This window comes from Chlorocebus sabaeus, chromosome 11 (assembly GCF_047675955.1).
Source record: "Chlorocebus sabaeus isolate Y175 chromosome 11, mChlSab1.0.hap1, whole genome shotgun sequence".
NCBI classification, from domain to species: domain Eukaryota; kingdom Metazoa; phylum Chordata; class Mammalia; order Primates; family Cercopithecidae; genus Chlorocebus; species Chlorocebus sabaeus.
In genome coordinates, this window is record NC_132914.1 from 85,636,641 (window position 1) to 85,708,729 (window position 72,089).

A 72,089-nucleotide genomic window follows, 5' to 3' on the forward strand; every position below is an offset into this window, starting at 1 on the left:
ACAAAAAAAAGCAGGGGTTGCAATACTACTCTGATAAAACAGACTTTAAACCATCACAGATCTAAAGAGACAAAGAAGTCCACAATATAATGGTAAAGGGATCAATTCATCAGGAAGAGCTAACTAGCCTAAATATATATGCACCCATTACAGGAGCACCCAGATTCATAAAGCAAGGACTTAGAGACTTACAAAGAGACTTAGACTCCCATACAATAACAATGGGAGACTTTAACACCCCACTGTCAACATTAGACAGATCAATGAGACAGAAAGTTAATAAGGATATCCAGGAATTTAACTCAACTCTGCACCAAGCAGACCTAATAGACATCTAGAGAACTCTCCGCCCCAAATCAACAGAATATACATTCTTCTCAGTACCACATTGCACTAACTCCAAAATTGACTACATAGTTGAAAGTAAAGCACTCCTCAGCAAATGTGAAATAACAGACATTATAACAAATTGTTTCCCAGACCACAGTGCAATCAAACTAGAACTCAGGATTAAGAAACTCAATCAAAACCGCTCAACTACATGGAAACTGAACAACCTGCTCCTGAATGACTACTGCTTACATAACGAAATGAAGGCAGTAATAAAGATGTTCTTTGAAACCAATGAAAACAAAGATACAACATACCATAATCTCTGGGACACATTTAAAGCAGTGTGTAGAGGGAAATGTATAGCACTAAATGCCCACAAGAAAAAGCAGGAAAGATCTAAAATTGACACCCTAACATCACAATTAAAAGAACTAGAGAAGCAAGAGCAAACACATTCAAAAGCTAGCAGAAGGCAAGAAATAACTAAGATCAGAGCAGAACTGAAGGAGATAGAGACACAAAAAACCCTCCAAAAAATCAATGAATCCAGGGGCTGGTTTTTTGACAATATCAAAAAAATTGATAGACCACTAGCAAGACTAATAAAGAAGAAAAGAGGGAAGAATCAAATAGATGCAATAAAAAATGATAAAGGGGATATCACCACCGACCCCACAGAAATGCAAACTACCATCAGAGAATACTATAAACACCTCTATGCAAATAAACTAGAAAACCTAGAAGGAATGGATAATTTCTTGGACACTTACACTCTCCCAAGTCTAAACCAAGAAGAAGTTGAATCCCTGAATAGACCAACAGAAGGCTCTGAAATTGAGGCAATAATTAATAGCCTACCAACCAAAAAAAGTCCAGGACCAGACGGATTCACAGCCAAATTCTACCAGAGGTATAAGGAAGAGTTGGCACCATTCCTTCTGAAACTATTCCAATCTACAGAAAAAGAGGGAATCCTCCCTAACTCATTTTATGAGGCCAACATCATCCTGATACCAAAGCCTGGCAGAGACACAACAAAAAAAGAGAATTTTAGACCAATAACCCTGACGAACTTCGATGCAAAAATCCTCAATAAAATACTGGCAAACAGAATCCAGCAGCACATCAAAAAGCTTATCCACCACGATCAAGTGGGCTTCACCCCTGGGATGCAAGGCTGGTTCAACATACACAAATCAGTAAATGTAATCTAGCATAGAAACAGAACCAAAGACAAAAACTACATGATTATCTCAATAGATGCAGAAAAGGCCTTTGACAAAATTCAACAGCCCTTCATGCTAAAAGCTCTCAATAAATTCGGTATTGATGGAACATATCTCAAGATAATAAGAGCTATTTATGACAAACCCACAGCCAGTATCATACTGAATGGGCAAAAACTGGAAGCATTCCCTTTGAAAACTAGCATGAGACAGGGATGCCCTCTCTCACCACTCCTATTCAACATAGTGTTGGAATTTCTGGTCAGGGCAATCAGGCAAGAGAAAGAAATAAAGGATATTCAGTTAGGAAAAGAAGAAGTCAAATTGTCCCTGTTTGCAGATGACATGATTGTATATTTAGAAAACCCCATTTTCTCAGCCCAAAATCTCCTTAAGCTGATAAACAACTTCGGCAAAGTCTCAGGATTCAAAATCAATATGCAAAAATCACAAGCATTCTTATACACCAGTAACAAACAGAGAGCCAAATCATGAATGAACTCCCATTCACAATAGCTTCAAAGAAAATAAAATACCTAGGAATCCAAATTACAAGGGATGTAAAGGACCTTTTCAAGGAGAACTACAAACCACTGCTCAGTGAAATAGAAGAGGACACAAACAAATGGAAGAACATACCATGCTCATGGATAGGAAGAATCAATATTGTGAAAATGGCCATACTGCCCAAGGTAATTTATAGATTCAATGCCATCCCCATCAAGCTACCAATGAGTTTCTTCACAGAATTGGAAAAAACTGCTTTAAAGTTCATATGGAACCAAAAAAGACCCTACATTGCCAAGACAATCCTAAGCCAAAGAACAAAGCTGGAGGCATCACACTACCTGACTTCAAACTATACTACAAGGCTACAGTAACCAAAACAGCATGGTACTGGTACCAAAATAGAGATATAGACCAATGGAACAGAACAGAGCCCTCATAAATAATACCACACATCTACAACCATCTGATCTTTGACAAACCTGACAAAAACAAGAAATGGGGAAAGGATTCCCTATTTAATAAATGGTGCTGGGAAAATTGGCTAGCCATAAGTAGAAAGCTGAAACTGGATCATTTCCTTACTCCTTATACGAAAATTAATTCAAGATGGATTAGAGACTTAAATGTTAGACCTAAAACCATAAAAACCCTAGAAGAAAACCTACGTAATACCATTCAGGACATAGGCATGGGCAAGGTCTTCACGTCTAAAACACCAAAAGCAATGGCAACAAAAGTCAAAATTTTCAAATGGGATCTAATTAAACTAAAGAGCTTCTGCACAGCAAAAGAAACTACCATCAGAGTGAACAGACAACCTACAGAATGCGAGAAAATTTTTTGCAATCTACTCATCTGACAAAGGCCTAATATCCAGAACCTATAAAGAACTCAATCAAATTTACAAGAAAAAAACAAACAACCCCATCAAAAAGTGGGCAAAGTATATGAACAGACGTTTCTCAAAAAAAGACATTCATACAGCCAACAGACACATGAAAAAATGCTTATCATCACTGGCCATCAGAGAAATGCAAATCAAAAGCACAATGAGATACCATCTCACACCAGTTAGAATGGCAATCATTAAAAAATCAGGAAACAACAGGTGCTGGAGAGGATGTGGAGAAATGGGAACACTTTTACACTGTTGGTGGAACTGTAAACTAGCTCAACCGTTGTGGAAAACAGTGTGACGATTCCTCAAGGATCTAGAACTAGAAATACCATTTGACCCAGTCTTCCCATTACTGGGTATATACCCAAAGGATTATAACTCATGCTGCTATAAAGACACATGCACACATATGTCTATTGTGGCACTGTTCACAATAGTAAGGACTTGGAATCAACCCAAATGTCCATCAGTGGCAGACTGGATTAAGAAAATGTGGCACAGATACACTATGGAATACTATGCAGCAATAAAAAAGGATGAGTTTGTGTCCTTTGTAGGGACATGGATGCAGCTGGAAACCATCATTCTCAGCAAACTACCACAAGAACAGAAAACCAAATACCGATTGTTCTCACTCATAGGTGGGAGTTGCACAATGAGATCACTTGGACACAGGAAGGGAATCATCACACACTGTGTCCTATTGTGGGGAGGGGAGGGGAAGGATAGCATTAGGAGATATATCTAATGTAAATGACGAGTTAATGGGTGCAGCACACAAACGTAGAACATGTATACATATGTAACAAACCTGCACGTTGTGCACATGTACCCTAGAACTCAAAGTATAATAAAAAAAATTAGATAGATTTAAAAAATAGATGGATTTTAAAAACACTACACTTTTTTTTTGTACAACACATTCTCTTAGGGAAAAATAACATTAACAAATAATATGTTAAATTCTGACTCAGTTAAGAAACTTTTGAGCTTTCTAACCATCCCTCAGATCCCTCTCAGTCTGTTCGGGATGTCCAGGATACTACCCTGTCTTCCCCTATTTATTCTGCTCTTTGTCAGAGCTCTTGCTGTAGCCTCTCCATTTTAGCCCTCTCCCCATCACCCTCTTCTACTTTATCTCTTCTCATGTGGCACTCTCAACTTCCAGGAAAAGAATGTTTATTTATGTATTTTTTAAAACCTCCCCCCCTTTCACTCAAACCAATTTTCAATCAGTGTTTTCAACTCTCCCTTGCAATGAATTCTGCCTTACTCTCTAGGATCTTTGTTTATGCACATAAACGTCTTGCAGTTCTGCTTCACTGGACTTTGCCAGGTCATGTGGCTATTGAGAATTTGGAATGCAGCCAGTCCAAATTGAGTAGGCCAGGAACTATAGAATATACATAGGATTTTTAAGATTTAATATTTTACAAAGTAAAATAGCTCATTAAAATATTTTATATTGATTACACAATGAAATTATAATCTTTTTAATCTGTTAATGAAAATATAATATTGAAATCAATTTTACCTGTTTCTTCTTGTTTTTTTTTAAGTGTGGCTACTAGAAAGTTTAAAATGACATCTATGGCTCATGTTTCTATTGGACAATGTTGTCCTACAGTATCATGATACTTTCACATAGCTGAGACTAGAGAATATATCTACCAGGGGAGTTCCCATCCATTCTTATTTTATTTATTCATCCATCCATTCATTTATGTAACATATACTAATTAGGTTTTATGAGTATAGTGATGGAAAAATAAACAGTCATTCTCTTCAATTATCTTAAAGCTTAGTGAAGGAAAAAAAATCTTTAACCAAATATTTCACCAGTAAATGTATAATTAGAAGCTGTGTTAAATACTAAGTTGGAAAGACATACAGTAGTCCCCCTTATCTGCAGGAGATACGTTGTAAGATCCCCAGTGGATGCCTGAAACCAAGGATAGTACTGAACCTGACTGCTGTCAATCAGAACATGTTTCTCTTTATGTCTCCCATCCACAAATTTAATGCCTTTTCCATCTTAACTAAACACTTACTATGCACTGCAGCTGTAAGTCTTGTAGTTGAAGTTCCACAGCAAAACTAGCATATATTTCTTTTTCCCTTCTCAATTTCATGGACATAAGATTTGTTCTTACTGTAGATCTTAGCAGTCTCAGTATACAGTTTTTTATTTGTTTGTTTCCTTAAGTCAAGAACTTTCACCTTTTTAATTAAAAGGAAGCACTTTGCAGCTTCTCTTTGACATATCCAAATTGCCAGCATCACTACCCCTGCACTTTGGGGTGACTACTAAGTAAAATAAGGGTTACTTAACACAAGCACTGTGATACTGTGACAGTTGATCTAATAACCAAGAGGGTTACTGAGTGACTAAGGAAAAGGTAGCATAGACAGTGTAGATATGCTGGATGATTCATGTCCCAGGCAGGGTAGAGTCGGACACTGCAAGATTTCATCACATAACTCAGAAAGGCATGCAATCTAAAACTTATGAATTGTTGATTTATTGAATTTGCCATTTAATTTTTTTAAATGGCAGTTGACTGTGGGTAATTGAAATTTTAGAAATCTAAATTGTGGATTGGGAGCAGGGTGTGGGGGGACCTACTTCTATAAAGGAATACCCGAGACTGGGTAAGTTATAAAGAAAATACTTTATTCAGCTCATGGTTTTGCAGATTGTACAAGAAGCATGGTACCAGAATTTGGTTCTGATGAGGGACATAGGAAGCTTCCTCTCATGGTAGAAAGTGAAGGGGAGGGAGCAGGCATCACATGGAGAGAGGAAGGAAGCAAGAGTGGGAGACAGGAGTAATGTGCCAGGCTCTTTTCAGCAATCAGTTCTTACGGGAACTAACAGAGTGAGAACTCATTCATTACTGCAAGAATGGCACCAAGCTATTCATGAGGAATCTGTTCCCATGACCCAAACACCTCCCACCAGTCCCCACCTTCAACACTGGGGATCACAATTCAACATGAGGTGTGAAGGGGACAGATATCCAAGCTACGTTAATGACTATATGGATTATAAGAGCCAGACAGAAGGGAACCTAGTGTAGACTACGTTCATGGAGTATAAAGAAATGCATCTCTGAGGGACTGGGCATTTGGCCTCATAGCTAAAGGATGAGCAGGGGTTAAACTAGAACAGAGTGGGATAAAAAGAAAGAAAGTATCATCTCAGGTGAGCCTTTTCAGGGCATTGGAGCAAGAGGGATTATGGCACCAAAACAGAACAAGATAAAAGCAGTTGTCCAAATGAAGTTAGAGAGGTAAAGGCCAAATCACAAAATTTTGAAGAGACAAGTGGCTGGAGGGAGACAACATCAACAATGGCTTTTGCAAAGTTGTATTGACATGGTTGAAGCTGGTGGGCAATTTTTGTTAGGGTAAGGGGCTCTATAAAGGTCATTTGTTGTTGTTTGTTATGTTGTTTGCTTTTCTTCCTTTGGCACAGCTTTGAAAATGTGCCATGAAAATGTTGAAATGCCAGATTTTTTTTTTTCTTTAGAGTTTAACTGCAGAGCTCTTTTTTGGCAAGGTTATTTGCACTTCATCATGCCAAGGTAAACATTCCATAAGGATAGAAAAGAAGAGGACTTTCTGGAATTTATATGTAACCTTCACACCTCCCACCCTGAGAGCCAGGCAGGAATCCAACTGAAAGAACCAAAAGAAAAAAAAAAAAAGAGAGAGAGAGAGAGAAAAGAAAAAGAAAAAAGTTTCTTAAGGGAAAATAAGGGATCTTTTTTGTTATTCATTCCCATCAGAAGATTTTTTTTCTTTATGAGCTCTTCTCTATGCAAATCTTGGTGGATTTGTTTTGTTGTTATTTTTATTTCTTATTTTGTTTTTGTTTTTTATAAGACAGATTCTTTACTTGATTATTACTAAACATTGGCACCAGTTCTGAGAATGATTGTGGTAATACGTGCAAAAGCATAATTTGTTATAAAGTGCTGAATAAAAATTATTTCTGTGATGCTTAATCAGTGAAGATCACAGCCTCCCGCTCATATGCTCTCTTCATTACTTATACATATCCTCTTTTATTCAAATGAGTGAGGAAAGAAAAGGAAAAGACTTCATAGTGAAAGATACAGCAAGTCATTTCCCATAGCTATAAACTTCATCCACTTAAACTACAAATTATTCTGGGAAAAGATCTAAAAATAACCATAAATCTGTAGGAATGCATGGGAAATTATTGTTAATGTAGAATTGCTGTTTGTATTTTTGTCTCTGAAATAAACTACTTTCTGTTTTATTTTTTGGATAATACATGGTTAACTGGTTTAGGACATTATATAACATTAGGGAGACTGACCTATTTCCTGACATGCTATGCAGATCATATTCAAAATATGCTTTATCATACTTGCAGCAAAAAATAAGTATGCACTGGAAACTTGTCACTGCAGCTTTTTTTTTTTTTTTTTTGAGAATACCAAATATATTTACTTAAGACTTTTCAGAAAAACTTTTCCAAATAACATAAAAAGAAAACTTGGAAACAGATTAAAATTTTCCAAGTGGAATCAAAGTTTAAAACCAATTAGATTATGAATAAGAATACATACCTGAAAAACTATTTGATGATGTTGATTTTTAGAATGGAATGGATTATCCAATTTATGGGTATGCAAGGTTCACTATCCCTTGCCCTTTTGTCTCTTCTGATACTAGCAGCTTTGTTTCTTATAATCGCTCAGTCATCTTTAGCTTGTTTTCTTTCTCTTTCTTTCTGGAAGAAAAGCAGAGGAGTTATCAAAGTTAGTGAAAAGCAGAACACATCAGTTTCTTTTAAAGAACAAGTTAAAATCTGGGCCCAGTGATCTCCCCACTCTTTTCATTGCGTACAAAAACAAGTTACTACCTTCAAGAATGACAAATTAGCTATACTAAATTATAAGCTCTGGCCAGAATTATTTATCCATGCTCATCCAAGCATTTCCATGAGTAAGTAAATGCCCGGGATGCTCTATATGAGAAATTTAACTTGAACGTTTAAAAAGAACATCTTTTGCCAGATTATTTTCTTTAACAATCTCCTTATTCATATTGGATACTAAAGAATCTCTCCACTACTTTAAGAATTATGTCAAAGTCTAAAATCTTCATAACTCCAGGTTGTGTGATAAATTTTAAATTCTTGTGATGAAGATGTTGGGAGACAGAGAGTCTGAGCTTTCTTTCTGAGTGTCTCCTTCCTAATGACTTCAGAAACCTGGAATAATCTCAATAGGACTAGAGTCAGGCACCTGCCTTTCTATGCTGTGTTGTAAAAATTTTGCATTTAGGGTTGTTGAACAAGCACAGTTTTGATTTTTAAAAAATTCTTTTTTAATTTTGATGGGTACATAGTAGGTATATATATCTATGGGGTACATGAGATATTTTAATAAATGTAAACAATGTATAATAATCACATCAAGGTGAATAAGATATCCATCACCTCAAGCATTTATCCTTTGTATTACAAGCAATCCAATATCCTTTGTATTACAATACAATCCAATTGTATTACAAGCTAACAGACAAGCAATCCAAGTCTGTTATTTTAAAATGAATAAAAAGTTATTGTTGACTGTAGTCGCTCTGTTGTGCTATAAAAGACTAGATGTTATTTATTCTATCTAACTATATTTTTATACCCATTAACCATTCCTGCTTCCCCTATCACCCTCCACTACTTACTTCCCAACCTCTGGTAACAATCATTCTACTCTCTATCTTCACGAGTTCAATTGTTTTAATTCTTAGCTCCCACAAATGAATGAGAACATGTAAAATTTGTTTTTCAATGCCTGACTTATTTCACTTAACATGAATTCCGGTTCCTTCCATGTTGATGCAAACGACAGAATCTTATTCTTTTGGAAGGCTGAATAGTACTCCATTGTATATATTACCACATTTTCTTCATCCATTTATATGTTGATGGACACTTCAGTTTCTTCCAGATCTTGTCTATTGTGAATAGTGCTGCAATAAACATGGGAGTATATTATCTCTTCGATTTACTGATTTCTTTCTTTTGAGTATATATACCTAGCAGTGGGACTGCTGAATCGCATGATTTAGTTTTCTGAGGAGCCTCCAACTGTGTCCATAGTGGTTGTACTAATTTACATTACCACCAACAGTGTACAAGGGTTCTCTTTTCTCCACATCCTTGCCAACATTTGTTATTGCCTGTCTTTTAGATAAAAGCCATTGTAACTGGGATGAGATGATTTATGGTTGTAGTTTTGATTTGTGTTTCTCTGATGATCAATGCTTTTGAGCACTTTTTCAAATGACTGTTCATCATTTGGATGTCTCTTTTTGAGAAATGCCTATTCAGATCTTTTGACCGTTTTTTAAATGGGATGATTAGATGTTTTTCCTGTAGGGTTGTTTGAACTCTTTACATATTCTGGTTATTATTCCCTTGTCAAATGCACAGTTTGTAAATAGTTTCTCTCGTTCTGTAAGTTGTCTCTTTACTTTGTTTATTGAATCCTCTGTTATGCAGAAGCTTTTTAACTTGATGTGATCCCATTAAGCACAGTTATATTTATAAAAGTAGATGTTTGTTACCAAATAGACTGCCGATTACAGTACTAGGCTGAGAAACAGCATGACCAAACCCCTGAGATAAGAGAGAGCTTGGCTTATTCAGAGAAATGCAAATGCTATTGTTTATTATGATTGGAGTTTAGAACACAGATAGGTGGGCACGACGACCTAGGGAGGTAAACAGGGGACCAATCATTATAGGCCCTAAATGCCATATTAAGGAGTTTTCAAGTCACTGTTTCTTGCCATTGAGGCTCCTTCTCCCTCCAGGGATGGCAAATACATTATTTCCCATGCTTCCACCATTCAGACCTACTCTGGTGGATGAGTGCTGCTAACTGTCACAATCTCAACTTTAGTTAGACCAAAATCCAAGCTCCAAGTCACCTGTTGCATCCTTCCCTGCATCAACAGAAGGAACTCAATGAGCTGTTAACTATAGCTAACCAACCCTCGTGCAATTCTCCAAAGATTTCAAATATCCAGACACGAACAAATAAACTGCTATGAAAATGTTTTTTGGTATACTGCATTGTCCATTCTAGATGAGTACTTGATAGTTTATAATGTCAATCAGGAGAAACAAGATGAAAAGAGGGTTCCACATTCAATCACTATTTACTGACACTCCATTTTGTGCAAGGCTAGGTGTTCTACTATATGCTAAATGATAAAAAGATAAATAAAGTTCAGCTTCTGCTTGGAGAGAACTTATAATCTTGCCAAGTGACAACCTAGGCTTACTATGAAGGGAAATAGCTGGGATTTGGAGGGAACTAGAAAAAAAATTTAACACTTCTAGCTTGCACAATGCCTGGCTCAAAGTAGGTGCCTGGAAAATGCTGCTGCTGTTGATGAAGATGTTATACATGAAAGTGCCAGGAAAATTTTTTCTAACAGTGAGGAATATGGGGCATTTATTCTTTATGCAGAACTTTGAAGGCTGAATAAGATTTCAATAAGTAAAGATTTAGGACATGATCATTCCCAGCTGAGCCAACTTGATTAAATGAAATAGCAGGATTAGAAAGTTCAAGACAAGGTTTGTCCAGAAGGAAGCTCTCAAAGAAGCACAGTTCTCAGGGAAAGTGAAAAGCTCCTTAGGAAGCAGTTGCAACAGGCTAGGTGAGAGACAAGGAGGACCTTACCCAGAACTTTGGCACATTCACCTTTGGTGCTTAGATGTCTGACTATCCCTTTATTTAAATCTAGATATGAAGTCTGAGGTTGTGCTTTTCTAGGACATGACCCCAACTGTATGTCTTTGACGTTTACTTCATTTTAAAAATAAAATTGGCGTTTTTCAAATGAAAATCCCTTGTCTCTTTCTTTAGTCACAGTGTACCTTCAAATGTAGGGTCTCGTTGTCTACAAATTGAGATGTCTTAATTTTGTCAGTTTCGCTAAAGCTTCCCTTGTTTTAAAAGATAAGCCAATTCAAGAAAAAGATCTACCAAGATGATCCACCCAAATGTACTACTTTTAAAAGAACTTTGTTTTCACTCGTACATTCTGATTTGTTATTTTTTTGAACTTTCACAGCTTGAGGAAGTTTACAACACATACAAGTCCTTCATAGTTCTAGTCTTGTGTTAAATATAAGGATCAATATCATGAACCAGATAACTTATTAGTTGAGATGATGCTCCATTTTGTATTTTCATGAATTCAAATCCTTTTGTAAAACTCTAAGTTTTGTTTTATTTATCTTTCACTGCATGCCTTTCTTCAGATTTCCATGAAAAAGTACTTGAAAGCTTTAACTAATCTATGATATTTAACCCTGTTGGTAAGATATGTGTGCTATGTTGAACATACATGGTTCTCCAATTTACTGTGTTTCTTTGTCTTTTCTCTGTGCGTAATTAGATTTTAACATGACAAACGTAGTAGGAAGTTTTCTACCTGATGAGATTTCCTGGCTGGAAATGTTTGGAAGCATCTAAAATTTTCTGCCTAATACTTCATCAAAATTACATGTAGGGCTGTGTCTGGAAGTACTCTTGGGAAACATGGAAAGGTTTTTATTGATGTTAAACAGTTGAAGACAGTAATTAACATAATAGTCTTCATATTTAGCAATAATACTTTAACTTTCTAAATAAACTCTTTTAACCTAAGGAATTCTCTTACAATACCTTATTTTCTTATGCTCTAAAAGTAAAGTCCTTCCTGTAGCTTAATAGTCTTACAGAGCCAGAAAACAAAGCCACTGCTCTTAATCTGAAAAAGGAAAATTTAACATCTTACTTATGCATGATAAATAATTAATTTGAGCTGGTTATTATGGTAAATTATCATTTACTCCCCAGTGTGTCAACTAATCAAGTTACTCCTTAAATGCACTAATTTCTAGAAAATCTTTTGGAATTTCCTAAGTGACATTGACATCCATGGAAAAGGAAGCATTTGCGCTGAAATAAACTTTCTTGTCAAGGTTAAAACAGATTATACTCTTCTGCTTCATTCTAATTTTTTGGTTTAACTTACCAGAATTATATTAAAATACATTGTAAATTGTATTCTCTTCCTTGGAAATTTAGAAAGGTTTGTATATGGTTTGTTGACATTCCAAACACACTCCTCTTTCTCCTCCTTATATACTTCCTTTTAAGTGATCTCATCAACACTTGTGACTGTAAATAACACATTTATGTCAAGGCTCTCAGATTTATATCTCCAGCTAGAATCTTGTTTGTTCTCTGGGCCAGTATATCTTAATGCCATCCTGAAATTTGAATGTAAAGTCTCAAAAAGGTCTCAAACTTCACACTTCCCAAGCCAAACCCAGGTCAAATCCCCTTTTTTCCAACCTTGAATACTTCAATTTCTATCCCAATCTAACTTGCTCAGTGAATGCCTCTGTCATGGAACTCATAGCAGTGAATGCAGTATCATTGGCCAAATAAAAATATGGAAATCATTTTTCTCCTAAACAACTCACCCAACCCTGGTGCTAGGTCAATTTTATCTCCAGAGCATATGTTTCTATCTCCTTGATCACTACCATTGTCCAAGTCATTATCACCTCTTGATTATACCACCACAGGAGTGTCCAAATTTGCCTTCTGAGAGAAGGCCAACTCACTTGCCCTCTTACACTTCTTCCTTTTTATTCTTCTCACAGCAATCAGAATAAGCATTTTAAATCCTTTCTCTAATGACATTACTTCTCTGCTTAAAATTCCTTAAAAATCTTCTTGTTGTACAGAGAATAAAGACCAAAATGTTTAGCATGATTTGTAAGTCCCTGCAAAATTCAGACTTTGTCTACTCTTCACCTACCCCCCATGCCACTATGCCCCTTGCTCACTGTTCCCTAGTTACATTGACCTCTGTCTTCATTGTGCCAAGCTCCTTCCTGCCACAGCTCTTGCCCCTACTGGCACATCTTTCCCCCTTACTCTACATCACTGGTGCCATCGCATCACTTAGATATCCATCGGTGCCACCTCCTATTCTGAAGCATGTCCTCCTCCTTAATCTCTCCCATGATCTCCTCTTCTTTTCTTTCAAAGCACTAATATAAGCTATTTACTTGTTAGTTATATTTTTTCTGTTAACCTTAAGCATCATGAAAGTAGGAGACATGGCTGGTTTGTTATGACTATCCCCTAACAACGAGGATACATTTTGAGAAATGTGCCTTTAAGTGATTTCATCATTGTGTGACATTATAGAATGAATAATACTTACACAAACCTAGATGATATAGCCTATTACACAGCTAGGGTACCTGGTATAGCCAATTGCTTCTAGGCTATAAACCTGTACAGCATATTACTGTACTATATACTATAGGGAATTGTAACACATTGGTAAGTATTTGTTAGTGTATATGTGTATATATGTGTATATATATGTGTGTGTATATATATGAAACAAAAGGGGCCAAACTCATCCTTTTATAAGGAATTCACTCCTGTGATTAAAAAAACTCATATATACATATACACACACACACAAATATATATGTACACACATGAAAATATATATGTACACACACACACAAATATATGGTATTATAATCTTATAGAACCACCATCATATATGTGGTCCATTGTTGACTGAAATGTTGTTATGTGGTGCATGATTGTATATAGCCAGCACCAAATAGCATGCCTAATACATATTAAGCACTCAATAAGTATTTTTGAATGAGTAAATAGATGAATATGTCAACAAATAAATCACGTAAAATCTTACTTCATGATAGCAAGTGTGCAAGGAATATCACATTTCCATGTATTGGGTAAAATCTGTTGCTGAGGTCTCAATTCATTCTGTGGAGTGAGGAAATTCAAACTCATATTTTTTAGAGGAGCACTCTTCTCTAGAGGCATATCAGGACTGTGGAGGCTCATGCAGTGCCCATAAAATAAGGAAATGGCTCTCATCCTCATCTCTTAATTTAATTAACCCATTTATGGCTAGTGTTCCATTATTGCAACGCTAAGCTTGTGAGAGCTATTTATATCCTACTGCTCAAGGTCATTGCCAAGGCCTGATTTTTCACATGCACATATAAAAATTGCAACCTCTGATATAAATGGGTTAAAGAGGTTTTTACTGTCATACTGCCTAGCCCTTAAAGAGAGGCTGCTCTGCTGCTCTCAGGTGATGCTTGAGCAAATAAATCTTTGCTAATTGCGATGAGCTTCAATGTCTAAGATCCACCCTTTTCTTGGATTCACAGCCACTTCTTTCTAAAGCTTGCCATTTGCCAGGACACTGACCAGGGGCAGGGCTCAGATCTCTCTGTCCTTGTTGTCATATTCTGAGCAGTAAACTTTGGCTATAAGTGTACATTTGAGTTCAACTGATGCAAAGTATAACAGGTAACAACACTGAATGAGATTTGTTAATATATGCTTCTGCCAAACACAACAAATTATTGTAAATGATGAAGCCAACTTTGTGGAATTAGAATTATTGATATTTTGCTATACTGTTAATGGAAACATAAATGTTTGCAGACTACTATAATTAACAAGTAACAGAGGTCTGATATAACATCTAATCCCACTCCACTAAGGGATTTTATGAAAATTCTTGTTTGTGTAGAGAAATTCTCCCTCTGTATCTCTACGGACTCTTCTCTTTTTGCCTTTCTTAGTCTGTTTTGTGCCGACATAACAGAATATCACAGACTGCATAATTTATAATGAACATAAATTTATTCACTCATAGTTCTGGAGGCTAGGAAACCCAAGATCAGGGGCCGGTGTCTGGTGAGGGTCTTCTTGCTGCATCATCTCATGGAAGAACGGCAAAGAGAGGGCAAAAATGAGAGACAAAAGGGGGCCAAACTCATCCTTTTATAAGGAATTCACCCCATGATTAAAAAAACTCACTCCCACAATAATGGCATTAATTTACTCATGAGACAGAGCCCTCATAGCCTAATCACCTTTTAAAGTCCTCACCTCTCAACACTGCCACACTGGGGAATCAAGTTTCCAACATATGAACATTGGAAGACACAGTCAAACAGTCAAACCAGAGCATACTTCCCCTGGTGTCCCAAATTTATGTTCCTCTCACATGCAAAATACACTCAATTCATTCCAATAGCTCCCAAAATCTTAACTCATTCCAGCATCAGCTCAACAGTTCAAAATCTAAAATCTCATCTAAATCAGATATGAGACTCAAGAAACAATTCATCTTGAGGCAAATGTCCCTCATACTGTAAACCTGTGAAATCAAAACAAGTTATCTACATCTAAAATACAGTGACCCCCGCCCCCTTATTCTTGGAGGATACTTTCCAAGACCCCCAGTTGATGCCTATACATGTTTTTTCTTATAAAAAATATATATGATAAAGTTTAATTTATAAATTAGACATAGTGAAAGGTTAATAATTATAACAATAAAAGAATAATTATAACAATATACTGTAATAAAAGTTATGTCAATATTGTGTCTCTCTCTCTAATATCTTATTGCATTGTACTTACCTATTTTTGTACCATGAGTAACTGAAACTGCACAAAGCATAACCAGGGATTAGGGGAGACTCTATTATGCAATGGTGGGACAGGCATAAAATAGACATTCTCATTCCAAAAGAAAGAAAGAAACAAGAACAAAGAGGTAACTGATCCCAGTAAGTCTAAAATCCAACAGGATGAACAACATTAAGTCTTGTCTCAGGAATAATCTTCCTTGACTCCACGTACAACCTTCTGGACACATTGTTGTAGGAACTGGGTCCTAAAGGCCTTGGGAAGCCCTGTCTCTGTGGTTTTGCTGAGTGTAGCAGCAGTTCTCATGAGTTGCAGTGGGTGCCTGCAGCTCTCTCCGACTGGTGTTGCATGCTGAGAGCTCTATAGTTTATGAGTATCGTGGGTGACCCCACTCCCATGGCTCCACTAGGAACTGCCCTGGTGGGGACTCTCTCTAGTGGCTACAACTTTTGCAACAAGTTTCTGCCTGGGGACCCAGTTGCTCACAACATCCTTTGAAATCTTGATGGAGAAACCCACACTTACCCAGCTTCTGCATTCTGCATTTCTGCAGAATTAGCACCACGTGGACATCACTGGTTTACACCTTATGTCTGCCAGAAAAGCAGAACAAGCCACACCTGGGGCCAATTGAGCCATAGCTGCAGCAGTCAAGAAACTTGTGCCAGAATATGGGGAGCAGCGTCCTGAGGTGGCTCTGGGCAGTGAGCTCATGGTGGGCAACCAGGACACAAGCCCCGAAAGCATCGTGCTCTCCTAGAGCTCTGGGCCTGTGATAGGAGGGACAGCCTTAAAGTTCTCTAAATGGCTTTGGAATCTTCCTCCCACTGTCTTAATAAATAGCACCTGACTTTCTTTTGTCCATGCTAATCCTTTTAATCACAGGATTGCTTGGTTGCACCCTTGTTTGTGTTCTTGTTCTCTACATGGCCAGGCTGAGAATTTTCCAGATTTTTACATTTTGCTTTCTTTCTTTTCTCTTCTGGTTTTTTTTTTTTTTTTTTTTTTTTTTTTTGAGACAGAGCCTTGCTCTGTCACCCAGGCTGGAGTGCAGTGGTGTGATCTTGGCTTACTGCAAGCTCTGACTCCCAGGTTCACGCCATTATCCTGCCTCAGCCTCCTGAGTAGCTGGACTACAGGTGCCTTGCTTTCCTTTTAATTATTAATTATGTGTTTAAATAATTTCTCTCCACTCTGATTTTACTATATGTAGCTAAAACAAGCGACATAGCTCCTTCATATTTTGCTTAGAAATTTCTTCTGCCAGATGTTCTAGTTCATTTCTCTTAAGTTCTGTCTTCCATAAAACCGTAGGAAACAATTCAGCCAAGTCCTTTCTAACTTTGCAATAAGGATGTCCTTGATTCCAGTGTCCAATAAACTATTCCTCATTCCCATCTAAGACTTCATTGGAATGACATTTACTGCCCATATTTCTAATAGCATTCTGATCATGACCATTTCAATAATTTCTAAGAAGTTCTATACTTCCCCTATAATTATCTTCTTCTGACTCTTCACTAGGATTGTCCTGAAAGCTCTGTTCACAGCAATACAGGCTTTTCCCAGCCTTCTCCTCCAAAGTCTTCCAGCCTCTGCTCATTATCCAGTTCCAAAGCCGTGTCTACATTTTCAGGTATTTGTTTAGAAATACCCTACTTCTCTGGTATAAATTTTCTGTCTTACTCTGTTTTATACTGCTATACTAAATACCACAGATTGGGTAATTTATAATAAACATAAATTTATTGGCTAACAATTGTATAGACTTGGAAGTCCAAGATTAGGGGCTGGCAGCTGGTGAGGATCTTCTTGCTGCATCATCCCATGACAGAAAGTGGAAAGGGCAAAGAGAGGGCAGCAGAGAGGCGGAGAGAAAGGCCAAACTTTTTTTTTTTTTTAAATAAGGAATCCACTCCTACAATAATGAACCCATTCCCACAATATCAGCATACATTCATGCAAAGCCCTCATGGCCTAAACACCTCTCAGCATGGCTGCATTGAGGATCAAGTTTCTGACATGTGAACTTTGGGGGACACATTCAAACCATAGAAATGCCTCAACTCATTTTGTATTTAAATTGTCATTTCTTTATATCAAGACCCTTAAAAGGCATTAAAAATTTTAAACAAGAAGGCCTATCAATTGGTTATTTCATTTTTTCCAAGAAAATACATTTTAATTTTATAATGCTTGAAAAATATCAAAAGATATGAAGAAGAAATTAACAATCACCCATAATCCTACCCTCAGCAATAACCAATGCCATCAAATCTTTATTATGACAGCTTAATCTCACCTGCTGTGTGAAATGCTTTCAGTCAGTTACCCACTAATGAGGAATGATTTTGTCATCTGAATATGTTGAATTTTGCTACTTTATGACCCTTTCTGAGCACCTTCTGATCACTGCCTCTAATTTCTATTTGACCTTAGGTAGTGGATTGGTTTCTATCTCAAGTCCTTTTGGAGAGGAGACCAGCTTCTAGTTTAATTTCCACCAACAAAATGACTTTCTATTGGAGAATATCAAATATGTCTTCATACTTCATCATCAATATTATTAAATACCGCTTCTAACTATAATAGTTACATGACTATTCGACCATTTTATCTCTACTGTCATGTAGGCCAACACTTTAAATATAGAATTATAGTCATAATAAAGCAATTCTGCACATCAACATGTATAGTAAGTGACTCAAAGTCCTGGTTGTATAACTCTAAGTGGTTCTGATGTTGCCGCCTACTTCAATTGCCACAGTCACAGAGCTCAAAGAAGTAATTTACTTATTCTCTGAAAGAATGATTGTAGTAGTTGTCAGATGTATTCATGACATATTTGAAACTTTTCATCTTCTGGGTACATGATGAGAGGGCACTTTCTCCCTATTTTTCAATCTAGGAACAGGCATGTGGCTTGTTTTGGCCAGTGAAACGTAAACCAACTTTTAAAACTTAATGTATGAATTATCACATTCTTCTCTATGACTACAGAGCATGTATTCAGATAGTGGCAGCTCCATCAGTCTGCGTTGCAGAATTAGAGAAACAAACAGAGCCTCCAAATGACCTGCAGTGGACATGTAGCACGAGTAAGAAACACATATTTGTTGTTTAGGTGACTGAAAGTAGGATTAGTTTTACTGCTATGTTGTAACGAAGACTTTCCTGAGAAAACCACCCTGCCATTAAAAGTCAGATGTGCACATATGGAGAGCATATGTCGAATCCAGGAGAAAGCTGTCCCTAAGGTTATCTTATTTTATCTCATGAGATCATCTGAAAGTTTCATGTCTGCATGCCGAAATTTAGCTTGCTAACATTTAACTTGACATAGCTCCCTAGACATAGGAAAAACTAAAATACTCTAAAATCTGATCTATCATAGTGACACTCTTCCTCACAGGGATTTTACAAAGGGACAGGAAGGGAAGGGGTAGAATAGAGCTGTAATTCCCTCCTGCACATCCAGCGGAGCTTATATGCTTAATAAAAAAGCACAAAATATATATTTGATGACACCAAGTACCAACCAATCAAAGGATAGAAATATGCTAGTACTGTGACATCAAAGTTTGGTTGTCATGCTTTATCTGAAAAGGACTAAATCAAATTATAAATTGGAAGGAAATGATAAGAGGTGTTTTTTTTTAAATGTAAGAAATCTTAGGAAAACAAAAATACATGCCAATTTTTCAAACACTAGGACTGCAGAAACTCTATGAAATATTGTGCTTTTCTGGATATTCAAGATTGCTTTGTAGAGCCTGATGTGGAATTTAAAACTGTATTACATATCCCCCCTAGATAAACCATTAGGAAAAAATTCTCATGACTTATAAATCATTGAAGGCTTTTTTATTTTTCCCAGTAAATAGTCTTGTTGACATATTAAAATCTACAAGATACTCAGATTTTACCAATCATCTTCAAAATATAAAATTGTATGCTGTCAATACATTCAAGATTACCTGAATATTTTGGTAAAATATGACAATATTTATTTAAAGCAGTGCAAGAATGGACTAATACAAATTGAATCTTGGTGCACCAAATACATTTGTAATGTTCAGATTACTTTAGAGCCTTGGTTGAAAGTGCATATTATGGAAGCATATATTTGGAAGTTATTTTACAACTATGCATTAAAATGAATTTTCAATCTCATTTAATGTTTTATGGTGTGATTTTAATGGCTGTTCTCCTAAATACCACCACTATTCAAATTTACTTTTGAAGACAAATGTAGTGTTTTTAACTTTTTATCAGCCTTTCAGATGCAGAAATTTTAATTCTGGCTTGTGTGGATCTTGCTTAGAGATAGAGTCTATAAACTATTTTCATAGGTTGGCAATCATTAAATTCATGTTTATTCATTGGGTTGCTGCGGTTATATTTTTGCAAAATTTCTATTGAATTTCTTAAGACTTTAAATGGTGCCTATATTTTTCTGTCATTTTCTTTCAGTTTCCATTTCATTAAAGTTTCTTAAGTACTTTACTCAGCACGGTCTGCAAGTTATCCTTCAAAAATAAAAGTTACAATAACCCTACTTCAAATACACTGATCCAATCTTTTAGTTCTATAACTTTAGTCTTTTATGTCCTTGTACATCTTTTGTAACAAAATTTAACACACCAAGATTTCCACAAGATCTAGTGGCATTTGGCAGATAATAATGCATGTGTGTGTTTGAATATCTTCTGGAGCCAGTTTTCCTAAGATTTCTTTAAATAATGGCCTATAGTCTGTCTTTAGTGAACTAAACAAACTGCAACATTTGAGAGTGTGACTATTTGTAATCAAATATATTACACGATTGACATTTTACAATCCAACATTTCATACTAACTAAGCAACAATAAAACTGCAATGGTTACCCAGCAAAGGATCATAGCACTGCATATATTTAGAAATCTTCAAGGAAGCTGCAATCAGATGTTGTTACAATCCCAATAGAAACAATTACCTTGAAATGTCATTATAAATTTTCATACAAATTACTCACAATTCTGAGGACTTTTAATGTGTTTTTTTCTATGCTGTTCTGTATAAGAAAACTACTTAAAGTATATTTATAGATGTATATACGACCGTTACAAAAGTCAAAAATTGGCCAATTTGTAGATTGTGCATAGGTTAACACTTTTAAAACAAACACACACAAAAATTAACTTTTTTTTTTCTTTGACAGGGTCTTGCTCTATTACCCAAGCTGGAGTACAATGGTGCAAACACAGCTCACTGCAGCCTTGACCTCCCAGGCTCAAGTGGTCCTCCTACCTCAGCCTCCTGAGTAGCTGGAACCACAGGCACATGCCACCATGCCTAATTAACTTTTTGATTTTTTGTAGAGATGTGGTCTCATTGTGTTGCTCAGACTGCTCTCAAACTCTTGGCCTCAAGTAATCCTCCTGCTTCAGCCTCCCAAAGTGCGGGGATTACAGACATGAGCCACCATGCCTGAGCAAAAACATAAATTATTCTTCATTAGGAATTTGTTAAACCTGCCAAAGTGATGAAGTGGGTATGTTCATTTATTCTTTGGGCTAGTTTTCTTTCCTTGAGCTTTTATTAAAGTCAACTTCAGGAATAAACTGTCAGTAAACCTGAGTTTCTTTTTTCCTTTGTTACCAAAATACCAGGGGTTTGGTCTAGGACCTGTTTCTTGCTATACAGAAAACCAGTCATGAGACAATGAATATTACCATGAAAGAAAGGCTTTAATCAGGTGATATCAGCTGAGGAGATGAGAGATAAGTCTCAAATCCTCTCCAACTAATTAAAATTGGGAATTTATATAAAAGGGAAGGAATTGCGCTACATGTGGGAAAACAGGAATAAGGGAGGGGGAGGGAAGTAATCATAATGAATAAAGGGTCTGTTGTCTCATTGTCTGGATGTGGTGACCTGGTGAGTTTCAGTTCCTTGATACTCAGAGCCCTGAGTTTTTGTTTTCTGAGGAAGGAACTCGGGCAATGTACATTTCAAGCTTGAAGACCACGAGGGTCAATTTCTATATTTATTCAAAAAGATCATAAACATCAGTTCTATGGGACAATTGGGGTGGTTTCAGTCCCCTCTTTACACTTATCAGTTCCTCAATCCTGGGGAAATTGGTCATTGATCTTTCTGACTGCTTTATGCTGAAGAGGAGGCATCCTGGGATAATGATGAGAAATGAAAATTTCACACCTATAATTGGCAGTACTCATGAGTACCTGGCTGCCATTCAGCTTGTAGGAGCACCATGATATTTGTACTTTATTTGATTTCAAAAGAACGTTTTAAGCCACATTGAGATTGGATGATGAATAAGATAGATAAACCAAATTTTAAAATACCAGATAATATGGAACAGATCCCCTGGAGAATCCAAGAGAACAATCCTAAGCCTATTAAAAAGTCTTCCTAATTCATTACATCTTGCATGCAAAGAACCAGCATTTGGGAGAGAAGAATAACCTGAAAAGTGCATGTTCCCTTTCTGAAGTATTATCCAGGGTCTTCGACTGGACTTTGAATGTTAACTTAAGCCTGTTGGAGGATTCACAAGAAAATCACTGTTTAACTTGGAGTTATTCCAAAGGGACTAGTTTTCCCTAAGTATGAAGAATCCATGGCTTAACACCAGCTAACTTGACAGATTAGTGGATGGTCAGCGACACCCCAAAAGGGCTAACTCATTGTGGTTGTAGCTGGTCTTCAGACTGGTGGGATCTGTAGGTCTTCAGCATGATTTTGTCCTCAGCTTCAAAGAGTGTAGGGGCACATCTGTAGGAAACGGGTGCCTATTGGAAGCACACTCAGAGAGACTAGTTAATGTATTTCCCAATCATTTTATATATGATTTAGCTTCTGTTTCAGGGAAGGAAAAAAATCTTCAGAGGTCAGGAAGTTCAGGGGTCAGAGAAATGGTCTTCCATACAACATTTCAAAGGAGCTAAGACCCAGCCTACTTCTGGCAGCTATTCATATCATTGGCAAGGCAGGGGGCAAGAATTTTTCCCAGGTATGATTTGTCTCTTGGAAACTGGGGTCCGCTTAGCCACAAGTAGGTCTGTTCAGTTGATAAGGGGCTTAGAACTTTGTTTTTACGTTAGCCCCTTTTGGTCAAGATGTGCCAGAGGCAGCAATGATGGCCAGTCTCGTATTTTGCTCCATTTCTTTGCTGGGTTGGTGTGGCTACCTGCTTGGGGTCTATTCTGTCCCTTGTTGGGACCCCAGTGGCCAAAAGACTTAGAGTCAAAAGACTTATAGCCAATTCAATGTTCTAGGCAAGACAGGAAAGGAGGTGGTCAGGCACTCATTACCCCTTAAAACGCTTTAAAAAATATAAGAGCAAAAGTCCAAAAGCCAAAAAGAAAGATTAATACTCCTGTCACCATAAAGCCAGTTTCCCATGGCTTGCATATGAAGCATACCAACTGCTTCACCTGGGGTGCTCCACTTGGCATTGATAGGTGGAGTTGGACAGTTTCTATTCTCAGGATAAACAGATCTTATAGTGCCTTTTTATCCAGTCCACCAGGCTGGCTGTTCTCTTGAGAATAACGTCCTCTGTGTCTGAATTGTATACACCCATCTGCAATTGTTCAATTGTGAGCTGTGGGTCCTGTATCAACCAAAATATACTCTTTCACTCTGTAGCATTTAAAACCAAAGACATTGCTCTTGAATTAGTAACTTTTACAATACTTTTTAGTAAAGGTTCATCAGAATGTCAACGATAGCAATCTACAAAATGGAACAATTCCTTTGTGTTATACCCTCTGGTTTCAATAGTTACTTGGTTTTGCCCTTCCCCCACACTATCTTGTTAGAAACCACATGTCTCAGAGTTACTTTCTGGCATAATTTTCTCTTTTGTGGGTAATTTTGAGGCTAGTGATCTGAGCTCAGACAGGCCCATATATGAGCGTGGTCCAGCCTCAAGGCCCATCCCAACACTCTCTTACTTTTATTTTAGCTATCATAGATAACAATAAACAAGGGAATAATATTTTACTTTTTCCTTATTGGTTTGAATTTTCTTATGTGTCCATGGGACCAACTCCCTAGGAGTTGAATCTATCTCTAAATCCCACTGGTAACTTTTACTTTTAATAACTGAATGCAGAACATTTGCAGTGCCATACAATGGGTGACCATATGGCCACGCATGAATCAAAGGTTAATCTAATAGTTTTCTTCTGAAACATAATTGTTCTCTCTCCAGTCCCTCATTTTTAGCAAAGACAAATCATAGTAGGACCAATTTATTTGCAAAAATATGGTTTAGTAGTGGGCGTAGTGGCTCACGCCTGTAATCCCAGCACTTTGGGAGGCTAAGTCGGGTGGATCACTGGAGGTCAGGAGTTCGAGACCAGCCTGGTCAACATGGTGAAACCCTATTTCTACTAAAAATACAAAAATTAACCAGGCACAGTGGCATGCACCTGTAATCCTAGCTACTTGGGAGGCTGAGGCAGGAGAATTGCTTAAACCCAGGAGGCGGAGGTTGCAGTGAGCCAAGATTGTGCCACTGCACTCCAGCCTGGCTGACAGAGTGAGACTCTGTCTCAAAAATATATATGTTTTAGTCTTATTGTATTTGTCCTGATTATTTGCATAAAGTTCAGCAAGAATTATTGTTTACATAAGTTCTTATCAATCAACTTTGCAGGAACTTTTTCATAAGGAATCTCAGAATTGACTTTTAAAGTCTTCTTGAGCCCAGCCCAGCCAAGGATTTATCTATGCCTGAAAATACCTGTATGAATTATTTTCTTCTCTAGGTCCCAAAATAACTTGAGAATCTTGGGCCTGTCAGAATGTGACATCCTTTACATACCACAGGTCAGGAACCCTGTGAGGAACTACATAGACAAGGTACAAGGTCAGTCTTTCCAGGGGACATATATGACTTTACAAAGTCAAACTTGATTTCTCAAAGCAGTCTGCCTATATGTGAAAATATGTCATTTCAGTAAAAGCCTTGGTAAAAAATAACCAGTTCCTCCAATTTTGTTCTGTTATTAAGAAAAGATTTTCATTTAACTTATGCAAATAACTGTTGCCATAAATTAGGAATATTCATAAATAGTTTCTGAATTCTGTAGAAATCAGGTATAGAGATAAACATGCCTCAAATTTTGTTTACAAGAGTATACTCTACCCAATTGTTAAAGGCTATAAATACCTTGAAAGAAAAAAATTTTCTTGGCTCTGATAAAACAGAAATAATCAGCAAAGTTTCCTATAAAAAAGTCATAAAAATTTTGGTTCCCTATTAGTTCAGTCCATGTAATTAACTCCTATTTTACTTAATATTAGACCAGTAATTCTCCTGGATACATCACCTCTTCAATGAGAGTCCTGGACGTTATCTCTCTAGTCCAATGGCACAATCTTCAGAAGTTGTCAGAAACCTTCATTCAAGAGTCATTTTTATGAACTCCCCTAAAGAAGCAAGTTTTGGACTTCAGCTGATTATAAACTGCTTTTTAAGAGGAATCAGAGTAAAACAATAATTTTGGATGACAGAAGTCTTAGGACAGCCATGGTTAAAGATACAATTGACAAGAAAATTTGAGTATTTCTATGACATATAACAATTTAATATAACAGTCATAATTACTACTGATGACAGATACTATGACATATCAAAATTTTAGGAGTCTCATAGAATTTCAGAATACATGCTAGTAAACATATGGAAATTTATATATTTATATAAATATAACCCAAAGAAAATTAAGCAATTTTGGACCTTGAGGGACCCCAGCATCCAAAAAGTTAGTCTGAGATTTAAAAGAAGACTGAATTCAGAATTTGAAATTTTGATATTGGAAAGTTTGGCAAATGTCAAAGGTTTCAAACACTTAATATCATAAAACAGCATTACATGTCACTATGAAATAGTAATCCACTTAGCCAAAATGACAATGCAAAGATTTCAAAAAAACAAAAACCATTACTCTTTGATAGAGAGTAGACTCAGTTTCTCCACCAAAAAAAAAACCAATAAAGACAGCACAAGACCAATTAAATATGTTTCTCTCTCTGCTCTTTTATTTTTCAGCAGTTTACTCAAAAGTTAATCAAAAATATTTTATCTCTTATTAATATTACACAAAAACATTGTTCATAAGAGAAACATTTTACCTCTCTATTGTGTATTAATAATACTAAAGCTAATTTTAATGAGGACTTGTAAACAAATCTTTCTAATTTTAACCAGGTTGATCATAAGATAAGATCTCCATAAACCTCTTATAACCTTTTATAATTTTCTTTCTTTTTTTTTCGAGACTGAGTTTTGCCCTGTCACTCCGGTTGGAGTGTAGTTGTGGGATTTCAGCTCACTGCAGCCTCTGCCTCCCAGGTTCAAGCGATTTTCCTGTCTCAGCCTCCAAAGTAGCTGGGATTACAGGTGGACACCACCATTCCCAGCTAATTTTTTGTATTTTTAGTAGAGCTGGGGTTTCATTTATATATATATTAAAAAAAACTGTACTAATTTCATCCCTCAAAATTGACCCTTATAATCTCATGCACCTACTACTTCTATGATAGCCTCTGGGCCTACAGGGATTGGATTGTTTTAATTTATGACCCTGTGTCTCATGAAAGCAGTTCATTGTGATGGTCACTTTCTCCATGTTTGAAGACAAAGCTTTGACTGATGTTAATTTCAAGATTTAGCAGGTGTCAGTGCCCTTTTCAGACCCAGGAGTCAAAGCTCTGTAACATATTAATAATAGCACAAGGACTTTAAAAGCATTATAGAAAGTTACATGAACATAAAAAAACACCTTAATTCTTTTAAATCTCAGTTTTCCTAAGCATTCAAAAACCTAATAACAATGACATAGACATTCTTTCCATAAAATGTAATATCTGTTGGTTAGGCCAGCAGCCAGAAAGGAAAGAAGGACCTGCTACAGTGTGATTGCTTCTCCTCATGGGAAGTCCATTTAGATAACCTGGAAGTCAAATCTGATGAAAGGGTACTTGAATTAATGAGACACAGGAAGAATGTGTTCAGGGCAATGAGTGAAAATAATATCAATATTATAGAGGAAATAAGAAACTAGAAAAATAGTACCTTGAGCAGGGAAATCAAGTTATGCTAGAGGAAAACACTGCTTTTCTAGACTTTTCAGGTAAACATTTTAACATCAGGCCACAAGAGCAGTTAGAACTTGAGGGAAAAAATACAAGAACTGTTGAAAAAGTTGGAGGAGAGAGTTACTTCAGGCATTTTCAAGAGAAGGAAAAAAGGCTGAAAGCAGCAAGACACAATCAACTTGAACTTCTGAGATACGAATATGAGAAGTTTTCAAAAAGAAAGATTATAGAATCAAAATACAAGTCTCTTTTAATTTTATTTATATCAAACCAATATTTTAAGAAAATAATGTTTTAACATAGGGGACCAATCGTTAGAAAACTATTGTTAATAATTCCCCTTTAATTATAGCCAAGTTAATCACATGTGAAATTCCGTTCATAAATTCTCTTTTCATAAACCCTGTCATGATTTACACAGATCGTCTATGACATGCTTGGACTTTCTTATTTGACACACTTTATATGTAGAATTCTTATTTTTAGTAACCTTAAATTTTAGTATCTTAAATTTTAGTGAAACTACAGTAACCAAGAAAACCTGAACTTTCAGATTTATTAGCATTTTATAAATAAAATCACAATTTTTATAAATATGTATTCCCATATTATAACCCTTTCTTATTTAGAAATAACCCAGACATCCAACAAGCGTCTATTATTCAATCAAAATAACTTTAAGATTTTAAATTCCACAAAAGGTTTACCTATAAGCATTTATCCCATTTACATGTATTCAATTCTTAAACAGTTTACCTGAATTATTTCTGAAAATGGAGATATTAGACAAAACTTCTCATCATTTCAAGTTAACTCCTCCTTAATAATTTCTTATAGTCTGTGAATATCAGACGTTCACCTAAATAAGAATGTTAACACACAGGGGTTTTTCTGATAACTCAGAAGATTCAGCTGTTGTTTTCATTGAACCAATAATATTAAATTAGTCTTACTTGTCAAAAAAATCATACAAAGATAATTCTGTTTTTGTTTGTGTTTATAATTTTATAAAAACAGTGACATCTTAAAGTATCTAGCAGAGACAAATATAAAATCTGGACAAAAATGTATACTGACAATTCTGAAGACATTTTTATTTTTATCTTAACAATAATTTTAAAGTCAGCTTATTTAACAAAAGTGTACTTAAGGCACATGAACTGGAAAAATACTTGAACTTATTTACTTAATTTATGAGTGCTCTATTATTTATAAGCCAATTTGGTGCTCTGTAAAAACAACACATAACATCCAGACATGTATACTCACATAAAAACAAAGATCCAATAGCTTTCACCTTAGAAGTATAGCCATGAGAGAGCAATATAATCTCATAGGTTTATAAATATGTTCACACGACTGAATTTGGTTTGCCCTAATAGGTAATCCAATAGAGGCTGTGAACACAAATTTAGGGTAAATCAGTTTCCAAAGCAGTTTGATTTTTAAAGGTCAAATCTCCCTATCCTCCAAAGAACATCGAGACTAATCAGCACGATGTTAGAACAAGGTACTAATCAATTGGGCTCGATCTTGCATAGAATAGCAGCATAAAAGCCTAGATATACAGACCTCCACCCCACTTTCCCATTCAACAGCAAAATTAATCCAATTGTAAGCTCTGCAATTCAAAGACCTTGTGAGATGAGATCAGGTATGTTCAGAGTAGCATGGCTGAAGACTTTCCCTTACCCCATCAACACTCAACTACATTCTGGCCAACTCTGAAGAATGCACCCTGGGGTGCTGCTCTCTGGGATCAAACCCCAACCTCCCATGATTATGATGACACACACGCACACACAAACTGTCACAAAAAAACCACAATCCAATCTGCAGCAATGAAAAAACCACAAGAGTGTCAAAACTGAAATAGTCAGGGTGCTTCCCCTTTCCATTGGTCAGGCTTGTTCAACCTGCAAATCGTAACTCCTTTGGAATGTCGCAGACTGAGAGGAGGCAATCTCATTGTCTGGTATCCACAAAAGACACCTATCCAAATACAGATTGCAAATTTCAATGGCTGTTCTTCCTAGGCAATCAGGAGTGTGGTTGGGGCTGGCAGTGGTGGATCCAAAGAGAAATAAACCAAAATCCACTTTTGACCAAAAATGGGCAGGCAACTGCTTATGAGAACTTCTGAAACTCTCCCAGCACATGGCAGCTGAGCCATGAGCAACACATTTACAGTCAAGGAACAACAAAATTTGTTATCAAAATGCCAGGGTCTCAGTCTAGGTCCCATTGCTTGCTGTGCACAAAGCCAATGACTGAGACAATGAGTATTGTCAGCAAAGAAAAGCTGTAATTGGGTGATGTCAGCTGAGGAGATGGCATATAAGTCTCAAAGGCTCCTCAACCAACTAAATTTGGGGGTTTATATAACAGAAGGAATGTAGTTACACATGGGAAAACAGAAATTAGAGAGGGGTAAGGAAGCAATCCTGATGAATAAAGGGGTTGATGTCTCATCTGGATGTGGTGATCTGGTGAGTTTTAGTTACTTGATACAGTTTCAGAGGCCTAAGTTTCAATTTCTTGAGGAAGAAACTTGGACAATGTAAGTTTCAGGTTTTAAGACCAGGAGAATCCATTTCTATGTTTATTGAAAAAGACTGTGAAGTTCATTCTATGGGACAGTTGGGCCAATTTTCCTTTCTCACACAGGAGAATATTTAAATACAAAATGGTCTAGTTTCTGTTGGGTAGGACTATTAAGCATTGACTTTAAAATTAAGCTGAACATTATTATATTCCTAATAGAAGTTCTTTGCAAGAGTCAAAAAATTGGAGATATAGCTTGACTTCTGTCACACGCAATTTTATAAATTGGAGCATCTTGCCTAGTCTATCTGAGGCTGTTTGAACATCTGCAGAAGAAATGGGCTTAATTAGGGGTTGTGAAGTTTGCTCCAGCTTTACATTCTGTAATATATAATAAAGCTTCCTTTGTTAAAGTTACTCATAGGGGTTCTTAGCATTCTTAAACATAAGATTTGTTATATTTGAAGATAAGTTGATTTCTTAGAGTCACCAGATAGTCTTAATCCTAAACTCCATGCTCCTGAATCTGAGCATGGTAAAATATTATACATTACAATTATTGAATATAATCATGCAACTGATACTTTCTTTACCTGTAAGCCAATCATTAGCCTGTTTGCACTTAAATCTCTTCCCTTTCTCCTCCTGCTTTGCTGAGTGTTGCAGATGCTGACCATAGTGATCTGTGTTTTTTAGGTTTCCCTGCTGTGGCAGTCATGGGGCGTAAGATGCCCTAAGTGCCCATACCCACTTCAAGAGTGACTCTGCCACAGGAAGGTCAGGACACCAAGAGTACCCATCTGTGGTGCATTCAGAATCTGCCTTAGCTTTGGAGCAGAGGTTCTTTGCTACTTAGGCTGCCCCCAGCCTCAGTGACTGAGCGTGGAGGAATATAATACCCCTCAATTGTAATCTATATGCCAGAGCAAACTATTGGGCTCATCAAGTCTTTCTCAGTACTCTATCACAGCTGGGGGCTCTTACTACCCAGTCCTTTGATCTGCCCCCATTCCTTTCATAAGCCTCATTTCACTATCAGCTCTCAAGTCCTTCCCTACATACTCCTTTTCCTTCTCCACTTTATCTTTCATAGGCATTACCTCTAGTAAACCTCTTGTACATCTAAATTCATCTTGGCATCTACTTCCCAGAGGATATGAACTTATACATCTGTCAGTTGCTTCTGACTACCTTCAGCCAATCTGATATACTGTATGGGGCTTGCAAGGGGGAACCAAGAGTGACACTGGGGAACAATTTTTCTCTCTGCTACAGGAGGCATACCAGTTGTGACTGTACCTTCACCATGATACCAGCTGCTGCCCCATAGCCACTCTCTCTGTGAATCTTTGTTTCTGTCAAACTAATTAGCTTCTAGTATCCAATAATATTACCTTCTCCCAATGTATTCATGGGTATAAGTGGCTTCTTGTTATTGTTATCTTGTTTACCTCACTATTTTCACTGTCCTTTATCTGGAAGATAAACATCCAGTAAAATAGGGTTGTTAAAAAGCACTACGTTTTACAGAATACTTTGGCATCCTCCTGTTGCCAACCTTAGATCTGAGTTACTTGAAGGAGAGTCTGTTCTCTAGCTTTCTAGTAATTTTCTTTCAAATTGTCGCTTGGAATTGACTTTTCTAAGCCCAGTATTCTTGCTCTTCTGATAACAAATTCTTTCCCTCTTTTCTTTTACAAGATGTTCCTTCTCTTCCTAGTGGCGACCCACATTGAAAGTATGGCATGACACCTAACCTTGACTAACTAGAATCCTTTTCCAGGAACTGCTAGGGATGCAGAGGAGAGAGCAATCACCATTCGCCTCTGCAATCCTGTACCTACTGGGGGCTATTTTGTAAAAAGAGTCTGTGAATGGGGCCAACACCAGTGGAGGCTGACCTAAAAATGCCTGATGACATTTTTATACTAAACTCCTGGATAAATTTGGAAGAGAACACTATTAATACAAAGTATAACCCAACTCATAAAACTCTCAAGTTGTAAAAGTCTTTTCTGACTATCTGAAAGGAAGTTTTGAGTAGAGTGGGAGGAAGGGATGAGTAGGGGGTTGTTGAAGATAAAGTTAATTTGGGTAACAGATATAAAGAAGGAGAACACATCTGGGTGTCTGGATGGTTGCTGAAGGTGGAGGGAACTTGGAAAACTGAAACCCAGCATATATTGATTTATCTCTACATTTTCATTTCAGAGTTTCTGGCTCTTTCTGACACTTATGATGTCTGTGGCATCTATTCTTTTTATTACACTGTTACAAATCTTCCCTAATCCTTTGAAGTCAGAACCTTTGCTTTCGCTACCACTTCATGCTGACATCTATGACTCAGCTCCCTGGCTTCTTGGGGATTTGTTTTTAAACAGATATCATAAATTAGAGAAACAGAGGTTACCAAAGATTAAACTGTTTATCAAACAAATAATGAAATATATTCTTTGTGTTAAGATAAATTATTTGTGTTAAAATATATTTTAAATGTCTATGAAATAATTATTGAAAATGGCATCTAAATAATCATCCCTGTTTTTCTTAATTTTTGAATGAGTTGCCTTAGGAGATGTTTTCTTTAACAACAGAGTCATATGGTTTAATGTCATTGAACATTTTACTCCACACCATGAACAGATAAATTTCTGACAGAATCTCAGCATCAACTGGAAATTCAGATCAGTAATTTTTTTTCTAGGTTGCATAAACTTAGGCTAGAAACGTTTTTATTCAGGTGCTCTCAACATTCAGAACTGGGCTGACTACCTATTATGCTTTAATTTTCTGTATGAATCCCTTATAAATTGTCATCTTTGTCCTAGACATAGTCAGAAAACTAGTGTTTGTGCCACCAAGTAGAGTTCTATTTGAATCAACTAGAACTTTTAAAAGTTTCAGCCACTATTCTGCCTGGAGAATATCAGCTGTTATGTCTTCCCATCTGAGAACTCTTGCAAATATTCCCTAGAGCCCACTCTGACTGTGGCAACCACAGGAGACTGGCAAGACTGGGAAGCTGAGGTATCCCCAAAGATCTAGCCCTTAGCATGAGCTACCCATAAGGCAAGGGGCAATGTAGCCTGCTAAAGTGCCCCTTAGGACAAAGGAAACCTGATTGTGTGTTCTCCCCATCTGATAGCCCTCTCATTCTTGTGAACAGAAGGTGACTGTTCCCATCCCAGTGAAGATGAGGGCATAGTGCTTATCTCCGAAAGGGAGGAATGTTGTTCTACTTTAGTGGACAGGAAGCACCAGTGGCCAGGAACAGACACAAAGATGGGGGATCTTCTCTTGTCCCGCCATCCACTGCCGTGGATGCAGCCACAGGTTTTCCTACTGGGTACTGGAGTGGGTGTACCCGGAGATAGCTTCTCTAGGACTATCTAGGGTTACTACACCCCTACTGACAGTGTGCCCGTGATCCCAGGCTTGCACAAAGGTCAGAATTCATCATCCTTTTCCTGTGTGGAGTGATGGCATCCCTACAGCCAAATGCTGGCCAGTCACAGAGTTGTTTGGGGCTGAGGGAAGAGGTTCCACTCCAGGCCAATTCAGGGTAGCCACAGGATAGGCATTTTCTGCAGAATTCAGTTCCATTTTAGCCTGGAGATAAAGGGCAGGTCCTGTCTGAACTGAAGGCTGTAAGCTCTGGGACAGAGGTGTGATAGGGAATTGGATGGGGAACTGGTACAACTCCCTCCTTTCCACCTCTGAGGAGACCTCGGCACATTGCACCATGCACTCTCTCAACCACCCCCGTCAGGGTAGGTGTGTCCACTGATCACTGGGGTATCTGGGGATAAGCCAGCTCTTACTTGTAAGTGCCACCTACAGGACTGAAAGTTGAACTGCACAACCAAATAATAATATTAAAAACCCACTTACAGAGGGGCATAGTGCTAAGGAATGAGATAAGCTTCCTGAGATCTCAGCTCTCAGTCCCACAGAACATAGTGAGCCAGTTCATATACCCAATGCATTGTTACAACAATCAGCACTTGAGAAAGCCACCACACATAGAAAAACTATCTATAACCAAGGAATTTGTACCAGACCCTTGGCCCTCCGAAAGCATTCAGAATTGAAATCAAGTGATCATATACAACATACATTACAGTCACATCCTCAAGGAGGAAACATAAATAAAAATTCCCATCTAAACAAAAGCAAATTCAAAAATAAGAAGAGCAAGCTTCTCCATATGAGAAATAATCATCATAAGAACTCCTGCAGTACAAAAAAAAAAAAAAAAAAAAAAAAAAAGTTTCAACATCCCCAAAGGATCACATTAGATCTCTAGCAATGGATCCTAGTCAAAAGTGAATTTGGATCCTAATCAAAATAAAAACTCTGAAATAATAGAAAAAATTCAAAATATGGATTGTAAGAAAGTTCAATGAGGTCCAAGAGAAAGTTGAAAATCAACACAAAAAAATCAGGAAAACAATTCAGGATATGAATGAAAAATTTACTAAAGACATACATAGTTTAAAAATAAAACCCAGAACTTTAAGAGATAAAAAATGTATTGATGATATTACAAAAAATAGTTGGAAACTTTTATCAGTAGACTAAACTGAGCAGAAGAGTTTCAGAGCTTGAAGACTGGTCATTTAAATTAGCCCAGTCAGACAAAAATAAAGATAAAGAAATGTTTAATAATGAAAAAAGCCTTCGAGAAATATGGAATTATGTAAAACAACCAAACCTATGAGTAATAGGCATTTCTGAGGGAGAAAAAGAAAAAGTAAACATTTTGGAAAACATATTTGACAGAATAATTCAAGAAAACTTTCCTGGCCTAGCTAGAGAATTAGACATTAAGATACAAGAAGCTCAAAGAACACTTGGAAGAGTCTCTGAAAGAAGAACTTCATGAAGGCATATAGCCATCAGACTATCCAAAGTCAAGGTGAAAGAAAAAAAAATCCTAAAAGCAGCTAGTGGGGAGCCTCTAATAGTCTATAAAGGAAATTTCATTAGACTAACAGTGGACTTCTCACAGAAGCTTTATAAGGCAGAAGAGATTGAGGGCCTATTTTCAGCCTTCTCAAAGAAAAAAAAATGCCAGTCAAGAATGTATATAGTGCCAAACTTAGCTTCATAAACGAAGGAGAAATAAAGTCTTTCTCCGACAAGCAAATGTTAAGGAAATTCATCACCACTAGACCATCCCTACAAGAAATGCTCAAAAGAGCTCTAAACATGGATATGAAAGGACGTTACTTGCCATAATAAAAGCACATGTAAGTACAAAGCTCACAGATCCTATAAAGGAATTATACAATTGAGATTACAAAGACAACTAGGTAACAACACTATGACAGGAAGAAAACCTTACGTGTTAATATGAACCTTAAACATAAATGACTTAAGTTTTCCACTTAAAGATATAGATAGGTCAACCATATTTAAAAAACAAGATTCAACTGCTTGCTGTCCACAAGGAGCCTGCAAAATAAGTGAAGGACCATAAACTCAAAATGAAGGGGTGGACAAAGATATACCATGTAAACTGAACACAAACAAACAGAAAAAAGCAGGAGTAGCTATAATTATAACAGTTAAAACAGACCTTAAATAATCAATAGTGAAATAAGACAAAGTTGTTACATAATGATAAAGGGTTCAATTCAACTAGAAAATATAATTACTCTCAACATGTATGTGCCAACCACCAGAGCACTCAGATTTATGAAACAAACACTACTAGACCTGAGAAAAGAGATAGAGAGCAATAAAATAGTAGTAGGGGACTTCAATACCTCCGTGGCAGCACTAGACAGATGACTGAGGCAGAAAATCAACAAACTCTGGACTTCAACAGGACTCTAGATCAAATGGACCTAATAGACAGTTACAGAACATTGTGCCCGGCAACGACAGAATATACATTTTTCTACCACTTCTCAACCTTTTGGCTAAGATCAAGTGTAGTATCTGTTCTTATCAGAATATACATTTTTCTTATCCATGCATGAAATATTCTCCAAAATAATCTATATACTTAGTCATAATTTCTTAATACAAGCCTCAATAAATTCAAAAAATAAAAATTATGTGAAATATCTTGGATGACAGCAGAATAAAATTAAATCTACGTGTACATGTACACATAGAAATCTATGTATACATATACATGGAAATTAAGCAACTTGCTCTTGAATAAGCTTTGGGTAAATGATGAGATTAAGGTAGAAATAAAAAAAAAAATCTGACATGAGTGAAAATAGAGACACAACATACCAAAACCTATAGGATACAGAAAAAGCAGTGCTATGAGAAAAGTTTATAGTATTGAATGCCTACATCAAAAAAGATATAAAGATCTCAAATTTACAACCTAATGTCATACCTCAGGGAACTAGAGAAATAAGAGCAAACAAAACCTAAATCTAGCAGAAGGAATGAGAAAACAAGGATATAATGAATCATTAAATTAAAAAATTGGTTCTTCGAAAATTTAAACAAAATTTATAGATGCCTAGTTAGATTAAAAAGTAAAGGAGAAGATTTATATAAGCACAATCAGGAGGATAAAGGTGACATTACAACTGATACACAGAAATGCAAAAGATCATTAGAGACTCCTATGGACATCTCTACATGCACAAACTAGAAAACTGACAGGAAATGTATACTTTTCTGGAAACATAGAACCTCTCAAGATTGAACTGAAGAAATAAAAATCTAGAACAAACCAATAACATGTAAAGAAAAACAATCAGTAATCTTAAAATATCTTCCAACAACAAAAAGTCCAGAAGCAGAGAGATTCACAAACTTTACCAGACAGGCAAAGATGAGCTGATAATAATCTTACTAAAACTATTCTAAAAACAAAACAAAAAAATTGAGGAGAAAGAATTGCTCTCTAACTCATCTACAAAACTACTATCACCCTGGTACCAAAATCAGGAAAGAACATAACAAAAAAGAAAAAGTACAGACCAATATCCCTGATGAGCATAGGTGCAAAAATCCTTAACAAAATACTAGCAAACTGAATCCAACAGCATATAAAATAACATATCATGATCAAGTGAGTATTATTATAGGGATGTAAAGGTGGCTCAATATACAAAAATCAATAAATGTGAGTCACCACGTAAACAGAATTAAAAACAGAAAACATGATCATCTTAGTAGAGGCAGAGAAATCATTCAATAAAATACTTCCTTTATGATAAAAACCTGCAACCAACTAGGCATCAACAGAACATACCTCAAAGTAATCAGAGCCATCTATGGCAAACCTATAGCCAACATCTTACTGAAAGTGGAAAAGTTGCATGCATTCTCCCTAAGAACTGGAACAAGACAAGGACGTCCACTCTCACCACTCTTATTCAGCATGGTACCAGAAGTTCTTGCCAGAGCAATCAGACAAGAGAAAGAAATAAAAAGCACCCAAATAGGAAAAGGGGAAATCAAAGTATCTCTGTTTGCTGATGGCATGATCCTATACTTAAAAACTCAAAAGACTCTTGTATCTGTTAACTGACTCCAGTAAAGTTTCAGGATACAAAATTAACACACAAAAATCAGGACATTTTTATACCCCAATAATGTTCAAGCTGAGAAACAAATCCAGACTCAATCCCATTTATATTACATTATCTGTGTTTGTAACAGCACACACACAAAATACCTAGGAATACATTTAGCCAAGGAGATGAAAGGTCTTTTCAAGAAATACGGAACACTACAGAACACTGATGAAGTAAGTCATAGATGACACAAACAGAAAAATATCCCATACTCGTGGTTTAGAAAAATTAGTATCCTTAAAATGACTATATGGCTCAAAGCAATCTACAAACTCAACACAATTCCTACTAAATCATGAATGTTACTTTTAACAAAATTAGAAAAATATTTCCTAAAATTCATGTGGAACTGAAGTAGAGCCTGAATAGCCAAAGCAATACTAAACAAAAAGAACAAAGCTGCAGGCCTCCCATTACCTGATTTAAATTATACTGTTAGACTATAGTAACCAAGGTAGTGGTTTAAAATGGTACTGATTCAAACATAGACACATAGATCAATGGAAGAGAATAGAGAACCCAGAAATAAAGCCACAAACAGCTAATTGATCTGCAACAAAATTGACACAAATATACCATGGTTAAAGGACACCCAATTCAATAAATGGTGCTAGAAAAATTGGATAGCCATATGCAGAAAAATGAAGCTGAACCCATATCTCTCACCATATACAAAAATTATCTCCAGATGGATTGAGACTTAAACATAAGGTCTAAAACTACAAAATCCCCAATAAAAACCTAGTAAAAAGAAGAAAGAGGGAAACCTAGTGACAACTCTTCTGGACATTGGCTTAGGAAAAGCATTTATGACTAAGATCTCAAAAGCAAACGCAACCAAACAAAAATAGACAAATGGAACTTAATTAAACTAAAATGCTTCTGCACAGTAAAAGAAATAATCAACAGTGAAACAAGCAGTCTACCGAATGGGAGAAAATATTTGCAAACTACTCATCCAGCGAACGTCTAATATACAGAATCTACAAGGAACTCAAACAACTCAACATGAAAAAAATAATAATAATTAAAAATTAAGCAAAGAACACATACAGACATTTCTCAAAAGAGTATATTCAAGTAGCCAATGAACATATGAAAAAATGCTCAACATTACTAATCATCAGAGAAATGCAAATTAAAATCACGTTGAAATATCATCTCACACCAGTCAGATGGGATATTATTAAGAAGTTAACAAATAACAGATGTTGGCAAAGATGTAAAGGGAATGCTTCTACACTGCTGGTGGGAATATAAATTAGTACAACCTATATGGAAAACAGTATGGAGATTTCTTAAAGAACTAAAATTAGAACTACCATTAGACCCAGTAATTCTACTACTGAGTATCTACCTAAAGGAAAACAAATAATTATATCAAAAAGACACCTGCACTCTTAATGTTTATGACAGCACTATTCACAATAGCAAAGTCATGATATAAACCTAAGTGTCCATCAATGGATAATTGGATAAAGAAAATGTTATATAGATACACAATGGAATACTACTCAACCACAAAAAAGGATGAAATCCTCTCTTATGCAGCAACACGGATGGAGTTGGAAACCATATCCAAGTAACATAACTCAGAAACAGAAAATCAAACACTGCATGTGCTCACTTATTAGTGAGAGCTGAACAATGAGTACACACTAATATACAGAAGCAAATCATGGGGACTTCAAAAGCAAGAAGGGAAGAAGGCGAGTTGGAGTTGAAAAATTACCTATTGGGTACAACACTATTATGGTTTTTTTTTTTTTTGATCGTTCTTGTTTGTTTGTTTTGAGACAGAGTCTCACTCTGTTGCCCAGGCTGGAGTGCAGTGGCACAATTTCAGCTCACCACAACCTCCACCTCTCCTGCCTCAGCCTCTTGAGTAACTGGGACTACAGGTGTGTGCCACCACCCCCACCTAATTTTTATGTTTTTAGTAGAGATGGGGTTTTGCCATGTTTGCCAGGAGAGTCTCGAGCTCTTGACATCAGGTGATCTGCCCACCTCAATCTCCCAAAGTGCTGGGATTACAGGCATGAGCCACCATGCCCGGCCTCTATTATGTATTATATCTATGCAACTAACCTGAACATGTATTCCCTGAATCTACAAAAATTAAAAATATATATATTTGAAGAAATATTTGAAAAATAATTTAAGATAATAGAAACAAGAAACAGTAACTTTAGTATGTGCCACATGACAATGTAAAGACATTTAACATCTAGTTCACATGGGATAACCAATAGAGAAAATTCTTTTTTTCTAGTAAAATACATACACATATACATACACATACATACACATACACACACACACACACACATACATACACATACACATACACAGAAAGAGTCTACTTTTGCTGAGTATATATTCTATCCCAGCTACTACACCTAAGGTTTTATTTAAGTATGGTAATAAGAAGTTCAAGTTTTGGTATCACAAAGGCATGGGCTCAGTAATCCCATACGGTTAACTAATAATGGTGATATCTTGGCCAGTTTTTAAAAATGTCCTTGAATATTATTTACCTTGTGTAAATTTGGGATAGTAAAAGCCACTTAATGGGGTTGTTGAGAGATTTAAATGTGTATGTGTAGCCCTTGATGCAGTACCTGTCCCATAGTTCATAATAATAGCCTTTATCATCATCATCATGTTTGGCTGTTACTATCTCTGGACCTGCTTTAATTTTCATTTCATCTCACATGCATCTTCATATCACTTCTATATGATAGAAATTATTATCCCAATTCAGATGAGGGAATTGAAGTTCAAGGTAATTCAACTAAAAATTGGCCAAGGAGCAAGTTGAACCCATGTATGTCTAGCTGTGGTGCTTGCTCCTGCCCATTTTACAATACTGTACGTATGTCGGATAATGTTTCCTACTATAGAGAATTGACTTACTTTTTTTCCACAGCAAGTTTAACACACCTTTGATGACACAAATTCCTGATTTACTGAGTCATTTGAACCAAACAATAATTTTATGTGCCAATGGACTAGAGATATATGTGTCAAGGTTTACAATTGAATGACGACTAATCAGAAAATGAAATTCAAAAAATATCTACTAGTACTTCATTAAGAAACAAGCTACCGGGGCTGGGCGCGGTGGCTCAGGCCTGTAATCCCAGCACTTTGGGAAGCTGAGACGGGCGGATCACGAGGTCAGAAGATCAAGACCATCCTGGCTAACATGGTGAAACCCGGTCTCTACTAAAAAAAAAAAATACAAAAATTGGCCGGGCGCGGTGGCGGGCGCCTGTAGTCCCAGCTACACGGGAGGCTGAGGCAGGAGAATGGCTTGAACCTGGGAGGCGGAGCTTGCAGTGAGTGGAGATCGCACCACTGCACTCCAGCCTGGGCCACAGAGCGAGACTCCGTCTCAAAAAAAAAAAAGAAACAAGCTACCAACATGCATATATATATACATAAATGAATATGTTCCCATATCTGTGGCATTAATTCCATATTAAAGTATATACATTTTAGTGTTAATAATACACAGTATAAACTCAAGCAACAACCACTATGTAAAGTTACAAAAGTAAGAAGAAAGAGGTATTACTCTAAATTATTTACTTTCTTGTAATCCCTCTTGAAGTTCTAGTTTTTAATCTTCTATGCAATCTTATATTTCCACGATAATTCATCTGTAGTATAAGGATGTTCCGCTTCGTTGAAAAATAAAGAACCTTATATAACTGTGGCATCGTTTATGTAACTGGAGTTGCTGGAGCTTGCTTCTAATATAGGACAAAGCCTAAAGAAAGTCTTATGAAATGTGCAACAGATGGTATTAGGTTGGTGCAGCTTTTGAGGTTAAAGTAATGGCAAAACCCCAATGCCTTTTGCACCAACCTCATATTCTTAATAAAGAAATATTCTTAATAAAGAAATATGCCTTTAACACCTTCTTGCCAGGGATGAGTTAGAATGATTACACTTCTGAGCAATGTAGGTTAAGTTCTACAAGATAGTATTTAATACCACTTAAAATTGTAACCGCAAGTTACTACATGCATAATCTTGTCAACAGCCCCAAAATTACTAACCTTTTCTAAGGTGATATATACATTTTCTTTTATATGTTCATCCTGTATAATCTGTGATATTAGTGGATGGATAAGAAATTTAAAAATGCTTATGTTTATTTCATGTCTGGAGAGTCTGTGTTAACATCTGAATTTTACAGGTATACTGGTTTAATAAAAATTTCAAGGTATGACCTTTTTTCTGTGCTAAGGCAAATGTTTTCAAACAATATTGACAACATAGGCATAAGTAGACAAAACAAAAAGAGTCTTCTGCTAAGCAATACCAAAATCTACCCTTGCAATACAACTGGTAAACATACAGCAAAAACGACTTCTTTTCAGCCTCTTGAAGATATTCTTAATTACATGTTTAAGCTCTCTGCATACGTTTCATTTCTTGCCTAGACCTCGAAAAATCATCAGAGAGTAAGTGACGTTTTGCAAATCGAACATAGAAAATGAAGGTATGTTACATAAAATCAAACTTCCTTGCAGCGAACCGTTTTGGAAAGGTAATGTTCCTATCTTTCATATTAAAATACTTAACCAGTCTCTGACTTGCTGTGAAAATGCATGCTTGGCAAAAATGTCTGAGGCAGGCTTCTGAGATTTATGAAATGACTCATACCTTCTACATATATATATATATATATAAACATTTATCTTGTTATTATGCTTTGATGCACTTTGCATACAACTAAGAGACAGTGCTGTTTAATTTGTTAGAATAGAGAATCTGTAGCTAACTTGATGAAGCTCAACTTCCCCACTACCTACTTGTGTGACCTTGAACAAAATTCTTGCCATCTCTAAATCTTAATTTCTCTTAGCATTTTTTTGTTTAATGGAGAAAAATTATAATATGATTTGTCTCCTAAGGCTATTATAAAGAATACAAGATAATATATTGAATCTTAACAAAGTGTCCAATTGTAAGTGCTCAGTAAATGTTTGTTGAAAGGAAAAAAAGGAGAGAAGTGGAGAGAAGGAAGGGAGAAAAAAAGGAAACTGGGGCTTCAGCTTTCTAAGTTGAAGCATAACCAGAATTTGTAGAGGTTGGAGAAAGGACTGTTTGTAAGGGGTGGAATCCTAAGAAACAGTAGGCAAACACAAAATGACTATCTAAATATTTCACACTCTCATAAAAATTGCACAGTTCCACCATGAAGTTTTAGTTGCTGGACAATTAAAGGTTTTAAAACTTTGTTTTGTTAATAGAGTTTTTTTTTTTTTTTCCATTTAATAAGCAGGTCTAGGAGATCCTAATTAATCTTGAAGTTGTAGAAAGTAAGCAGGAGAAGGTGGGGCTACTTTTAAAAAGAACACACCTAACACCATGCTAAATTTTTCCTTTGGCAGACAAAATTATAACAATATGTTTGGCATTAGTCTCCTACACCTCCTCATTACAGAGCAGTGCCAAAGGATCCCCCAAACATGCAGGTACTGTTTTACTTTGCTCTGATGACAGTTGAAGTTTTGGTGCCTCCTGTTTCTTTTCAACTAGAAAGGACATTCATTCTGCCCAGCTTAAAGTTTATCTCCCTTGTACTAGAATGTGCATTCTACCATTAAATCTGAAACTGCCTTGACATGTTGTTATAATACCTCATGGATGTGGAAAGTTTATTGCAACCCAGTGTGAAACATAGAAAAAGGTGCAATCTGGCCGTTCCTTGATGTGTTTCTCTACTGCTACAACAAATCCAACTTCTGTGTGGGGAATGCGATAGCCAGTGCATTTATTGATGCCTTTCCTCTTACTATCCTTAAATTGTATTGCCACTTTTGTTTAGAAGTAATTGGGATTAGGTGCTAGTTTGTCTTCCCATATAGCTAAATTCTATAGTGAAATTACAACTATGAGAGAATGTCTAAAGATCTCATTTAATAGGAAAAAGCCAACATTTTTAAAGACAAGTTTTATGATATTTCTATATGATTGCAAGAGAACGCTGATATGGAACTATTGGGGCTTACTAGATGGCAAGTTCCATGCCTGGTATTTTACTTAATATATTTGATCCTCATGACAACCTTATTATTATAAGATATTATAAGAGGAAAAATTAGTCTCAGAGAATAACTTACTCAAAGTCATAGAGAAAGCAGGAAGTAATTCCAGGTTTTGAATCTGGTCGGAATAAAAGTTTGAGGAATGCATTTATTCAATACTATTTTCATGGCTAAATTCCATATATCGCCAGACAAGTTTACGGCAACTGTGCTGAGCACAGCATGGTCCTAGCACTGGGAATACACCAAAAAAAAAACCAAAAAAAAAAAAAACAAACAAAAAAAACACCAGACACAATCCCTGAATTCATAGAGCTCCCAATCAACTAGGAAGAAAGACATTTAAAAATTGCATTTATCAGAACAAAGATATTCCATGCATAAGTGTTCATTGATAGCCAAATGGGGAAATAAGATCTTAATCTCCAATTCTATCCTCCCTCCAAATAAGAGAAAGAGAATCATGCTGGAGGAGTGGAGGAGAAGGAAAGTCAGTCTACATAAAAATATATACTTTAAATTTTTATTATCAAATGTAGTACTGTTATAAAATATAATGTATAAAAATATAAGTGTACAGGTTAACAAACAATACTAAACCAAGCACCCATGCACCCACCCTTCTGGTTAAGAAATGCCCTTTAAAGTTCAATCTCCTCCTTGTTGATGTGTTACAAAAGTCGGCTGGTTGAAATTCTGAGATAAAAATTTGCAGAATCATGCTATCTACTAGTAAGAATTAATAATTACTTACACTTGGCTATAATTAATAACATTTATATTTAACTTATATTTAAGTAATAACATATTTTGCTTACTCTATTAATTATTCTTATAGTTTTATTTAAATTTCTTTATATTTTTATTGTTTCTAACAAAGATGTTTGAAAAGCTACAGGTAGAAAAAATGTGGAAGAGTTTGTGTCAATTTTTAAAAAATATATAGATATAATAATTTAGTAAATACCTTTCTGTATCATAATACAATAAATAATTTCTTCATCTTATGAAAAATATGATTAAAAGTATTATAAAAGCATGAATTAGAAGTGGTGCCAGATTGTTTGTCTGGCTGTCACACCCTCACGTCTCAGTACATGTGTAAACTTCCAATTAGAATTTTCGTCTAGAGAATTCGCTGTGTCTGTGAAGCTCAGAGAAGTCTGTCTAGGCTGAATATTTAACTCTGAAAGTCATTGATACAGAGATGAAAATCCAAGTCATGGAAAGTGTTGAAGTTACTTAAGCAGAGAGTATAGATTAGAACATGAATTGTATCTAAAACTAAGCTTTGTGGAACTTGCCTATCTGTCAAGTAAATGAGACTGAAATGAACTAGGAGACAAAGAAAGAGTGGACAAAGAAGTGGAAGGGGTTTCTCAGAAGATTAAGGACATAGGTATGTATTTTAGAAACAAGGGAGTGGCAAGTGAGATGCTAAGTAGGATGAAGACAAAATATTATTAGACTTAGCAACAGGTAAATCATTAAGATACGAGAGCTTGTGTCCCAGTTTGCCCAAAACTGTCCTAATTGAAGCCTGCTGCCCTACTGAAAGTGTTTCAATGATGTGGCTGTTCTAGTTATCAGTAAGTTTAGCAAAGATCATTTCAGTAAAGTGATACAGACAAAAGTAGAATGGATTTAAAAATGCATAAGAAATGAGAACATGGAGGCATTAAAGTGGATAATTGTTTAAAAGAATTATGAGTATAGAAGGAAGGAGGATGGATCATGAATGGAATGAAATGTGAGGTCAAGGGACTTTTGTCTCTTAAGGAAAAGGAAATATCCAGCCTAGCAGGAGAGGTTGAAGAGATTCAAGTGAGGAGTAGTATGCAAAGGTTAAGACTTCTGAAAGGTGGCAGAGAGCAGGATCCTGAGTAGGAGAGCAAGGTAGGGACTTAAAGGGCAGGAAGGACACATGAACAGCTGCAATGGGAGAGGAAGCGCGAATGGAGAGCAATTATTATACTAGTAGTTGTGGATGTTTGCCAATGGAAAGTTAAGTTAAGGTAATTCCAATCTTTTGACATATTTTCTTTGAAGGAAGAGGTTAGAATATTTACTGAGAATGAGAAGGTGTGGGTGCTGCATTATGTAGGAGAGCAAGGTAGGGACGTAAAGGGCAGGAAGGACACATGAACAGCTGCAATGGGAGAGGAAGCGCGAATGGAGAGCAATTATTATACTAGTAGTTGTGGATGTTTGCCAATGGAAAGTTAAGTTAAGGTAATTCCAATCTTTTGACATATTTTCTTTGAAGGAAGAGGTTAGAATATTTACTGAGAATGAGAAGGTGTGGGGGCTGCATTATGTGTTGAAGAGAGTAAAGAAGGTGTGAAAAACTAATGTGGGAGTATGAACAGAATAAAATCCTGTGATAGAATTGCTTGACAGCATTCAGAGCATAGTTGAGAGAGATGACCATTACTTTATAAGGATACCAATTTGTACATTGTATGATTTACTCCAGTCAACTATCTTATAATTCCTTTTTTGAAAGTGCTTTTATAGTCTGCTTTTCCACGTGGGAAAAAATCAGTTCCATACTTTAGTCACATTTCATGTTTAACCTGATGCCATATTTTTCAGCTTGATTACAAACCTTATTTACCAGCCTTAGCTTCACATGACCTTTGGCTATTTCTATAAAATGTTATTTTTTAGTATATGATGATTTGCTTTCATTTGGAACATTTGTAAGGATGTGTTCAGATTCTTAAGGTGACACCACTCACAAATCTCAGAGACCCTTTGAGCCACAATAAAATCATTGGAATTATTGGAATGAGAGTTTCAATTTCTAAAATGAGTATGTGTCCCATACCCATATATATTGTCATTTTTAGTGCAACCTCCTTTTGGAGAGTCTTTGGCACATAAAGATGCATAATAAAGTAATAGGAATAGTGGTAGGGGGAAAATAGCTATGGGAATGGAGAGACAGTCAAAATTTTAATTGCAGTAACAAAGGAACAAAGTATAAAAGTCCTATTTAAAAGTATTCCTAATAATCAATAAGTCACAGTAAACAAAGTGCTTTTCATAGGTTATAATTGATCAAATTCTCAAAAATAACTCTGTGAAACAGGTATTATGATTCCCCTGTCACCACAGTGTTTAACTAAAGTTAGATAATTGAAATTAAGACTAATGACTCAGATAGCCAAGTGAATGCAAAACCCAAAATCCAAACCTCAGCCCTTTATTATTTAAAACAATATCCTTTAATTTTTACCATGCTTTTTTCGTGGATAGCGTACATTTTGATGATAATTTAAAATTAGTGATTAGGAAAATATTTTGTGTGGTTGTTTTGTTATGAAATTTAAAGTCTGTTTAAAACTTTTCTTTAATATTTACTTGGTTGACCATCCATGGAAGCCATGAAATGCCTACAAACACTTTAATACTAATTAATACAGACTGGTGTTTGTGTCATAAAGCTTTTTTATTCTTATAGTATTTTGAAACTTGTTTCCATGATTACAGCTTTCTTGTTAGATTACTTTTTGTCCCAATTATGCAAAATCGCTTAGATTTAAGCAAAAATAAAAATACTATCTCATTGTCTTTGTCTCTGACACTATATGTTTTAAAACTTAGTGCATAAAATAATATAAATAAGTTGTTAAAATTCAGATCCCAGGCATAAAATAACAGAAAGAAATTGTTAAAATTCAGATTCCAGGGTACCAGGTAAGAAATGATTCTTTAACGAGCCTCGAATGGGTACCAGGAAGTCAGCTTCTAAGCATCCTGATTGATTTGATGCAGGTGATCCTCAGACCACACGTTGAGAAATACTGCTCTTGAATTTTTATTTTTATTTTTAATACGTATTCTTTACTTTTGGATGCAACTTAGTTCTATAGCAAACCATATTATTCAGTAATAGTAATTATAGAACTGAAATTTAGATTTCTTAACTATTTTCAGGTGATTCTTGTCTTTAAAAACTATTTATGATACAATTACTTTAGGATCTCTGGCTTCTACTTTTAAGAGAGAATCAGAAGAGAATTATTTTGAATTGAGAAATAGTCAACATATTTTAAGTAACAAATAAACATTAAAACATATTTATTCTTATTAGTGGTTAGTGAAATGCAAATTAAAACTTAATTGAGATACATTTTTTGACTTCGGATTGGCAAAAAATAAATAGCCTAATATTATCTAGCTCTGGCAAGAGTGTGAGGAAATCACAAACTGCAAATTCATTACTCATGGGAATGTGCATTATTGTAATATGTTTAGAAAGATTTTGTTAGAAATGTAGTGATAGCTATTGGAATTAAAACTGCACTTTCCTTTGACAAGATATGTTTGTGTAATCATACGCACAAAAATAAGATTTTCTACCATTATAGGTACAATACTGGTTTCTTAAAACATTTTGAATGGGCAAAACAACAGCAATAATCAAAGAAAACATTTTAATCAAAAGAATTGTTGAATAAATTGTGGATTTAAAAGTTATACATCTATTTAAAAAGAATAAGTTAGATATAGTGAATTTTTGGTTGAATGTTTATGACATATTTTAAGTAAAACAAAATTAGGTTACAGAGCAATTTGTGTAATGAGCTTCATTTTTCATAAAATGACAAGAAACCTTTAAATATTTTTACAAACTCTAGCTCCTGTGTTGTCCAACATGGTAGCTACAAGACACACGTGGATAATTAAATTTACATTAACTAAAATTGAATAAATATTTATAAATTATAACATCACTTTTTACCCTATAAATATATACAACTATAATTTGTCAATTTACAGTTTAAAAATAAAAAATAAATTAATTTGTAAAGCTAAATACAATAGAAAATATAACTCCCCAGTCTCATTTAGCTACGTTTTCAGTGCTTGATAATCACATATGATTAATGATACCTTACTGAGTGGCAGGAACAGAACGTTTCCACTGCCATAGAAATTTCTCAGACAGAGCTGCCCTAGAAGATTCTAGAAGGTTACACACTGAATTCATGGAGATGAGGAGGGGGAGAACATTATTAGCATTATATTTTACATTGCATATCATTGACTTGTTAAAAATATGAGTTCTTACTGATAGAATTTTTAAATCCAATTAAGTAAAAACTAAATAAGATATTTTGTTTACTTTATTCATTTGGGGTGTTTTTTTAAAAGCCTCCACAGTGCTCATTAAAACAATGTATACAACTCTTTGTAATTAAATTTTTAGCAATTCACTCAAGGTCTACTCTAAAGTTGAATTTGCAGTCTTTTTAATGTGACAGGACATGCATATGACAGAGTATTGACATTAGAAACACTTGGAGGACAAGAAAATATATAATCAAATTCTAACCTTTTCTTCTAGACTTGACTTTCTTCTTTCTCTGTGTCTCATGTAGCCAAGGACAGAGTTTTGCAAACTATAAGCACTCAATATTTTTTTCTGAGTTTTCATATTGTCATTTAGTTGACAAAAGATAATTGGGCTCCTATGTCTTATTTTTTCTTTCAAAAATGCTGATGGAAAGCATAACTTGAGGGCATTTATTTTTGCTATTCTGTTCTTCACTTTCATTGTCTTCCTAGCTAATCGTTTAACAGATATTTATGAACAAGTGCTCCCTACAAATGTAGATTAATGAGTACGAAAGATAAAATGATGCATTCAGAAAAGGGCCCTGCCCCTACTAATTTGCTGTTGCCTCCTGACCAAAGGATTCCCAACAATGAATCTCCATCCACTGACATTGCTTCTACATGACATGGATCAGTGCATTCTGTCTGTAAAACTTTTTCCATTTTGAAGCACAACGCAGTATATGTAGGAATGGAAAGTTAGCTGTGATGCTGGAGTTTAACCACTTCTTTATTACATTCATTCATGGAAAACAGAAAATGTGTATTGCCACAAAGGAAAGGACAGGTATGTTGAGATTTGAGTATATCTAATACTAGTGCACAATTCCTGTGCAGAATCAGGCTTTTTTTTTTTTTTTTTTTTTTTTTTGGAGCAGATGAAAACTAAAGGACAATTGTTCTATTGGATTTGTGTGAGAAACAGCCAACAAACCCTCAGCTGGTATCCATGCTAGACAGAAGAGGAAAACAAACAAATTTCATTTCATTTTGCAATCATCGTATGTGGTTTTTTAATAGAAAACAAACTCATGAAACTCACAGAGTCCAATTTTATGCACATTGCTGTTTTAGTTACTATAACCACTGGTGAACTTAGAGTAGTCTTCTGGAGTTTGCTTGTCTAAATATTGATCTAGTACAATTTGTTGATTGCTTGTCCATTTAAAGTAGATTGTACAAAGTGTAAGGTGTGAAGGTTGATGTGGACGAGGATCTGTGAATTAGTTGCAGTGTATGCCAGTAGGGGCTGTTAGTGGTTTTGTTTCTTTTGAATTCCTGCATGCTGATTTAGAGCAAGTTAAAATGATAATATTTTCCAAATACAAGACTATTAATAATAATAATAAAAACCCTGCCCATACAGTTTCTATACTGGAATGAGAATTCCAGAAAAGGACCTATTGAAATCATCTCCTAAACTCTATGATTAATACCCAAATCTTCTCCAAATCCTGTATCAAGGGCTATTTATTCCAAATCTGGAGGCTCTCTTCCATCTTAAAATCTAAATCCAATCCTACTCTTAGTAGGAGAAACTTTGTATCTTTATTTCTCAGTAACAAAACAGTCTCCTTGTTTTTTGTGATCTTAGCTCTTTCCTTTAACGAAGACACTATTTTGTACCTCAATCTAATAATGAAGTATCTGTCCAATGCTGATTCTTCTATCTTTTGCTCAAATTCTTATCATGATACTCTGTTCCTGATACTCTCCTATAATAGTTTTTCCATCCATTAGAAAGAACTATCAAGATTTTCTAAAGGAGGGACTCCTAAGCTATACCTTCTAAATACAAAGCACGGCCGGGCGCGGTGGGTCATGCCTGTAATCCCAGCACTTTGGGAGGCGGGGGGATCATGAGGTCAGGAGATCGAGACCATCCTGGCTAACACCGTGAAACCCCTTCTCTACTTAAAAAAAAAAAAAAAAAAAAAAAAAAAAAAAAAAAAAAAAAAAAAAAAAAATTAGCTGGGCGTGGTGGCAGGAGCCTGTAGTTTCAGCTATACGGGAGACTGAGACAGAAGAATGGCGTGAACCTGGGGGGCGGAGCTTGCAGTGAGCTGATATCGCGGCACTGCACTCCAGCCGGGGCGACCGAGAGAGACTCCATCTCAAAAAAAAAAAAAGAAAAGAAAATACAAAGCACTTAGAAGTAATTGTACTTAGAAGGTAAGGGCTAGCGTTTAGGTTGCTACATTTTAAAAAATGTTCACAGGCCATTGCCTACTGCTATGACTTTCCCAGTGGGTAGTCCATCTTATCTTTAGCTTCCATTCCACCTTTGTCTGATCTATTTATCAACTAACTGAGCTCTTATGATATAAAAATTAAGATTGTACGTTTAGGGCAGAAACATCAGAAAAACCAGCATTATTTATTTGGAATGTACGCTTATAAAAGTATTACGGTGAAAAACAAGTGTGTGTCTCTATTTTGGTGTTTTATTTTTGGTGTTATTCAAAAATGAATAGGGGAAAGAGAGCATATATGAAAAATAGTTTTAAAATAGCATATGAAACTTGCTGAAATCCTTAAATAGAGGTTCACTTACTTTACTATGCATAAAAATTACATGAAATTATTTGAAGAGTTTATTAATTAAATATATAACATATATTTATATACAGATATATTATATATATATTATATACAGATACACACACACTTACACACCTGCACTTTGGATTCTATATGACTAGGTGGTTCTGGAGGGATGCCCAGGAATCTGCATGATTAATAATGACAACAGGTACAGAAAGTCTTCGGATCATCTCTTGGGAAATAATGGCCTAAACCAGTTAACACTGTGCATCTTAGTTTTCATTCTGATACTTAAAATTATTCTTATTTTTAAACTTTCTGCGTGACAAGTGTGGGTGAGATACATGATCATTAAAAACCAATAGTATTTGACTTTCAGCAAGTCTGAATATAATGTGATTATTCTTTTTTATTTTATATTCTTTCAAGAAGCTGTCTCTTGATTTCCTTTAAAATAAATGATGTACTTATTTTTAAATTATATATGCTATGGAACAATTAATAGTTGGCTATTAATTGGTTATTAATAGTCAATTGGTTGGCTGTGGCTGGGACACCACCACCACCTGGTAGCAATAGGTACAAATTGCAGGTTTAGTTTTTGACCATTGATACACCATGGTTGTGAAGTGCCACCTACAGAGGTTCTGCTATAAGCCATTCTATCGAGACAAAAGGTATTTGGAAGAAGTCTACAAATTAATTTTTCAGTTTAGAATCTTTTCTTTAGGGGGATCTGCTATCGTCTTAGCCCTATATATAAGCACTAACCTTCTGCTCTTTGTTTCAGCATATTAAATTTACAGTTTTAAAGTTTGTTTGTTTTTTTTTTCAAGGTAACAACAACAACAACAAATCAAGGTTGAAAAGTGAAACGAACAGTGTTGATATAATTCTCTTCCTTTTTCCAGTGGAGATGTTATTTATTATTCTTTTAGCCTCAGGGAATTCTTGCTCTTTGTTATATTTTGGTGCCATTGACAATAGCCTTATTGGTTTTACTTTTTAAAAAGAGCTACAGAAACACTATATTCTGGAAAGAATAATATATTAGGCCTGCCAAATTTGGCCGTGTACACTGTGGAATGTGTATGTACACGACCAGTAGAATGATCTTTTCCAAAGTCTGATACTACTACTCTCTCTCGTATCTTTGCGTTTATGTTAACAATACCAGTGGAAGAAGAAGATCTGTAGAAGGAGACAATCATGTGAAAGTCCTTACCCCAAAAGTAATGGTTACTCTTGCCTTTTATTTTGATATACTATAAATGTTGATATACATTTTGTGGAAAAATATTTGAATAATTTCAAGGAAATCAACAGGACAAAAAAGTAATTGTAGCATACAAGTGAAGTGTGGAATGAAAGGCTTGCCTTATATTTGGTGGAATACATGGAAATTATTTTATGATTTTAAGCATATGGCCCTGGCCAAAACTGCACTTCATCTCATGCCTTTAATTTCATTAATACTTAACAAATTTACTTATTGGAGAGACTTAGCATTAGAATAGCCTTGGGGACACACAGCATATTTGAACTAGTTAAATTTGAACTACCGAGCAAGATTGCAATGTGTAGGAGAAATACAACATCTGAATAAGGGATTACCTGGAGAAGGAAAATACTATAAAATAGCAAGGATAGAAGAGCTAATCACAAATTTTGACGATTCCTCATTTTTGCTCAAAGCCAGCTTCTGATTTCGGCTCTCAGTCATATCTTTCTTTCCATGTTGTGCCTCTCACCCTTTCTTATGCTTAATGTGTGCTTTGAAAAAGCCATATTTGGGAGCATCTAAGCTTGTAATTAATTTTCCTGTCCCTGTGCGTAATAATACCTATAAAGTGCTCAGAAATTCATTGCAGTGCTCACATTTATTCTCTGTAGAAAGGAACTTAATGCTTCCTAATGCCTGCCCAATTTACTTGACAAGAATATTACAATGCCAAAGAGAATATCTAAGTTCTTTTAGTTATTTGAAACAAAGTATTCAAAATATTTTCATCTACCAATAAAAATATTAGTCTACCTGGAGATGTGTGGGTAAATATTTTAATTTTTTAAAGAGAAATTAATCATTTCCATTTGTGAGACAGAAATTCAAGTGAAACAAGATTACATTAAATGCCACATTTAGAGTCCAGGAAACAAATAACAAAGGAATGTTCACACCTAATCACGCTTAAGCGAAAATAATATTACAGATTCTATTTCTGTGGAGTTATAGAAAGCCTATTTTGTTCTTTTAAGTGCATTCCCTAAGGAGTATCCTTGGGAAAACCTGGAACAAACCTTCTCCCACCATTGTATTTTGGATGTACTCAGAAAGGAGTAAACAAATGAAGATCTCCCTCTTTTTCTAAACTCTTTTTAGTTGCTGACGGAACTCTGTGGTTACTGAGTTGATAAACACATTGATAAAGGTTTTAACAGGAATTGTCCATGTTTAAACCCTGTGTCTCTCATTATATGGTTGTGGTGTAATGTGGTGCCTAGCCCTGAGATATCCTAAGTCATCGGAGTGAATGGATGACTCTCTGCATGTCATGTCCTACAGGTTTGGATGATAACCACCAGCATTCCAAGGCTGCAGTTTAATATGAAACAGATCTATGAATACCCAGCTAGGTATATAATCCTCGGTGGGCAAAATTTATGCTCACTTCAGGAGAATAAAAATCTAGAAACACAAATAGACACATACACATGCATGCAAACTCACTCTCACACACACACACAAAGTAATGAGGAAAATACATGTAAGAATCACGAAAGTTTTATTTTTTGTCTCTGTTTAGATATAGCATCTAACATACCAACATTCATGGCCATTGTTTTTTTTTTACTTAAAAGGTCATTGGACGTCCAAAGTTGCTAACAATGGGCTTTAAGGCAACATGGTTGATGTACAAGCTAATTAACACATTTTCAAAGAACTGAATATTCATAAGACATATAGCAAGAAACTAATTTTGTAGTGTCTGAAATAATGTAAAACCAATGTAAACACACACAGTAATACATTATTCTTGCATGTACCAAAGAGGAGGAATGAGTTAACCACCGTACCAAAGTGATAATAAGCAGTCCAAAAATGTATTAAGCAAATTTTGTATGCAGTCTGTTTTAATGAGTGCTTTATGGAATTGAAATAACAAATAGGAATCATTTTCTAATGTAAGATATTTATAATGTACTTCAAGGAACAAACTAAATATGCAGAAAGCATTTTGAAAATAATCACCAAATAATATGGACTTTTTCCTTGCTACCAATACATTCAAGTTTCCCAATCTTAAAAATAAAAACTATATCTTCTTTTGACACCATAAATGCCTCAGGTTATTAGAAAAAGGCGCATGCTAAACAGAATTTAGCCTGATCAAAACAAAATTCTTAAGGTACTGCTTTTTTTCTCATATTAGTTTTCAGAAGTTTGACTTCTATAGTTAAGCAATGTCCTTCAATGCAAATATCACAATGGCTAAGAGATTCATGACGTACATACACACACATACATTTACTTTTATTTATTTTAGTGTGTTGATTCATGTGCAACTAACTATAATGGTGTTACAGCCGGTCCTGTTGAGTAATCTCCAGTTTTTTCTCACTAAAGAATTAGTAGTTAGATAGAAGAAATGAGTTCTAATGTATGATAGCAGACTAGGGTGACTATAGTTAGCAAAAACATATTGTATATTTCAAACTAGCTAGAAGAGAGGACTTGAAATGTTACCAACACAAAGAAATGATAAATATTAAAGGTGATGAATACCCCAAATGCCCTGACTTGATCATTACACATTCTATGCATGTCACCAAATACATGTGCCCCATAAATATGTAAAATATTATGTATCAATAAATTAAAAATAAAATATAGACTCTCCCATAAGTAAAAAAAGAATTGGTGAGAATCCTGAAGCACTCATGCACTATTACCTTGACCTGACCTGAAGTCAAGGTAATAGTCTCTGTCCCGGGTCTGGTCTGTGTTATTTTCTCACTCTTTCCGAATACACATGCTGCTTGTGCTGTTATGTCCACATCTTACTTTTCCGTTTTACTTCTAAAAGTGCCTGTGTGCTTTTATAAGCACAGATTCTAAGACATGCATCTTCATCAATTGATTTTAATGAATACTTTGCTTTCTTTTTAGGATCTTTGCAAAATAGTAGTTCCATTTTCTGAATACAGTGACTGACTCTAGCTTACTATTTCTGAAGCCTAACTGTTCCTTGATGCTTTCTTTTTAATAGCTCTGTTCTTCCTCCCAGATCACTATTCTCCATTATCCTGCCCTTCCACATGGCAAACTGAGAACGGGCATTTATTTAAACATATTTAATATCATTTCTTTAAACAACAGAAATATCATTTCTCATATGTAATAGATGGAGCAAAAGAATATGGCCAGCATGAGCAGGAAATAACACATCACATATCAAAGAAGTCCATCTGGGAAATATATCAAAATAGCCATGCACTTTTATTGAAATTTCAAGACAAAAATATAACATGGAACCCCAGCTTTTCTCTCATGTCTGTACATTTGTTTAACTATAGCATGTGCCTATAGAGGTAAGCCTGGGAAGAAAAGTAAAGAGTTTTCTTTGTTGTTGTTGTTTTTTATTGCTATTGTTGCTTTTAATATTAAGCAGCTTAGTTATATCTCAGAAATAGAAATCTAGGTAATAAGCCAGGAAGAAGCTTGGTATTAAAGGATGCAATCTAGCACACTGCTATATTCACAGAAGACAGAACAGTCTGGAAGTGTCTGCTAGCACCTGATATACTGCACTACCAATAGAAATGGGAAAGGAATTAACATTTTTAAATGTTTACAAGCGAAGCACCATGAAGCAGTCATCATTACCTTTCAACCCAACTGCCACTTCCCCCCCAGTTTTTCTTTTGCCCTCCCCAAATAAAGAAGAAAATTGCTTAATATTCATTTATCCAGCTTTGCCTCCAACCCAGACATAGTTATGTAACCAAGTGAAGGCTATTGGTGTCAGAAGGGATGCTACTGGCCATCTGGGAAGGATTCTCCCTGATGAGAGACATTCAAAGATAAATGCCTACACTTCTGCTTTGGACACTGTTATATAAGGCTGTTATACCTGGAGCTACTGCAGTCAAGGGAATCACAAAGAAATTGACCTACATCTCTGATGCCATCTAGCACTTGCACCAACCCAGGGAATCCCTGCCTCTGTATTTATTGTTCTTGGAGAAAAATAAACTCCTTGAGTTAAAGTCATTTTCTGTTGAGAATTTTCTTTCTGGTGGTCATATGCATCCTAACTGAACAACATTGTGCCAGGTACTCGTAATATGATCCCTTTTGATGCTTATAATCATCCTGTTAGCTAAGCATTTTTCTTTTATTTTAGAGATGAGGATATTGAGGCTTAAAAAGATGGAGGGACTCATCCAGTGTCCAAAGTTCTTATGAACAGAAGCCAGAGTTTGAATCCCTGTGCCTGTGCGTGGAGCACCTGTGCAACTCCACTTCCTCATTTTTTGCCATTCTATCGAATTACACTGCCTCTCTGTACAGCAAATATTGACTTACTGAGTTAGTATTTGAATCTGGCAAGGAGAGTGTAGGCAGGTATGTCAGTTCTGAGACCATGGAAAGCACTATAAGAAGTAAGGATTGATCACAAAGACAATTTTTGTTGCAAGACATTCAAAAAACTGAGAATAGTTTTAGATATATTTCTTTTAGGGTAAGAGGGCTGAAGCATATGTATTCTCAGTTATAATTAAATGTGGTTTCACAAATGGCAACTTAGCTTTGCAAATATTATTTGGAGACTACGTGACTGCAAGACTTTCCATCATGCTTTCCATCTTCATTAGGGCTCTCTTGCCTGTTCCTCAATCCTCTAGTTTCCCACAAGTTCCACTTTGACTGGAATGATTTTGAAATCTGCCTCTAGTAAATGCTGAATGTTTTCAAGTCCTCCCAATTTGAAATTCCACAGAATCCCTGCAAAATGGGAGAGAGAGTATGAAAGAAGGGCAGAGGATATAATATTTCTTTTTCAATACTGGTTGAATTTTTGAAGGGATTTGTTTCAGCAAATTCTCAGATCTTGACAAGTAACATTGGTTTATTTGTGTGTAATAGTGCTTTTCTAGATGAAATTTTGGAAGATGTAAGATTTTCCTGGTGGTTTCTCCTTCTCTTTGCTCTCCTAAATGAGGGGACCACTCTCTCATTAGCCTGAACATTGAAAATTTCAAAATGCCTATTGGGCCTCTTTTATTTGCACCAGTCATATTCTTACTGCATAGAAGTCCTCCTTTGGACATTTTTATTTTCTCCCCCTTTCTTCCTAAACCTTATCTATAACACCCTCTTGGTAAACTAATTTGAACTAATGTGTTATTGGTGATTCAAATATAAATTATTAGATCACGTACATGTGCAAAGTTACACATTCACAAGGCATTACTCCACAGTAATAACTTCCTTGTTTTGGAAATTTCAGCCCACGTCAGAGAGTTTCTCTAAGGGAGCCAAGATGATGCCACATGGGCATTGCCTTCTATATCAGCCAACCCTAGAGTTTGGTAGTGTGTCCAGGAGGCTTAAAACAAAAACTGGGAAGTGAACAGGAAAATGTATTACTCTAGTGTATTCTTTAATAAGAAATAGAATCTTGGGAAAACATTGGCTTAAGAAAGGCTTTATAAACTAAGCTAGCCACTGTTAATTTCCTAAACTCCCTAAATTAACACTAAAAGCAACCAGAGTGGAAAAACAAATAAAATCCAATTCTCACTGTTTCTAGACCAAGTCCCTTATATCTGTTAACTGGAAGTATTGAAGTAATTTAGTGGTCTCTCCACTTTTACACTTACTCGTACACACCTCTTCTCAGTCAACTCTCAAAATAGCAGCCTGAATTATCTATACCTCCGAAAACGAAATGAAATCAAGACATGCCTCTGCTCAAAATCCTTCAATGGTTCTCCTGCTCAATCAGGATAAAGGACAAATTTCTGACAATGGCTTCAGGACCTTCATTCGCTCTCACCCAATTCCTTCTGCATCCCCATCTTCTAGTCTCTTCTGTTACTCCAATCACACTGGCTTCTGTTCACAGAAATAGCAGGCACACTCCTGACTCAGCCCTTAGTGACTTCCCTTGTTCAACAGCTGTCTTCTCAGTGAAGAGCCTGTAATCACCCGATTTAAAATGTCAAAACTCCCATTGACCAAATGTCCCTCCCCAACACTCTGTCCCCCTTCCCTGCTTCATTTTTCTCCAGAGTATTCCATGGCAAATATCACATACTGTATATTTCACTTGTTTATTTATTGTTGTCTTCCTGTTGTGTTGCCCAGACCCCTGACTAGAATACAGCTCTGTGAGGGGAGAAGGGTTCATTTATTTATTTATTTAAATGCTGTATCTACAGTACCTGTTACATATTAAATCTTTAATAACTATTTGTAAAATGAATAAACTTTCCACCTGCCTAATTAGTCAGGTGGAACAATTTATAGTTGTAAAACTCCAATATTGCTCGGTTCTAAATAACTTAAGCAGAGAAATAATTTATTGAAATGAGATTTGGAGGCTAAACAACCAGACTCAGAAAACTCCTGAGGCTGAAAAACTTCTCAGGAATTAAAGGAGCTGGGCAGCAGAACACTTAGGCATTGTCTGGGGGCATCTTCGCCCAGGATGATCCCATTCATCTTCAGCTAAGGACATGCCCAAGGTTTCTGCCCTTTATCCTCATCACCATGAGCAATTTCTAAGTGAACCTGCATCTTTGCATATTTCCTCTAGAGCTGGTGTGTCTGTGCCAGGCCTAGGTCATGTGCCAACATCCAACCATTAATGGCCAGGGGTCAGCTGCCAAGGGAAAGGCTGAGTTCCGCTCCCCACCAAAATGTAAATAATGAGGGATTCTTTGACATATGAATAGGTTTAGATCATGAGCAGTGAAAAAAACAAAACACATACCAACATGCACCTAATTTTAACCTATAATTATACATAAAACGTGCCTTTTATTTGCTTTATTTTGTTTTTCTAGTTAATTGATATTAAATTTTCCTAGTGATACAAAATAGGTATATGAGCTCACTTAATGACTTTTGCTAGAGAAAATTAACACTAAGCCATATCAAGGTCATAAAAATTTTAGCCAGACCTCTATTTTTCCCTTGACACAGCCTATAATTTGTAGTCTGTCTCTGTATTTACTCATTAGAAGAAGAAGTCAGTGAATTGAAGACCTTCAATGACCTATATGATCCCTTCAGAGTAAACTTTTATGCAAAGGCTAAGAAGATATCTTCTGTGTTCACTAAATTAGCATCATAAAATGAACAGAATCAATGGAAAGCAGATGCTCATCTGACTAAATCATTACTCATTCTATTCCCCACAGTGAAACAGTCACGCATAGTATTGAACTAGAGTTCAGATTTATTGCACAAGTACTTTTATTTGGTGTGGGAGTGTTCCAAAGATGAACGCAACAAGACCTCCCATCCTACGGGTCCTTTTTCAATATGACTTCTCTATTGATCTCATCAGACTCACTCTGAGTCTGAACTGGCCCTGGTGACTTGCCTTAACTCATAGAATGTTGTAGAGGGGACATCTATAACTCTCAAGCCTAGTCCTTAAGATGCTGTGCAGTTCCTTGTCTTGACCTGTCTCAGAAGCCAGCTACCATGTAAGGAAGTCTGGGTTATGCACTTGGGGAAGTAACATGGGGAGAAAGGCCCTGAAGGATGACAGGCACCACACACAGAAGTTCGCATCAACTGTCATACAGTGTGAGTGGGGCCATCTTGGTGTTCCATCCCCATTTGAGCTACCAGTGGAATTCAGTTACATGATCAGCTCAGTTGATACCTTGGGGAGTAGAAGAACCAACTCTGAGCCCAGCCCATGTGCAAAATCATAACAAATAATAAATTGTAGTCTCAAGCCAATATGTTTTGGAATGGCTGGTTATACAACAATACATAGCAGAAATATTTAGAACACAAAACTTTTATGAATTTAATGACATTAAACTTTTTTTGAAAAACCATTAGGAAATATCTACCTTCCTTTGGGCTAAGGAAGAATGCAGTAGGTAAAAATTGTCTGGCTCCAGTTGAGCTATACTTATCAACACATCCCAAGCCATTTCTATCCCAGTTCCAACATCCTGGGCAGGAATGATATCATCTACTTCCCCCAAGGTCCATAGGAACTTATATGACCAGTAGATCCTTCTCTAATGTCTGAAGATGTCTTTTAGCTTCTGTGATGAATCAATGCTCTAACAGAATAGCAAGACAGGACTGCTTTCTGATGATGTAGATGTTTTGACCAACCTTAAGAGATACTGATTCCCTTCCTCTCAACCTGCAAGCATCCCTCTCCTTGCACTCCTTCACTCTACAATGGAATCTTTTAATTAGGTATATGGTGAGAATTTTAGTCTAATTAGATGGGGTATGCATGGCAACAGTAGGATGATGGAGAAGAGATCTGGGCATAAATGATTCTATCACGTTGGAAGTATTTTGTTTTTTAAACATTATACTTTGTAGCAAACTTCACAACAGGCCCAAATTTCAGACTATTCCAGGTATCCATTTCAATGAAGTTTGGATATCAGACATTTAATTTAGATTCAGTCAATATTACAATAAAATAATAATAGTTATTATTCTTTATTTTTTAAAAATTCTTTTGAGTTACTTAAAATATTTAGTCTCTGATGTTTTGCTATATTTCTTTTTTGTTTGTTTGTTTCTATTGTGATCAAAACACTTAACATGAGATCTATCTTCTTTACTGTATTTCTTAAAGAAAGTTTTTTATCCATTGTTTCCAGAACATTTCTGGTGTAGCTACACTTTCAAAGATCTTTGTTAAAGCTCCCAATAGTTATGTTAAAGAGACAAACTTAAGTAAAATTACACATTTCAGTGAGGCAGTTTTTTAGAAATTGAACTATGATCTTCATAGTAAGTTTTTGCTTATGTACCTAAATGATGTTAAGAAACAGATTGTTATTGCACCAGTTCTAGGATAGGCAATTGGAAAAATACGTTAGAAATATTAGATGAGGTTCCTTCCATAAAAGAGTTAACATTCCATTCAAAGGAGAAAAGCCTTAAACAAGATATGATGACTGTTAAGAATAAGAATATGCCTGGGTTCAGGCTCCACTCTACCACTTTAGGCAAGTACTACTCAGTGCCTCAGCTTCCTCCTCTGTAAAACGAGGTAATACTATTACTTATACATAGATAATCCATGTAGAGTACATAGGGGCATAATAAATACTCATTTATGTAAACCCTTATTGCTGTCAGATACTCTCATGCCACTGAGAAGTGTGTGTCTCCTTGGTCATGTTGTTTTGGCTCAGTATTCTACATCTCACTGTCCACATCTGTGAAAAGGCATGTTTCTCATAATATTCTTCAGTGCTGAAATTCAGTTTTATATATATCAATTTTAGAATAAAACAAAGAATTACATGGTAGAATTTTTGGCATGACTTGTGATCCTTATCATTACAATAATTAACATTTTAAAATCATGTAAACATAAAGATGCTTTCTTTTAAAATAATTTTGTTTTCTACCTTTAAAATAAAAAATGTTATTAAAAACCTTAAAAACAGAAAGAATTGGAACTTTTGTTCATTTAATTTATGTTGTCATTAAATCTGAATGTCATGAATTAACTTCTAAATATATCAAGAGCAATGATTGTACTGATAGTTCAATCAGTAATGTAGTTATTTGCTTATTTAACTAACAGGATTTTTATTTCTCTTAAGGCACCTATTACATTTAAACTTCATTTTTTGAGAACCTAAAATGAACTAAGTATTTCATTCTTAGTTCTCCAAAATACTAGTTTTTGTTTTGTCTTATGTTAGTATATTAGATGAACTTGGTGAAGCCATCAGTCATCAGTGAAATGAAAGTCTTAAAAACTAACCCATCAAAACAGTTATATATGCCTAAGAGCTTATTGGTAGAAGTTAATCAGTAGCAAACTCATCTTAAAGGAGGAGTTATAAGTTTACATACTTTATCAATTATATATCATTAAGAAGTTGTTTTTCTATACTTGCTGGGGTTTTTTTGGCGTGTGTGTTATTAATCCTGATTCTATTAAAGCAATAAGCATTTCCTCCCAGTGCCTGTTTTGTTACAAATATGTCAAACTGAACAAAGGATCACTGTTGTTAATAACGATTTGATAAAAAGGTTTCATTTATTTTTTACTCAACATTGTTTGCTTTTAGAAGATGAATAATCTACCTTCCCTAATAATTGAGCAATTTGAAGAATGGGGAGGGGGAGGTGGGTAATCTTCTTTTAGTCTTGTCTCCAAATGTAACAATAATGTGTTGCCATTGTAATTTACCAAAGAAATTTTCAGAAAACAATTTGACCAAATAACAGGTTGATGAATTAACAACTCTTGTGAGCTCAGGGCCACAGAGGTTTACAGTCTGCCATTCTAAATTAAAAGCATAAAAGACTGTCTTTGAAGATTTTCTCTACTGGTAAGTTGCCCAATCAAATTTTGTCACATCACTGATACGTTTTTATCATGTGTTTTGGAAAAAGAATTATTAAAAACTATATATAATTAATTGAGACATATTACATTAAAATTAAAATTAAAACGTTTTCTGTAAAAAACTATAGTTCTTTACAACATAGTGCAAAATATCTACCTATCTTTTGAAAAAAGCAAGCAAACACAAAGTAAATCTTTGGGGAAAAATTAAAAATATTATTTATGGAAGTCAAGCATTTTTTTTGTCCAAAAAGCCCTAGGACAGAAGCTTTATATTCCCACAATTTAAACTGTTACCTACAAAAAAAGAACTACTTTAAATAGCATAGTACTTTATGCATTAGTATTATTAGTATATATGAGTATTATTAGTAGTATTTTTTGCTATTTTCGGATAACAAAACCTATGAAAATATCTGTGACCAGTAAAATCTGGACATGTTTTAAGTGATGGAACAGTAACTTTAAAATCCTTCTGAAATTTATGATTAAAATGAACTATGTTTCTTAAAGGTATGATGGACCATAAGATGAGACAAGACTTTAAAATGTTTGAGTTACTAACAGTCTGTTCTCTAATTCCAGTTCTTAGAGCTGTGCTGAAATAAGAGCATATCCATTCTATAGTATGCAAGGAAACAAAAATAAACTAACGTAACCATATTTTATTTACTTAGACTGTATTTAAGTGCATCCATGCTAAGATACTATTCATTAGGTAAATATTTGAAAAAATATATTAATTAAGATAGGGGAAAATAATCTGATTATAATAATCTAAAACATCTTTAAAAATGCTTGAGTTTTCATAGAAAGTAAAGGCATTTTCTAATTCCCTCAATAAGCAAAAAAGAAAAAGAAAAAAATTAGTATTCAGATCAATATATGCTACCTACATGAGAAAATTATGATATCAATTCTTGCTGAAGAATAATTTTTCTATTAAATTATTTTTTAGATTGTTTCAATTTGCTGGGCTTTTTGAATGGCTTTTCTGGTCCAACTTTTCGGAAACATTTCCCTTACTTTACTGGAGTAAAGTTCAGCTCATGTCTGTCTTGAATGTACAGTAATACTGTTTACCTTGTCAAAAAAAAAAAAAAAAAATCAATAGATTTGAATCTGTTAAACTTGGGAGCAGCTGTTCTGAAAATGCAGCCTCTCCGCTGTGGTGGAAATTTAAGACTATCACACAAAAATAAAACAACTCCAGGTTAACTCAATGGAAAATTGTGTGGGAACATCAGTGCGACAGTAAGCATTGTGGCTCCATTATTTATTCAACTTATTTCTAGAAAAACCACTACTGATGTGCAGAAGCCTGTGAACACTACCAAGATCTACAGAGCATTTCTAACCATCGTGCTTTGTACTAATTTAATCTCAAGAAAGACTCTAGGTTTCAATTCAATTCTGCAAATATTTGTTGAGCAAGAGCATTCAATATTTGTTGTACGAGTGAACTCAGCACTCTGCCAAATGCCCTGCTTTGACAAAAATCTGAAATCTATATTTAACCTTAGGCAAAGCTTTTAACCTACCTGGGGCTCAATTTCTTCATATGTAAAATGAAGAGATTGGATTAAACAACATCTAAGATTTTAAAATTCTATGATTATAGGATTGGCTTGGACATAGTGATGTCAGATTATCCTTTGCTTTTAATCTTTGCCTTTACCTCACTAATAAGATAGACATAGTGAGGCTGCCATTCCATTGGATGCAAGGTACAACAGTCATTAGATGAAGGAGGGAATGTGCTCAGGGAGGCAGGCAAGCACTGTGGTTGAGAGCATGGCCTAGGGAATGGGACTGTCTGGGCTGGGGCTCTGTCCTTCTCAATCATATGATCTGGGAGAGTTACTCTACCTCTTGGGGCTTCAGTGTCCTCATTTGTAAAATGGGGATAATATTTGTATTTACCTTATAGAGCTGTTGTAAAGATTAAATGAGTTATTGCATGTAAGGCACTTAGAACAGTACCTAACACAGAGTACATATTCAAAAGGATTAGCTATTATTATTCTAGTCCAAGGCACAGATGTCAATGGCCTAGTTCAAATCTAAGCACTAACATTGACTAGGACATAGATTAGTTACTTTAATTAATAGTAGCCACCTCACATGATTACTCATATAATTATGTATAAATAAATATCTATATCTCATCAGCAACAGTATCTGACATAAAACACATAAATTAATAAGCACTGGAGCCAGGATTACATATAACTACACTCTTGCCTAACACATAGCAACACCAGGAACTCAAACATTGGGAAATGAGTTAAAAATGGATGCATATATAGAAGTCTTCAGGCATTGGATTTTATATATAACAGGTTTATAAATGTAATTGTAGTGAGTTTTTGCAAAACAAATATTCAGAACAAGAATGTATAGCCTTTAATAACATGCAGAGTGTACAGTGAATGCTCAGTAAATATTACTGTTTATTGTTATTAAATCCTCTTTCTACAGAACTGAAACAGCCTTCCTTGGCTTTAATTTAAAAGTTAACTTTAATATGTAATAAAAATATATTCAATAATGGAATAAATTTTTACATAACAAAGTTTAAGGAGAAAATAGTTTTCTCATGACAAAGTTAAACCTATGTCACAAATATGACACAGTAGCTTGAAGGATTAAAGGACAATTAATAATTACGGCTTAATAAAATAGGATTCATTGAAATGAAAATATATTCTGCTTCAATTAAGTCCATTGAATCAAATGAATCCCTTATAGTGTATAAAAGAATAACTGACAAAGTGCTTTGGCTGCTAAGCTTCTCTGTACTCTTTCACAGAAACCACTATTTTTTAAAAAGGAGTTCTCTTTCACTTGGCTAAAATTTGAAGTTACAAGTGCGTCAAAATAATTGTCTAAAGACGCTGTTGCCCATGAATTAACATTCAGTGTAATGAAAGAGGATGTATGTCAAACCCCATTAGTAAGTCTTTAGAGAATGTACATGCTATTGAATTAGGTTAATAATATATATAGTCAATAATAAAGACTTTCTAAAAAATTATTTTATAGAAAGATAATATGTGACATCTACACAAAAGAATTTGTATAACCAAATATGAATGCCAGTTAGGGCAAAATGTCAGGATAAATATTGCAACTTATGGTTGGAAGTAAGGCCCTGATAGTGTTAGACTCTATAGTTAGATGCACGATGCTAAGAGATAACAAAACAGCCATTGACTCCAGTGGCTAACTTTTATTTGTTTTCCTCTCTGCATGTGCTGCAACAAGTTCATTTCTGCAATGTATAGCACATGCACAGTTAAAATTGGGAGTATTTCATCTACATGTAACGTCTTTCCTTTCCCATTGGAAAGAACTAAAATGGATTAGAAGTGGCATTATTGGGGAGGATTTTTTGCTTTCAGCTAAGGTAGAATAAAAGAGATTGAAAGAGACTCTCTTACAGGAAACTACTAACAACCCAGCCAAAAATAAAATATCCGTGTTCAGGCATTGGACACCAAGCAACGCAGAACAATGATCCTCAACTTACAGCCTAGAGAGAGTTTTCATGATGCCATGAAGAGAGAGAAAAACCAAGTGGAGCTTGGACTCTCCCAGAGTTGAGGAGACAGAGGTGGGAGTATGGGGAAAGCAAGTTGGTTAGGGTTTTCAGGACAAAGTCCCAGAAAGGAGAAAATTGCAGAGAGTAACAAAGCTCCAGTGATCTGCAGAGGGTCCCCCTCCAGTCTTCAGCTCATTACTAATCATCACATGTGAGAAGGAAACTCTTTGAGTTTATGGACAGCACCACCCAACCAAAAGGAGCGGGGAAACAACTCCTGGAACTTGCAAAGGCCCAGGAAAAGCTTGTGTTCTCACCAGTCAGTGTGGAAAATGTCGCAATTCATAAGACATCAGGAAATCAGAAGTGTACTGCCTTAATAGTGGCAATAGCCCTAGGCTAAAGGCTAGTCTATTCCTGCCTAACAAAGCTTTAAAGCAAGGCTCAGAAGATTCAAACTATTTTTGTTTGTATTTAATTTTTAATTTTGGCTTTTAACTTAATTATACATATTTAAGGGGTACAGAGTGATATTTCAATACATGTATATAAAATATAATAACTAATTAGAGTAATTAGCTTATCCATTTATCATTTGTTTGGAGACACTCAAAATCCTTTCTTCTAGCTATTTAAAAATATACAACGTATTATCATTAACTATAGTAACCCTACAGTGCTACAAAACACTAGAATTTATTTATAAATAATTGAATCTCAGATCAAGACTCAGGTATTTATAGGAATATAAAAATATCCAGTACCCCCAAAGGTAAAATTTACTACCATGTCTAGCATTCAATAAAAACTTACCAACTATGCAAATAAATGGAAATGGTTCACAATGTGGATGAAAACCTACCAATAGAATATATCCAGAAGTTGCACAAATCGTATGATTATTAAGCAAGGACATTACAACTGTTATTATAACTATTTTATATAATTATAGACATTTTATGTGTTTAAGAAGCTAGAGGAAAGATTGAACATGTAAACAAGATCCAGATTGAAGTCCTAAAAATATCTGAGGCAAAAATAACATTTAATGAGATTAATAGCAATTTAGACACTGCACAAGAAAAGATGAGTAACCTGAAGACAACAGTTAAACATGTCCAAAATTAAAGAGAGGAAAAAAGACTGGAAAACAGATGGTCAGAGCATCAGAGAGTTGTGAGACAACTTCAAGTGGCCTAATATACGTGAAATTGGAGTCCCACAATGAGAAGGGAAAGAAGAGGAACATAAAAATATTTGAAAAATTATGGTCTGAAATTCTCCAATTTTGATGAAAACTATAAACTGATAGATCCAAGAAGGTCATTGCATGCTGAGTACAAGAAATAAGATGAAAACTACACCAAGGTACACCGTAATCAAATAGTTTAAAAGTGTTGATAAAGAAAATCTTAAAAGCAGCCAGAGGGGCTGGACACAGTGGTTCATGCCTATAATCTCAGCACTTTGGGAGGCCGAGGCGGGCACATGACTTCGGGGCAGGAGTTCGAGACCAGCCTGTCCAACATGGTGAAACTCCATCTCTGCTAAAAATACAAAAATTAGTTGAGTCCAGTGGCACACGCCTGTAGTCCCAGCTACTCAGGAGGCTGAGGCAGGAGAATCGCTTGAACCCAGGAGGCAGAGCTTGCAGTGAGCTGAGATCACACCACTGCACTTCAAACTGGTTGACAGAGTGAGAATCTGTCTCTAAATAAATAAATAAATAAATGAAAGCAGCCAGAAGGGGGAAAAAACATTATGTACAGAGTGGGAAAAAGATGAAAGACAACAGATTTCTTCTTGGAAACAATGTGAGCCAGAAGATAGGGAAACATCTTTAAACTATTGAAAGAAAAAAGAAATCCCATGAACACAAAATCCTATACACAGCACAAATATATTTGAAAAAGGAAAGCAAATGACATCCTTAGATACAGAAAACAGTAAAATGATTATCATCAGCAGAAATGTCAACAGTAGTTCCTCCGGGAGAAGAAAAATGATGAGATGGAAAGCTGCATTCAATTGAGGAGCACATGAAATGGTAAAAATAGAAGTAAATATAAATGACATTTTTTCCTTTTATTTTAAAAATCTCTTTAAAAACTAATTGTTTAAAGCAAAAGTAGTAACAATGTATCGTAAGGGTTAAAACACATGCAGAAGTAACATGAAAGTATGATGTCATATGGTAGTTATACCAGGAGCGGTAGCTCACATCCTGTAATCCCAGCATTCTGGGAGGCCGAGGTGGGCAGATCATGAGGTCAAGAGATCGAGACCATCCTGGCCAACATGGTGAAACCCTGTCTCTACTAAAAATATAAAAATTAGCTGGGCGTGGTGGCACGTGCCCGTAGTCCCAGCTACTGGGAGGCTGAGGCAGGAAAATTGCTTGAACCTGGGAGGCGGAGGTTGCGGTGAGCCGAGATCATGCCACTGCACTCCAGTCTGGGGACAGAGTGAGACTCTGTCAAAAAAAAAAAAAAAAGGCATAGAATAATATCACTTGAAGGTAGACCATAATAACTCAAAGATATATGCTATAAACCCTATAGTCACAACTAAAAAATATAATAAAGTAGGGAGTCATACATAATAAGACAGCAAATGAAATAAAATGAGGAAAAAATAACATTATAGGTATAGTGTGAACTTTCACAGTCAAGAATTAGGTTTTTCAAAAATATGGTACTCTTATCTGCTACTTAGCTCATGGGCCCATCTTACCTTTCAAATCTCTTGACCTCATGACCTTAGCAACATGTAGCTTAAAATGCATACTCTTTTAAGCAAATTCACTCCATCCAGGAGTCTTTTTCCTTCCTTCTTCCCTGATGTGTCCCTGAATTATACTTGTTCCTGGAGATATTGTTCTGATGTTAGTGAAAGCAAGTTCCTGAACCAGACCCTTGGGTCTGATGTTAACTCTATGTTAACTGTATGATTACTTATCTGTCATAGGCTGGTTGCTTAACCTTTTTATTTTTTGGTGCTTTTTCACCTGTACAAAAAGGGATAATAGGAGCTACTTTGAAGGATTACTGTAAAGAGTCAATAGATAACATATGTAGATGATCCGAAGGTAGTGACTTATCTCAATTGATTATTCAGTCAATTACAGATAAAACTCCTTGTCCTACTCTTTTCCCCATTTTCACTACTGCGTTTGATGTCTTAACTTAAAAAAATAACATGTGAAAGCACTTAGTACAATGCTCTTTGCTTGTCAAGCCCTAAATGAGTGACATTTTTATTCTTATCTGCGTATAATATTCTCTGCCCTGCTGCAGCCACATAACTATTGATTTTGCCTTTTGTCTTCATGAGATGCCACCAGTTCAGTCAGTATCTCCACACTTCCTTTCTAGGTTTCAGAAACATTTTTGCAGTATTTACAGGCTGGGATGTTCCAGGATTCAGTGGCACAGACTTCCAGTCCAGCTTCCTGGACTCTTCACTCCACCACTGCTTCTCTATCGCTCTGTCAGAAACATCCACTCTTCCCAGGCCAAACTCTACAAAGCAAGATAGAAATTCTAACCATGCTTTCCTGGGCCACCAAGACCTGACTTTCTGACTTTCAAACGAATATTTTTGATTGGAGCATTTTATTTATTTTTTTTATTTTTTTTTATTTTTTTTTGAGACGGAGTCTCCCTCTGTCGCCCAGCCTGCAGTGCAGTGGTGCGATCTCGACTCACTGCAACCTTGGCTTCCTGGGTTCAAGTGGTTCTCCTGCCTCAACTTACTGAGTAGCTAGGACTACAGGCGCCTGCCCCCACGCCCTGCTATTTTTTCTCTTTTTTTTTTGTATTTTGTTGTAGAGACGGGGTTTCGCTGTGTTAGTGAGGCTAGTCTTGATCTCCTGACCTTGTGATCCACCTGCCTTGGCCTCCCAAAGTGCTAGGATTATAGGCATGAGCCATTGTGCCCTGCTTGATTGGAGCTTTTTAAAACTTCTGTTTGGAAATTCAATTCTAAATAGTAACTTCTGTTATTGTAACTATCCTGTACACGGCAGTCACTGTGTGGCCAATGACACTCTGCCTACGTGCTGAGGGCTATAATAGTAGTAAGAAGGGTGGCAGGAAGAAACCTAGTAATATAATCAAGGACTGTCTGCACCCTAATGGTGGCAGGAAAGTTAATCATTTACTTTTGCGGTTACTAGCAAAAGATTATTTATGATGCATTGGGAAGTATTTGGTGCCTTGATGCCACAGTGAGCTGCTGCCTGTGACACTGGAACTGCTTGTTACCAAACACAGGCGGAGATATGGAAACATCTGGAAGTTCCCTGAGGTACCATAACTATTGAGGTAGCCCTAGATATCACTGGAGGTTGCAGCTGCCTCTTGATTCAGTCTAGAAAAACTGAAGTCCATAAGACAACAGGTTATCAGTTGAGTTTCCGCTCCACCGTGAACAATTTCGTGGGACAATTTCTGATTATTAGAGATGGAAACATCTTCCTGCATCTTTCTTTTATGGTGATTATCTCCTCTGCTAGTCTAGGAGCCCTCTGAGCAGTGGGACTTACTCACACCTTGACATTCCCCATAGGGTCTCGCAGAATCTTAAAGGATGCTGCTACTGACATTACCACCACTATATATGAAGAGACCATCCCAGACATTGTTCCAGGGGCTCCACAATCATAATTCCATTTAATCCTCACAGGCCACTCTAAGTTATATATCACTTTCCTATTGATGGATAGAATGATTGAACTTCTAAGTAGTTGTAAGATTTGTGCAAGGGCACAAAGCATGGGGCCAACATTCTACCCAAACCTGTGTTACTCTCATACTTTATTTCCCATCACTGCAATAACATATCTCCCTCACGGAACACCTCTCAGTGGTGACTGTTTCTGAGCTTGTCTGCTTGCACTGTGTCCACACACAAACCTGGTGGTTAGCCAGTCTTTGGAGGGAATTGGAACACAAGAGAGTAGAAACAAGATTTGTGACTATCAAGATAATAGAGGCAAGAAGTATTACCAAATATACAGTCCATTGCTTTAGAAATTTTGCAAAGAATAGTCAATAATAATTAGTTTTTACATACATCTAGTGAAAATATGATAAAATGTTGTTTAAAATTTTATAGCTAGAGGTGAAAAGAATTCAGAGGAAGTTGTCTCAGTATTCCTAATGTTTTCAATCTATAGCAGCCAAAGCCATATTTATTGTTTTCATAGAAACTGAAAAGTTTGGGATCATAGTTACTAACTTTGGTCCGGAACTTCTGGCCTATGGCCTGTGTTTTAGAACTGCTAGACTGATTGCATTGTACTCCAAAGAGGCATATGACCAGTGAGCAAAACCAGATGGTGAAGGATGCAAGGCCTACCTTCTGCTGAACTTACTTCTATCTTATGAAGTCCTTTGACCTCCCTGCCTGCCCCAGTTCTCAGTGCTCCACTCAACACATCCAGGAGAAAACAAACCATTAGTGCTTTCCGAAAAATTTGTCTGTGTTGGACATCCCTGAGACTTTATAACTACCCCAAAGGCAATAACTCAAAATAATCTTTGGTGATACAGATGACTAATAATGGTATTTCAACTTCTATGTCTTCTGATTAAGGGAATTATTTTGGTGCTAAATTATACTCTGTAAAGGGCAAATTGTATTACTAGATCCGCCACTTGCCCTCTCCTCTCAGGTGGGCTTGCTTAGCACTACAAAGATGGTAGAAAAACAGTTTTCTAGTAACCACATAAGAGACAATGCACAGTTCCAGATTTGATTCCACACTAGTATAGAAGTGGAAGAGTTGCTAATAGTAGAACTCAATGAATGGAAAATTGCAAGGTGGTTTTTCATTTAGGATGGGCTGCTGTTGACCTCGCTGCTGACCTTGCTGCTGACCTCACTGCTGACCTTGCTGCTGACTTCACCACTTCTCCCAATATATGTCAGCTGAGTGGACTTTTGGCTGCCGGACATGAAGAAATCATATAATCAATTAAGCAATCAATCAACAAATATATAGTGGACTCCTGCAATTTGCAAGGCTCTGTGGCAAAATGTAGAAGGTATGCAAAGACGATTTATAAGCAATATTCCTGTTTTTAAGTAGTATGTGACAACTACCAAATGAAGAGTCTACATGATATATGCTACAGAAGTCAGACAAGAAAGCTACTCCTGTGGCTGAAGTTATAGAGGAAGTTTTGTTTTTTAGCAGCATTTGCCATATAGAGTAATATTGTAGGAAAATAACATAATTTTTAAACTGAATACTTTCTTCGTGTCAGGCACTATGTTAAGCTGTTTAAACAAATAGTATGCAGAATACTTAGATGAATACATGGCACATGGTAAATGCTCATTAAGTATTACTTTTTGTTTTTAATCATTGCATTAATCCTTCCATACCATTTCAATAGGAGCTATTATTTCCCCCATACTATAGTTGAGAAAACGGAGGCAAATTAAGGTTATATAACCTGTATAAGCTAGTA

The 72,089-nt window shown here is 35.8% G+C and overlaps 1 pseudogene; it reads left to right on the forward strand.

Moving 5' to 3' along the window:
• The first annotated feature begins 35,090 nt into the window (after positions 1-35,090).
• LOC119624114 (U2 spliceosomal RNA) lies at positions 35,091-35,192 on the forward strand (annotated as a pseudogene).
• Positions 35,193-72,089: the final 36,897 nt, after the last annotated feature.